General features: G+C 41.1%; 1 pseudogene; it reads left to right on the forward strand.

The window, feature by feature from the left end:
- Positions 1-42,455: 42,455 nt before the first annotated feature.
- LOC103298790 (mitotic spindle assembly checkpoint protein MAD2A-like) lies at positions 42,456-46,969 on the forward strand (annotated as a pseudogene).
- Positions 46,970-72,089: the final 25,120 nt, after the last annotated feature.

The following is a 72,089-nucleotide window of genomic DNA, read 5'->3' on the forward strand; positions in this document are numbered from 1 at the left end:
GCTATTTATGTCAGCTAAGTGACATAGCTGAACCTAATTGTCCATTAATTGTCTTCTCACAGAGATGAATAAAGAAGAGAAAGGGACTGTTTGGAACAGTTGAGAAATGTAAATAAGAATCTTTGTTATAAGACATGAATGCAGAAAAATGACTCTATGAGTTCAAGATGGTGCTCTGGGAATCCTGAGGGACCAATCAATAGTGAGGAAGGTGCCAACGACATGACCATATGCTGTCCTCACCAGTGGGATTGTATCTAACATATTAAAGAATAAGCAGCAAGCATTTTATCAGGATGAAAAAGAGCCTGTGATTTGAGCAAACACTAATGTTCTTGTTTCTAGGAAAAACACTCTCCTAGAACAAACAGCAGGCTTTTCAGATTCAGGGGTTACATTAATGCAATTTTGGTTTAATGAAGACTTTATGCTGTGACTACAGAATGTGATTAGAAATCATTACAATAATATTAATAAATATGAAATGATAAAATGTCTGAGGCACTGATAGTCTAATAAATGTCATTACTAAGAGTAGAGAAAGTGGGGACATCACTACCTAGATGAGCAACAAAAGCTTAGGTGAATGAGGACCTGGGTTTTGTGGGGAAGGGGGAAAGGGTTGGCTGGAATACCAGAAGGTTAAGAAAAGAGGCAAGAACACAATGGACACATGTGAAAGAACATCTTGGGTGGTACTCTATGTGTTATTCTGACTCTATGAATGCTAGTAGGTGTACCTGGTAGTCTTGTATTTCTGTGTTGGACGTTGCCAACATCAATCTTCAGACTTTTTTTCTAGGACCTTCTGAGAGGGTCAGAGAATCTTTCAGAAATAGATGACTAGAATTGGTAATTTAAAACAAACCCCAAAAAATCAATGGAATATTAATTGGGATTGAGATGTGTACAAGCTGTTTGTCACAATTGAATTTATTGAGTATCTAACCTATACCAGGTACTGTACTGTGCATTTAACACATGGAATCTCATTTAATTTGCATAATAAGTGAGGCGAGTATTTTCTCAGGTTTACAAAAGAAGGAAATAGAAGTTAATTAGATGCATTCCAAAGACTAGTATCTGTAACATAAACGGGAAGTTCCAAGCAGGCATGTTTCAACAGGAAAAGCTTAGTCAACTCTGAGCCCAGGGATGATGAAATGGTGTTATCTACTTTGCACTTTATGGCAGAGATTAAGATTGGGGCCAAGCTTAGGATAGTAGTGGAGACGTAATTATCAAAGTCTTGTTCTCACTTTGTTACCTTTGCAAGCACTCATTACTTGCTGATGTTACTATGCTAAGCAAAGTAGTAGAATCTTAAATCTCAGGGAGCTTACATTCTAGTGAAGGACACATCATGAACCAGTAGACAAATATTAAAGTTATTTTGGATAGTGATATTGTTATGAAGAAAATTTGATAGTGAAATGAGGGAAATTAACTTTAATTAAGGTGGTCAGGGAAGGTTTCCCTAAGGAGGCAAAGTTTAATCTTGTTCTTTTTTTTGTTTTTTTAACTTGGTCTTAAATAATGTGAAGAAATCAGTCATCTGAAGATCTGGCAGAAAAACATTTCAGATAAACAAGGTAAATATTTGGGAAATGATCTGATAGTTAAATATGGATATGCTAGACTAAGTTTGGCAATATTTTGGTGAATGAAAAGAGCTTCAGTTTGTCTTGGTGAAGCATTTTCCCTAACTCTTTTAGTATTTTAAGTACTCAGTGGTCCAGACTGCTTCTAAGATCCCACCATAAATGTACCTGGAGCCTCTCCTGTGTGGCCTCTTGTGGCCTTCTCAGCTTCTTTCAAAGATCCTAAAGGAAAAGGCATTTTCCTAACTGTGGTAATTGCTCATGAAGACATCTGCAATGATTCTTCTCATCTATGTGCTAGTATTTCTTTGCAACTGTGACTTTGTTACTTCTCTCATTAAGAGGTCAAATTCTTTCTCTCAACCCTTGAATCTGGGCTGGCCCTGTGACTTGCTTTACCAATAAAATGCAGCAGAAGTAACATTGTGTGGACTCTAAGAGACTTTTGAAGCTTTTGCTCTTTTCCTCTTGGAACACTGCCATCACCATGTGGAAAAGCCCCAGCAATCTCCTTGAGTTTGAGAGACCAAGTGGAGACAGAGGTCCAGCCAAAGCCATGACCAACTGCCAGACTTGAGTAAGGCCAGCTTGGACCATGCATCCCTAATGGTCTCCAGTTGATAGTGTCTACAAAGAGTGACAATCAGCAGAATGAGTGAGGTCATCAGAAAAGTCACCCTTTGAAACGAGCTCAAATTTCTGACCCGCAGAACTATCAGCAAATAAAATGGTTATCACTTTAAGCCACTAAGTTTGTTATGCAGCAAATAGATCATGAAGAAACTAGCTAGACTCCAAAGATCTTTCTTTTGGGCTTTATGTCATCTTGCTTTGACCTTGAAGGTGCTGACTGAATACTTTTTCAAGAGGTCTCTTGAATGGTGCCAAAATGCATTATACTAAGCTTTCATCCATTTTCAAATTACTTAATTTTAAGTATATGTTTATCAGCAGAATTGCAAAATTATTTCTACTTTCTAATGGAAAGTAGAGAAAGGATTCTATCAGGCAGATGACACCACTAAACTTGAACAGATGGATTCAGAGTCCTTTCTCGCTGTTCCAAACTTCTGTTTTAGCACATGCTCTAAATTCCCAGCTTAGGAACCTTTATATATCACCAATTATGAGTACAGAGTGCCCTGAGCCCTAGAATCTTGACTACTATTTGTTTGTTGATTCCTGTATTTCAAGTACATACCATTAATAATTAAAAGGACGATTTCGATTTGATATGTTATCCTATATAATAAAAGCCTAATATGCTAAGTGTCCAGTCATCCAGTCATCCGTTCAACCAATCCAAGTGTAATATGCTAATGATATGCTAAGGCCGTTCAACTGCTCACTATGACGTGCACTGACCACCAGGGGACAGATGCTCTGACTGGTAGGTTAGCTTGCTGCTGGGGTCTGGCTGATTGGAACTGAGCAAGACAGGCCGGACACACCCTGGAGCCCTCCCACGGGCCCTCTCCAGCTGGCCAACCTCCTGCATCCCTCCCCAGTCCTGATTGGGCACCAGTGGGGTCCCTCGGCCTGGCCTGTGTCCTCTGGTAATTCAGACTGAGGGACCCCCCAGTGCATGAATTTCATACACTAGGCCTCTAGTAAAGATATAATTAAGAAAAATGAAGCCCACATTAATAGGTTAATGTGCCATGTAGCTCTGGCTTTAACAACTGCTTTCTCTCTACTGAGATTTGGAAGGCTATGATGACATTGATTACCATGTCTTTTTGGTTTTTCTATTGTACTGGCTATGTTTATTCCTTTCTGATACTGAACAGATCCAGGCTGAATAATTCTTCCATTGTAGAAGGATGCCTGCTAAAACTCCTTTTCGGCATCTTCTTTTTTGCTACTTTGGTAGTTTTATAAGGACCAATGGAGTTTGATGAGTAGTCAGTTTCTGACATGAGTGTTTACTGAAAACTCTTTCTCTGTTACTCATAATCCTACCATTCTGTGGTTATTTTGTGTATTGTTTAATCAATATCCCTTTTTTACTTTCCCATCAGCATCAGCTGTGGTAAAAGCTGTCCATTTGCTGACTCACTGGGGTTTGTGTGGTTTACCCCAGCAATGGCACTGCATGTGGATTATACTGGTCTTTCTAATGATTTTCTCTATTGTCCATACAATACCTTGGCCAGTTTCATTTTTAACTCCAGCTTTTCTGCTTGGTATCATATCCCTCTTAGACTTCACTCTTTCTGTTTCTAAGCTTATGTCCTTTAATCCTCAACTTCAATTTCCTGCTTCCTGTGGAGAACAGTTCTCAGTTTAGACTTGAAGTAAGTGGTATTTCCTGAGCTCCATTAATTGTTGAGACCATGCTTCTGTCAGTCCCTGGATTACATATCCAGCTCCGCACACTTCCCTGTATTCTTTTTGGTGATTAACACTCACATATTTTTAAGAGATAATGTTTCTAAATGTCCTTTAGTTAAAGTTTTATTGTGCATGAGACTTCAAACATTTTAAAATGAGAGAGATAAATCCCATTAATGTTCTTTGTTGAGGGATAGCAGATTTATAAATGGCAGGTCTTTGTAGATTTATAAATCTATAAAATTACATTTCAGGAATCTTTGTCTATACTTCTATGTTATCAGTCTCTAAATGTGAAAGAACAAGAGCAGAATGAGCTGGAACTATAGGACTCTGAATCTAAATTTTGAGAGATTTATAAGAGTATGAAGACACTGGTAAACATTTACAAGGTCTATCCTTAGTAAAACAAAACATAAAACCCTAAAACAGTATTCTAAATTCACAGGTCTGATTTAGCCAGGCTAACATATATATTTTTTAATTCTCACCTAAGGATATCTGGTTGTTGTTTACTTATTAATTTTAGAGAGAGAGGCAGGGAGAGAGAGAGAAAAACATCAATGTGAAAGAGAAACATCAATTAATTTCCTCTGGTAGTGGGGATCAAATCTGTAACGTAGGTAAATGCCCTGACCAGGAATTGAACCTGAAACCATTTGGTGTATGGAACAACGCTACAACCAAACAAGCCACCAGCCATGGCAAGGCTAATAATTTTTAATTATATTTTTTGAATGATACAAGTCCAACATGAATATGCTGTGATTATGAAAAATTAATACTATACAGAAGCATGCAGAGTAAAAGCTTAAGTATCTCTTATCTTAGTTGGGATTCCCTCATAAGCAGATTCTGAGAAAGAGACTTGAATATAGCTATGTATAATGAGAGAAACTCCTTGTTTTTCTTCTCTACTCACCACTCACTAAATGTTCTGTACACCAGTGTGTGTAGTATTTTCCCATACTAAGCAATTCTCCAGAGTTCTGCAGATAGCAGCTGGGTGTCCAACAATTCAGTGAAATTCTGACGCTATCTACATGGAGATAGCATCAGATCCCACAAGTTAAGACTGCTGCCCCACTTCAGGTGCCAATTGCAAATCCAGATTGTCTCCCAGCTTCTGACTGACTGGCTATAAATGGGAGGTTCCCACACCCCGCTCCTGAGATTTGATAATTTGCTAGAATGACTCACAGAACTAGGGAAAACTTATTAGATTACCAAGTTTACTTATTAGATTACCAATTTATTACAAAGGCTACACCTCAGGAACAGCCAGATGGAAGAGATGCATAGGGCAAGGTATGAGGGAAGGAGCACCAAGCTTCCATGCCTTTCCAGGCTCACAGCCCTCTAACCACCTCCATGTGTGTACCAACCCAGAAGCTCTTCGAACACGTCCTTTGGGGTTTTCTCGAAGGCTTCACTAGGTATGCATGATTGATTAAATCACTGGTCATTGGTGATTACTTCAAATTTCAGCCCCTCTCCCCTCTTCAGAGGTTGAGGCTAAAAATTCTAACCCTCTTAATCACTTGTTGGTTCCCCTGACAACCAGCCCTTAACCTGTGGTTATCTTGGAGCTTTCCAAAAATCTCATTAACATAAGCTCAAATGTAATTGAAAAGAGCTTGTTATGAGTAACAAACACACCTTTATCTCTCTTCTCACTTGGGTAATTCCAAGGATTTGGGACTTTGTTCCAGGAACAAGGATGAAGACCAAATATATAGATATTTCTTATAATAAATCACTATCACAATAGGTATTTTAATTGGGAGGTAAAGGAGATGTGAAGAAAGTGAGTGAAGAAAGTGAGATGGAAAGGGGAAGAAAGCCAATAAGGAGTGTGTTAGTAAATGGGTTACTACTGTAGACAATTGAAGCTTAATTATTTTGTTGGAGAACCTCTGGGGAATCCTGTAGAACTGTAGACATTTGCTTCAGAATTGTCCCCTAAACACTATACTTTTCCTTTATTTATTTAGTCCTAGGCTAATCAATATTCCATTGTTTTATTCTAGTGATGTAGTATGTTTTGATTTCTAGTAGGGTAAATTCCCTTCCCTATTGTCATTCATTTTTTCAAAGAGTAGTTTATTGATTTTTAGAGAGAGAGGGAGGGGGAGGAAAAGAGAGGAACACTGATGTGAGAGTGTAACATCAATTGATCGGCTGCCTCTTGCATCCCCCATAACTGGGATCAAGCCCGAAACCCAGGCATTTGCCCTGCCCAGGAATAGAAACTGCAACCTTCCGGTGCATGGATGACGCCCAACCAACTGAACTACATCGGCCAGCCATTCTTTATGAAACCATGTAATTTTTAAAATAAGCTAATTAAGATTCATAATTTTTAAATCCTGAGGGGTGTGGGTTCACACTTCCCACCTCTTGCTATTATTTTTGCTTATATTTACTGAGTGCTTACTACTCTCAACACCTTACATATATTACGTTATTTAATTCTCACAATAGGCCCGTGACATAGATAGTTTGATTCAAAGAGGTTAAGTAATTTACTCAAGGCCATGTGGGTAGTAAAGTGACAGAGCTCAGATTTATATCCAGAGCATTCAGATTCAAGGCCAGGAGCTCTTACCTACTAACACGGACACTTTCGAGCCAGCATTTCTCCTCCGTGAAGCTTTCTCTGAGTCTTGCAGGTGGACTTAGTCTCCTGTCTCACATTGTTGATAAAGCTCTCTGCCATAAAAGCATTTATTATATTTTAAGTGTGTTGGGACTTTGGTAGCTTCACTCCCTAGCATTCTGATTTCTTTCATGTATTCATTTCCTATGTTTAGTATAGTGGCTATAACATATATTAGGGACCTGATAAAGATTCACCAATTGAAAATGTTAATAACAAAATAGATGGAAAAAGAAAGCATTCTATTTTCCCAACCACCTTACAAGGTATGTAGGTGGTGTGTGTGTGTGTGTGTGTATGTGTGTGTGTGTGTTTATCTAGCCCCAGTTTATGGGTAAAAACCAAAGAACTTATATGCATTTATGCATAACCCATGGACACAGACAATAATGCAGTGAAGGCCTGGGAAGGGGACAGGAGCGGGGAGGAAGGGGTCAATGGGGGAAAAAAGGAGGAACCTGTAATACTTTCAACAACAAAGATAATAAAGAGAAAACACCAAAAACAAACAGAAAAACATTTATCTAATTATTTGTAAGTGTGTGTTTTAAGGTGGGGAATATAAAGGTGGGGTTGACAACTCAGAATTTGGCTTGATTAGAATCAGGTTATGCCATGTTTGACCTTAGGCAAAGCACTCAGCTTTCTAAGACTTAATTTCTTCATTCACAAAATGTGAGCTAATACTAGTACCAAGCCTGTACACATGGTTGTTACATTAAATGAGAATATATAAATTAGTCTTGGCAAATGCCAGGTAAATTTTCCATTTTGCAATCATATACATGATATGCGGTAGAAACTGTGCTACTAGTAAAGCTTGGGGAAACAGAGGTTAATAAACATAACTCCTGTTCTCTAGAAATCTACAGATTACTATGGGTTATAGCTGCCATGTGGGTCAAGTATAATACTGAATTATGTACATGCTATTCTGAGCACACAGTGAAGGGAGGGCCTATTTCTGCCTTTAAGGATCAAGGGGTAGAGGAGAGATGGAGTATATGGGAACTCTCTGTTCCTTCTGTTCATTTTCTCTGTAAACCTAAAACTGCTCTGAGAAATAAAATCTATTAATTTAAACAAACAAACACATAAGATCAGGGGAGACTTCTCAGAGGGGTGTTTGGTCACAGCTGAGTCCTGAAAGATGTTGCAGGAGAGGACATCTGAGGAAATGACAGAAATGAAGTCTGGAAAGGTAGGTTGGGTCCAGATGCATGTTTGGTGTTCTCCCATATGTCATTTCTCCACTGTAGTGTCATTTTCTAATCCTTGTGGAAATATTACTAATTAAAATAATTTATCTTTTATTTTATGTTCTCTAACATGTTTACATTTAAAAACTAAGTTGTGCCCTGGCCAGTGTGGCTCAGTTGGTTTAGCGTTGTCCTATGCACCAAAAGGTCACTGGTTCTATTCCCTGTCAGAGCATATGCCCAGGTTGCGGCCTCGATCTTGACTGGGGGGCGTGTAAGAGGCAGCCAATGGATGTTTCTCTCCAACAATGTTTCTCTCTCTCTCTCTTTTCCTCTCTCAATCAAATCAATAAATACATATAAAAATAAAAACTACGTTGTGCTATAATTTGTTAAGAATTAAAAATAATTTGTAAAATATTTTTGTTGCATGTGACAAAGGGTTCATATTAACTTTCAAAGACCTAACAGATCAATAATAAAAAGATGGGAACTCCATGGGTAAAATACTTGAGCAGGCAATTCACAAAAGAAATAAACATGGCTGACCAATACATGGACTATTCAACATAACTAGAGAGCAATGAAATTCAACTTAAAGGAGGTACCATTTTCACTTACCAAACTGGCACATTTGTTTATCGGTTGTTTATTCCAGTTATTATTGGTCGGAGTTTGGAGAAATGGGCATGATCACAAAGACAATTTTCTATCTGGTATCAAAAGCCTTAAAAACAAACAAACACCTTAAAAGTGTGTTCATTGAGTTGACCCAGCAATTCCACTTCATGAATTTATTTCAGGTAAATGATTATATATGTGCACATGGATATGTAGCACAAGTTCATTGTAGTGATAATAAGAAAGAAAAAATGGAAAAAAATCAGCATCTAACAATAAAATATTGATTAAATAAATAATGCAATGCATCCATATAATGGGATACAATGCATCCTTGAAAATGATTCTAATATGATGAGGAGACATTGATAACATACTGTAATTTAAAAATCAAATTTATAAAATGGTATACAGAGGTAATCCTATTTTAGTTATGTATAAATGTATAAAAAATGGACTGAACAGATATAAGCTTATAAAGAATATTAAACTAATTTAATATTGACCTATAGAGGGTAGAATTTCTGATGATTTTTGGGTAAAAACTAGACAAAAATGTAAAGTGACAATATTTTTCTTTGGTGTTCCTGACCTCTCCTTTTACTCCACTTTCCTGTCATCTTGGGTACACAGGGTACTCAAAAGCATTTTCCTTTCTCCTTCCGAGAAGAGTCTGTTAAATTAACTCTAATTTACAAATGTATTACCTCCTTCAAGGGCATTTTCTTGTCAACAAGGGACATAGAACAAAGTCAGAGGAATATATCAATAATCATTTTAGAAATGTATGAATCTGTAAGCAGTATGAAGAAGGTATTTAATAAGCACATGGCTCTCCACCTAAAGACAATTTGATATGGTATAATGAGCACTGAATAAGTGTAGTGAACATAGGAGGTTTCTTCATTCATTCTCCTTTTTTGAGACATAGTATAATAGTATTGCAATTTCCTTTTGTGGAATTTCCTCTCCCCAATTAAATGAAAAGTTGATGAGACTATAAACCAAGGTACCTGCTGAGGAATGGGCAGATGACCCAAGGGTTAATCTGACTCTTCCTGGTTCTCTGTCTCTTTAGTATGAATGAAGGGATAAGGGAAAACATCAGCTGGCTCTCCTTGTTTTATGAAGCCTCTCTGTCAAAACAGTTGAATAGCCTGGCTGGTGTGGTTCATTGGTTGAGCATGGACCCATGAACCAAGAGGTCGCAGGTTCTATTCCTGGTCAGGGCACATGCCCAGGTTGTGAGTTTGATCCCTTGTACGGGGCGTGCAGAAGGCAGCCAATCGATGTTTCTCATTGATGTTTCTATCTTTCTATTGCTTTCCCTTCCTCTCTCTCTAAAAAAAATAAAAATATACCAAAAAACAAATAAACAACAACAACAAAATAGTTGAACAGTTCCTATTCTGAGACTACTGACACTGCCTGGGTTTTGTCCTTTCTGATCTTGGCACTTTGCTTTATTTCTGTGTGCACTGCATTTTCTTCCAGCACATTCCTTCTTGCTTGCAGGAGGCTTCTGTTGCTTGCCGCTGAAGATCTATGTCTCCAGGTATCAGGACACATGATGACTCTCTGTGAAACACTTACTAGTAGCATCTCTGCACTTATTTTTTATGTGTGAAAACGAAGTGATTGGACTACGTGGTTTCTAATTTCTCCTCTAACTCTAAAAAGGAATGAATATATAAGGCTAACTTTCCTTAGAAGTCTTCAATAATTCTGAACATATGTCTGTTTCTAGATGCAGAGGTTGGGAGCTAATGCACTTTCCCATTAACTGTGACTTCTAATTTGGTCTCTTAGGGTGCCTTCAGCTTTTAAGCCCTGGAGTCCATTTAGGGTCGTTTAAGCAGAGGCCACATCTGTGATATCTGAATTGTCCGGCTAAGCATCCTGAACTCATTGGATATTTGCCAACCATATGCTAGATCAGGGCCTGTCAGGATGGCCTCATTTTGAAAGACTATTTAGATGACAAGAGAAATTACATCTGAAAGAAAGGAAAACATGGATAAAGAACCCAAGGAATTGGCACAGCTGGGTGTCATTAGCAATGATCAAATCTTTTCCAGTATAAAAAGCAACAGGAAGTGAGATGGGGGGTGGCGTGGGGGAGAGTATGTGTATATATGTGCATGCCTGTATATGTATGCATTTCTGTGTATGTTTGTATATATTTCTGTGTCTATGTCAGAAAGTAAATGTGTAAACATTTAAAACAAAATCTTGTTTCCTCTGCCTGCTTCCCGCGCCCCCCCCCGCGCCCCCCCCTCCTCCAGCTCACACCTAACTTGAATCTTTCTACTGTGTTCCAATGGGAGTGTTTGATGTGTTAAAATCATCTTAGAATTTCAGTCTTGGAGGAAGCAGCTTTGATGCTACAGACTCAGAAGAGGGGTAGATAATTACATTATTAAGGGGGGCGCGGGGTGGGGGGGAGGAGGGGGGAGAAGGGGGGAGTGCAAATACTAAACAGCTGCTGGAGGACCTAAAAACTTTTGAAATACAAGTCCATGAAAGATCCAGATCATTTTTTCTACAGCTATTACATATTTTATAATGATTAATTTTCTGAATGTAAAATAATACCTTTATTTTAGAAAACAGTAACTTGGGAAATAAATGAAGTATATATAAAGTAGCAAATAAATAGTACCTATATTCTTACCACCCAGAGATGGCCACTATAACTATTTTGGTGTATTTCCTTTCATTTGTAGAAGATGTTTTTAATGGAATAATCCAAATTTGGGGTTTACTGAGCCTAGTCTGAGAATTCTTTTCATTCTGAACATGCATTTGGTCGCCAGTTTGCTAAATAAAAACAAGACAAGAGTTCCTTTAGCAGCTGTTAATTTAGCTTTACAAATAGACCTTTAAAATAATATTCTGTCTGCAGATTTTCTTTTAGAAGCTTAAATACGTTGCTTTACATTTGCCACCCTCCTCTAACCTCACTCCCTTTTAACTCAAGCATGTCAAAGTCAAAGGCTAACACGGGCCAAATAAACGAGGCATGCGGCCCATGGGCCTCGAGTTTGACATGCTTGCTTTAACTTACTTTACTGTACCAATCTCTGCTCACCTTGAAGTGTATGCCAAAAGCCCCATGTCCACACAAATTCATAGCACATGTCAAAATAGGAACTAATAGTTGAACACATGTGGCAAGTACCACACCAAAGGCTTTTTATGTGTCATCTCATTTACTCCTCACAAAACCTTATAATAAAGATACTATTAATATGCTGATTTTACTGATGAGGAAACAAAAATCTTAGAGAAACTAAGTGACTTGTTTAAGATGGCCATAAAGTAGTTACTGGCAAAGCTGACATTTCAGCTCAGGTCTACCTGATCCCAAAGCCACTATGCTACTGTACCACATAAGGGCAGAGAAAATGCATGCCTAGACAAAATTGTAAAGACAAAAGCCGGTGTTTAATGCTCTCAATCCCCAGACAGTGGGAGCCCTTTGCAAACGGAGTTTTTGATGAGAAGAAGAGTATCCATTAAGAGCAGAGATGGGGAAGATTTTTTCTGCCAAGGGCCATTTGGATATTTATAACATCATTTATGGGCCATACAAAATTTTTGACTTTAAAATTAGCCTGCTATATTTGGTCAAACATTTAATGAACACACCCCTAGTGCATTGGGAGGGCCAGATCAAATGATTTTTGAGGGCCTTACATGGCCCCCGGGGCCAGACATTCCTCACCCCTGATTAAGAGCTTTCTGTGTTAAGATGGGTGACATAGTTTGAACATTATGACATTCTGAGGGAACATTGACCTGTGGAACATTAGAGCTAGGCCTCTACAGCTATACTAAGTAAAGTATGATCTAAGTTAAGTCCTTCAATTTACAGATGAAAAAAAACTGAGGCCTGGAGAAGTGAAGTTTTAATTTCTTAGCAGTAATAGAGTGTGGCTTAGAATCTGAATCTCTTGATTCTCTCAGTCTAGAGCTTTCTGATCACACTGAGGCCTCTTTGTTTCATGATGTATATCAATCTGGTGAAACAAAATAATTTTGAATGGACTTTGAGGGTATTGCTTTTCCACCTGCGAGGTCATTTTTCTCTAGGCTCATTTTTTTTTAGGCCAAAGCCACATGGTGACTAATGTTTATTCTCAGGGCTTTGTATCTTTCTGGCATTTTATTAACAGGATTACATGAGGGTCAACTATTTCATATTCCTAAGTTTAAAAATCCGCATGTGAAACTTTTCTGTGTCATTTGTCCTATGTATTGTTTTAATTTATATGGAACCACTTAAGGCAGATGTTATGCCCGAAATAGTTCCATGTTGCAAGTACAAAGAATAACCAAATAAACAACAGTATAAAACACAGTCTTTTCATGTGGTTTCAATGGAACAAGTAGTGTAGAAAATAAAAGGGTAAATTGATGCATATAGATTTATATCAGTTTGAATTCCTATGACCTGCTCTCAAATATGCTAACTTAGAAGGGTTCATCTGAATTTTTCCATCATGAATTGAGTGCTTCTATTCAATCTAGAACTCAAGGCCATTATTTAGGCCACTTTACCTTAGTTTTGAAGGTACTGTCTTCCCCATTGGTTTTGACTTTAAGATTGACCTGAGCCTCAGAGTTTGATTACTTAAAATAAATAGGTTGCAGAAATAACAAGGACATTTCTCATTAGGATAGAAGGGATGAGAACAGAATGTCTATTTAGTTTTATTCTGAAAAAGTGAGCTGGAATTCCCAGAAGACTAGGAATAGATAGTGAGGGCAGATGTTATCAGATTTATAGACTTATGAAGTAATACTGTGTATGTCATTGGACTAAGTATATGTTTTGCAAAACTAAGCTCTGCCAGCACCACACCCAACACATTTACTATAGCATGCATTTCAAACAGGTACATATGGATTTTCTACATTGATGTGTTTTCTTAGAGGTTGCTAAAGGTTTGGGCTGTGTTAAAAGAAATGCAGAGAAGAATATCTAAATGCTGAGTGACAAAGAGGGTGATGTACTCCTATAAATTATATATCTAGGAATCTAATCTGTCATTACTTTGGGAAGAAAAGAGTACTATATGATTAAGCAATGCCTATCTTTATAAATCTCTTGCATTAAAGAATGTTCATAAGCTAAACTACTTCATTTACATTTAGGTATGTAATACAAAGTGGATATTTGTACATTTAAAAAATTGAAATATATTTGACATGTAACATATAAATTTAAGGTCTTCAACTTGTTAATTTGATACATTAATATATTGTAATATGTTATTCATTGTAGCAATAATTAGCACCCAAATATGGGGGGGGGTTGGGGATGGATAAAAAAGATAAAGAAGTTAAGAAGTACAAATTGACAGTTACAAAATAGTAACAGGAATATAAAGTACAGTTTAAGGAATATAGTCGATAATATTGTAATAACTATAGATGGTCAGTTGGGTGCAACATTTATCAGAGGGATCACTACATAATTTATATAAATGTCCAACCAAACCACTATGCTTTACACCTGAAACTAATATAAAATAATAGTGATGTCAACTGTGATTGAAAAAGAAAAATAAGATATGTGCATGCTCATGTTTATTGCAGCATTATTTACAATAGCCAAGGTGAGAATGATTCTTTCACTGCTTTTCAAATTTCTACTAGTCTTTCATTTGGGGCTGAGAGGGATTCCAGATTGAGTTATAGTTTTATTTAATAGCACTCTGCGTCTTCCTTTTTAAAATGAGTTATATGTAAGAGGCTATAAAATAGGTGACCATCAAAATTCTAGAAAACTGGCCAGATCTTCTTGGGTTGTACTTGGAAAAAAGCAAATAAATAAAGTAGGAAGGGAACATATAAAGTGAAAGACAAGAAGTAGCCAGAGGAGATGGATTTTGAGTAATGTGAGAAAGTCTTTCAGTTAGAGGTTAGCCTGAAAGATATTTTCTCCACGCTTCCTCCAGCTAGTGAGAGGTTTAGAGTTACCCCAAATACAATTGCAGAAGGCACTCAGATATTTTCCAGAAAAAGTGTTCCAAAAATAATGGGCACATTCCCAACATTTCCTTAATTCTATGGATTTGTGTAAAATGAAATAGCAGAAAACCTAGAGCATTAGAAAATACATTTGACAAAAACCTATGTATCTGGGTTTAAAAGTTATTGTATTTTTAATGACTATTAAATAAAGCAGGCAGAGAGAATAAAAACTCTTGATCAATTAGAATATTCATCTTGACCTATGGACTGGTTAGGACTGTCAAACAAACTCAGAAAGAATTGGGAGACTTTGACTAACACTGATAAAGATTTACTCAAGGGTTTTAGTATTTGTAAATAGGAAACACAACTAGGCAAATACTCATAAGTGTCCTAAAGAAGAAAAAAAGTTAAAAGTTCCTATAATAAAGAATACCTTTTTGAGAATTATTAGTCCTGCATTCTTAGGCCTAGGATTGGTCCAGGATGGTTATCAGTCTGATGCCAGCCAGCTTGGATGATGGATGTCAGGGAGTCCAGAAGATGGGTGCCAGGAGTCTGGTCATATCTGGTGGTGATGTTTTGTGGTTTGTATATGAAGCCCTTCAGGAGGCAATTAGAGGGTTATCTGGAGGTTTAGATGTATATTCAGGCATTCACACAGGACTGGAAAGTTCAAAATACAGTTTAAGTTCCCAGGCTAGTTAGAACAAGAATGGAGTCTTTCCTCATGCCTCAACCTTCATCATGTGAATAATCTTAGCAGCTTGGTTAAATTTTTATATATTCCCATTCTACAACTAGAGGAGTAAAGAAGAAAGTATATAGAGACTAGTAGGAGGGGCGGAGGTGCGGAACAGACTGACTAGACATTATGTGTGGCATGTTTTTAATCAGGAGGAATATCTCTGGGGCACAGGCCTCCTGTGAAGAGCAAGAGGTTCCAGCTCCTCACCAAACCCCCAGCCAGGGTCCCAGAGCTAGAAGAGAAGTCCCCATAACTTCAGGCTGTAAAAAACTAGCAGGATTGTGACTGAATGATGTGGAGGCTGCTGGAGACTCAGGCAGTCCCTCTTAAAGGGCCAGTGCACAAACTTACACAGTCCCGCTCCCTCTGAACTCCAGTGCTGGGTGGTGGCATTGGGGGAACCAGGAACATACAGAGAGAAACTGGATTGTTTGGCATCAGGTCAGGAACTCGGGTGTGGCTTACTCCCAGATGGAGGTGCTCACAGGGGTCATTGTTCCTGTGCTGTGGCCTCTCTCTTCCCAGGGCTGACTGGCAGCCATATCTGAGTTTCCATCAGCAGGGCTCACACTGTTCACTTCACCCTGGTAATTCCCTTAGACCCTATCCCATCCAACTTGCAGCCCCACCCAAGCAGTTTGCAGTGGTTTTTCCATATGAATGACTGTTCTGGCTCAGGCTTCAGACTTTCCTAAAATCTCTTAAACAAGCAGCATGGCCCATACCTATCAATATGAGACCCAAGACCCAGAACTAGCACCAGCCTGCCTTGCTTTACAGCTTGGCCTCACCTGGGCACTTATAAGCCCAATACAAAAAGCAGCCATCTGCAGATGGTTCAGTAGCTCTTGCTGGATGGCCCCAGGTAGTGCTGACTTTGCATTTCCCGGGAGGCCCCAGAGCCAGTGCACCCATAGGACAGCTTCAGACCATACCAGATTACAACTCTACACACCCACAAAGTACACACTCAAGGGGGCAGACTCAGTGAGCACCAAAGCCCCACTGAAGCAAGTCCTGCTCCATTGGGGTATCTTCTGCACAGGAGCTCTCCACTGTAGTCACAGCTTGTCCTCACAGACAATTGGCTTAAAGGTCAACTACTCCCAGTGATGCCAACAGCAATCAAGGCTCAACTACAACAAGACAATGCACACAGCCCACACAGGGGTGCACATAGAGTACCCAGGTAAGTGATTGGGGAGGCTGACCACTATACAAGGCAACTTCAGAAATTAAGCATACACTAACCGAAATAAGGAATAATTTTCTGCAATTCAATAGTAGAATAGAGGATTCCGAGAATCAAATTAATGATTTGGAATATGAGGAAGCGAAAAACACCCAATCTGAAGAGAGAGAAAAAAATGAAGATAGTGTAAGGAGTAACTTCAAGCATATTATGGGGGTGCCAGAAGGAGAAGAGAGAGAGCAAGATATTGAAAATCTATTTGAAGAAATAATGACAGAAAACTTCCCCTACCTGGTGAAAGAAATAGTCTTACAAATCCAGGAAGCGCAGAGTCCCAAACAAGAGGAACCCAGAGAGGCTCACACCAAGACACATCATAATTAAAATGCCAAGGGTTAAAGACAAAGAGAGAATCTTAAAAGCAGCAAGAGAAAAGCAGTTAGTTATCTACATGGGAGCACCCATATAACTGTCAGCTGATTTCTCAATAGAAACTTTGCAGGCCAGAATGGAGTGACAAGAAATATTCAAAGTAATGAATAGCAAGGACCTACAACCAGGATTACTCTACTCAGCAAAGCTATCATTTAGAATTGAAGGTCAGATAAAGAGCTTCACAGATAAGAAAAAACTAAAGGAGTTCATCACCACCAAACCAGTATTACATGAAATGTTCAAGGGCATTCTTTATGAAGAGGAAGGAGGATGAAGAGAAGAAAAGAAGAAGAAGAAGAAGAAGAAGAAGAAGAAGAAGAAGAAGAAGAAGGAAGGAGGAGGAGGAGGAGGAGGAGGAGGAGGAGGAGGAGGAGGAGGAGGAGGAGGAAGATGAACAATAAAATGGCAGTAAATACATATCTATCAATAATTGAATCTAAAATCAAAATAAATGAACAAGGAAGCTAATGAACAAAATAAACTGATGAATAAAATAGAACCACAGGCATGGAAACATGTAACAGACTGAGGAATTTCAGAGGGAAGGGGGGAATATGGTACAGGGAGAGATTAACCTAAGATCTTATATGCATATATGCATTACCTATGGACACAGATAATAAGGTAGTGAAGGCCTGAGGTGGGGTAGGAACTGGGTGGAGGGAGGCAATGGGGGAGATAAAGGGAGACATCTATAATACTCTCAACAATGAAGATTAAAAAATAATTCATATATTGCCTATCTTCACTCTTTCCTCAGGACCCACCTAGATTATGATCTTGTAGAGAGGCTAAATAATGAAAAAACATGTCAGAAATATTACCCAAAACTTTGAAATAAGGCGCGCGCGCGCACACACACACACACACACACACACACACACACACACACACACACACAGGCAGTATGTCTTCCAATATAAAACAGGGGTAAAGGCCACTCAAGAATTGTATAGGGGCACAGCAAAAGAAACCATCAACAAAATGAAAAGGCAACCTATTTATGGGAAAACATTCACCAATGATACATCTGATAAGGGTTCAATTTCCAAAATATACAAAGAACTCACAAAACTGACAAAATAGGTCCAGAGGCATGGGTGCATGGGACAGAATAACAGATCTCAGTGGGAGTGGTTAGGAGGGAACAGGAAGAGATTAATCAAAGAACATATATGCATATATGCATAACCCATGGACACAGACAATCATGTGGGGAAGGCCTCAGGTGGGGCTGGGTTGGGTGGAGGGGGGTGAAACTGGAGAAAATTACATCTGTAATACTGTCAACGACAACAACAACAAAATTGTGTAGGGAATGAACTTAGTTCCTAGTAATGCTTACTATTGATTAAAGGCCCAAACTTAGGTAATTCAAAGACTTTGTGAGGTCGAAATGGTGCTGGAGCCTGATAATTCTAGATTTATGGCCTATCAGTCATTACCAGTTTATATCTAATTCATTAATCTTATCTTAACATCTCTCTGTTAAATTTCCTATAAATACCCCAGCTTCCTAAATGCTTTTTGACTTTGCCATAACATCTTACTGGTTCTCTTATTAGTTAATGAGTTAAATAAAAATCTTTTACATGTGTTAAATTTATATTTTCTTGAGAGTCATAGTTTTATTTTTTTGAAAATTGTACTTTACCACGGAGGATAAAGAATCTATCCTCATTATTCAATTTTATTGATACCCAGTGAAGTGGGATTGTTATTTGTAATTTGCTGTGAATATTTATTCTTATTACTTGATGTATTTTTATGCCTGTTAGTCAAACCTCCACATAGGTTTTATTTTTTTAAATAGTGCTTTTGCAAACAAATCCTCAAAAAAATTTTAAATATATATTTTATTGATTTCTGAGAGGAAAGGAGAGGGAAAGATAGAAACATCAATGATGAGAGAGAATCACTGATTGGCTGCCTCCTGCCCGCCCCCAACTGGGGATCGAGCACGCAACCTGAATATGTGCCCTGACCATGAATCAAACCCACGACCCTTTGGTGTATGGGACGATGCTCCAATCAACTGAGCTATACCAGCCCGGGCAGGCAGGTTCTTTAACAGTAAAAATGTTAAAGACAGTTCAAAGTGATAAACCAAAATGGTTGTATTCTAAGATTACATATCTAAATAATAAAATGGGACTTCTGACTTAATTAAATCAGACCAAACAAGATTTTTCTTCAATAGCACATCATCCCTCAAGCTTAAAAATATTTTGAAGGCGATTAAAGCAATATTCTGAGCTAATTTTTACAGAGAAATTTGCTTAGGAGAACTAAACAGGTGCATTACATCCTGACATTAGGACTAGTAAAGCTGGTAAACTGTCTTCCAAAAAACTAGAGAAAGTGATCTCCCTTGAGACATAAATATTAATCAACCTGGTGAGGCAATTAATGAATCAGCTTTAAAAAACTAAAGTAAATCAGAACCTCCTTATGATATCACATACCTTGCCACCATGTACTCGCTTACCTGTCAACTTTCTTTGGCTGTTATAAAGGCCAAATAAAAGCAAGAAGTGAAAAACTCAGAGAATTACTTTAGGACTGTAAAATATGTTTGAGCTGTGCAATTGCACAGGGTCCTGGCTCAGAAGAGCTTTGCACACTTGCTTTAATGTTTCGCTGTCACGGTCATGAAATTCTTAATTTTCAAATGAGGGCCCTGAAATTATGCAGCCAATTCTGTTGCTGAGTTTTTATGTGGGAAGAGGTTTGGTGGCATGGGTAGATTCTCTCACAAGGAGATGCTGGCAGATAGAGAATATTTACTGAGTTAGGGTCTTGATTTTCAAAACTAGGCTTCTCCCCTTCTTTTGTATTCACATTTCTGCCTAGTTCATCTAATCAGAAAATATAGACTCCTAATTGGTTAAGTTCTGTACCAAACACTTGGTGAACAAGACAGAATTAGTTCGTTCTGTCATGAAACTTAGTGTCAAGTGAAGTTTACCTGAGTTCTAGAATTACTGCCTTATTTTCCTACCAAAGACTACAAAGATTAATTTTTGTTAGACCTCACCTGAGGATATTTAATAACTTTTTTTGGTAAATTATTCTGGATTTTCTATATAAACAATCATGAACGTCAGGGAAAAAGGTTTTCATTTCCAGCCTGTATGGTGTTTTTTTTTCTTCTTGCTCTATTTTGCCTTGTTATACAGAATACAGGTGATGAGAATAAACATCTCTGCTTTTTCTCAATTACAGGGGGAAAGTGTGTAGTCTTTCACTATGAAGTATGATGCTAGCTTTAGGTTTTCCGTAGATTATCATGACAGCGCTGGAATTTTGTCAAATGCTTATTCAGCACCTAGTGTGATGATCATACACTTTTTCTACTTTAATTTGGTGAATTACATTCATTGACTTTTGAATATTAAGTTAACCTTTCACTCCTAGAACAAGCACTGGGATGTACTGAGGTTTTTATACATTACTAGATGAAATCTCATAATATTTTGTTTCAAACGTTTACTCCTTTCTTCTTGTAATGCCTATGTGATTTCGGTATCAGGATAATGTGGCCTCATAAGAAGAGTTGTGTTTACGTTTCTGTGTTCTGTAGGATTTCCACTTTTTCTCCCGGAAATGCAGGTAGAATCCACCAGCGAAGCTTCTCCCCTTCTGATCTCACCTTTTGTCCTTTATCACAACGCAACTGTTTTAACCAGCTCTGACTTGAGTTCTTTTGCATAGTAGCTGCTTAACCAAACAGTGTTTGCTGATAAATAGATAAGTTTAAAATGAGTTATAACTTGAGGAGAAAAATTAGAATTTAGCTCATTTATATTATTCCTATCTTTCTGTCCTCCATGTTTGATATTTATATTATTTTTAGTTATTCTACTGTACATTTTTATAACTCTAATGCATATGTACAACCCACTATTTCTTGTTCCATCAATTCTCAATAATATCTTGTAACTCTCCCCCCTTTTTAAGATGATGGTATGAATGCAGCGATTTTTTTTTCACTTTTCATCCTGTTTCCATATCCTACCTCTTGTCAACTAAACTTTAAGTTTTCGCAAAGATGTTGAATTTTGCACTTTTGTCTTACAAACACAACATTACTCCAACCTCTGTCTCTGTTGTCACATCTTCTCTCACTTTGACCCTCCTGTCTCCTTCTTCTAAGGACCCTGGATAATCCAAGATAATCTCATTTGAAGACCCTTACTTTAATCACACTTGCAAAGTCCCCATCACCATTTAAGGTAACTTATTCACAGGTTCTGGGGACTAAGATGGGGACATCTTTGGGGAGCCATAGTCATCTACACAATATTTTCCAACTTCTCAATCATATATTTACTGCATCAAAAAAAAAAAAATTAGCCAAAACCGGTTTGGCTCAGTGGATAGAGTGTCAGTCTGCGGACTGAAAGGTCTCAGGTTCGATTCCGGTCAAGGGCATCTTGGTTGCGGGCACATCCCCAGTGGGGGGTGTGCAGGAGGCAGCTTGATGTTTCTCTCTCATCGATGTTTCAATCCCTCTCCCTTCCTCTCTGTAAAAAATCAGTAAAATATTTTTAAAAAAAATTAGATGTTTGGGAAGGTCCTGGGAAATCAGATTTCCTCCAAAATTGTGACCAAGTTGTTTTTCCTTCACGCTTTTCCTGGCACTAGCCCTAGTGTAGAAGAGAGAATTTATATTTTCCAATCCTATACATCTCCAGATAACTAGACTGTCATTCATATTGGATATTAGGAAGAAAAAGCCTTTTGAGCAAAAGTGTGTGTGCTTCTCTCCATTTCTAGTTCAGTTAGAAATGTCACCTTCTTGGAGGAACCTCCTTGAGGCTCCAAGTCGAGTCAACACATTCTGACATCCAGATTTGTCCTTCTAAGTGTCTGAATGTGCAGTCTTATTAAGTGTACTATCTGAATTCCAAGAGTCAACAGACAATTAACTAGCTGTGTGCTGGCACATAACAAGGACTAGCATTTAACTTTCTAGTTTCATGAAAAAGCCATTCAGTGTGTATCATACCTTGGTCATTGCAGTAATTCCCTGATGAATATAGTGTTGTGTTTAATGGTTCCATGATGATTTAATAAAACTCAATCCTGGAGTTTTATAGGGACAGTTGAAAAATAGAATTGCTTTTTCCTTTAGGGTTGTTGTGCTGGTAGAGATGTCAGTTTGGAGCTGCTGGTGGCCACCTGGGCATCATAAAGGGAAAGTCTGCCTGCGAGCAAAACCAGCCAAGAGGAAAAGCAGAGCCATCAGTGGGAAAGACAGACAGATTGAGTCCCAATGACAGTTTTTAAGCCCCTTGATCTGGCAATGGCTAAAAACTGTACATCTCAATTATGTGAGACCTTTTTGCTAGTTCATATTAATTTTCTTCACCAGCTAAGTATAACTATTAAAGTAAGAAGTTTGTGGGGACAAAAATATGGATCCATAGTTTACTCATTTAAAAAACTTCCCTGAGATAACTTGGAGCTCTCATCTAAATCTCTTATATTTGTAGTCTCTATCCTCTTTTCTGAAAAGGAACAGTAGCTAACATAGTAAGTTGCTCCCTAAAGGTAATTTGTTATATGTTTATTTACACACGTCTCAGAATGAAAGTTTGCTGTGGGAACTGAGTGACTATGACTTTTTAATGGAGGACAATAAAGACACATAAACATTTTAAAATTCCCACTCGCTTCACAGTACATTAGTTTAAAACACACATACACACACACACACACACACACACACACACACACACACACACAATAGAAGGAAGCTAAAATATTCCACAGATAGTTTTAATAGTAGTAAGAGCAAATCCATGTTCTTTTAGTGGTCAATCCTCTTTATGTACATAATTACTTCTAAGGACAAAACACACACACACACACACACACACACACACACACACAAAGCCTCATTTCCAACATCTGTGTATTTACCATATAATCCTTCTGCTAGATTTACTTTGGATTTAGTTCTCAAAGATAGACTCTAAAGCAGGGGTCCTCAAACTTTTTAAACAGGGGGCCAGTTCACTGTCCCTCAGACTGTTGGAGGGCCGGACTATAGTTTTAAAAAAAACTATGAACAAATTCCTATGCACACTACACATATCTTATTTTGAAGTAAAAAAACAAAACGGCAAAAACACCCGCCTGTGGCCCGCGGGCTGTAGTTTGAGGACGCCTGCAAGTCTTTAAAGCTTTTAAAAAAACCACAACAACAAGGAATAGATTTTAGACAATAGGCTTTATTCTGAATTCTAAGGAGATGCCTCCTCCATGTGCTTTAAATTCTTTTAAATATATTATTTATTTTTAATTTTTTAAAAAATACATTTTTTTATTTATTTCAGACAAAAAAGGGAGAGGGAGAGAGACAATAGAAACATCAATGATGAGCGATAATCATCAACCAGCTGCCTCCTGCATGCCCCGCTACTGGGGATCGAGCCTGCATACCCAGGCATGTGCCCTGACAGGGAATTGAACTGTGACCTTTTGGTTCATAGTTCAATGCTCAACCACTGAGCCACACCGGCCAGGCTCTATGCTTTAAATTTTAATAGGAGCCATCTCATCTCAATTCCAATATCTACTTTAAAAATATTTTCCTTATTCTTCCTGATTGTTACCTGTTTTTAAAATATTAGAGGTTTTTCTAAAATGGCTGTAGAGTGAATGGATGCTCCCGGGACCAAACTGGAATTTCAACTAAATGCTCCCGGGACCAAACTGGAATTTCAACTAAACTACAGAAAAATTATCCTGAATAGTCTATTGAAGACTAGCTGGAGAGAACCCTGATAACTGAGGACTGACAGTGGAGACTGCACAGAGACTGAATATTAAGTTTTCCTAAAACCTAACTTTTTTAGCAATAAAATAAAAATTGTGAATAGGAAGAAAAAAATATTGGAAAGGTTTGTCTAATGTTATTTGCAAAGGAATGACTTCTTGGGGTTGTCAGTAACTATACTGTGTCTCTTTCCCCCAAATTCCAGGATCATCTCCTCAAAAGTTCTGAATGGTTATGACAGTCAGAGTGTTCTCAGGCACCTGAGACACAGAAAGTATTTTTCCAATATTGTGAGTTATCTGTAATATTTTTACTGCTGTGTCCTCTAAGTTCATCAGGAAGAAAAAGGCAACATGGCTTGTTCTTGGGTGCTTTTTGTTTTGTTCTTGGATCTGAAAGCTGGATAATGCTACACTCACACTTTTCAATTTGAGAGATACCAAGGGGTTTGGTGAAATTAAACATACATAACTTAGCTGGTCTTTGGCACTCTCACAGAAACATGTACCCATTTCCCAATACTTGGGGCTCCCACACCTAGTCAGGGTAGTCAGCACACTAGGTTTGATAGAATTGGCTTTCGGCTGAGTTTGGTCTTGAATTTGCTTTGTAACTCTGCCGACTCTCGGGTCCCTGGAATGACCCGATTACCAGGAAAGGGGTGCTGTTAGCGCTGAGCCCATGGAGCAGGAGCAGCTCTGCAGAGCCCGTATGGAGCTGCCCTCCGCAGGCAGACCCATGTAGCCATCCCCAATCCTTCACAATTTAGTGAGGAACTGCTTTATTCCAGAGCTAACACCTCAGGGCTCAGCACTACAGAAATAAGATTTTGACGTGGGGGAGGTAGGAAGGATCCTTTTGAAACTCTGGGCATTGCCCAGCTCTCTGTGGGACACTATGAAGGACAGTGCTGCCTGCCATGGGAGTCTGGATTACAAAGTAAGAGGGAAAAGAAGAGGGGCCCAGAAAAGAGGGAGAAGGGCACTGAATTCAGATCTGCTTGTCTCTCTCATAGTTTTGCCAAACAGTGGCTCTGTTTCAGGGCTAACCCCGTTAGTAAAGAGTTAGGGAAAGACACTCTGAGTGTCTTCCCACGTTGGTGCCTGTTTTGAAAGCAGATCAGTGCATTAGAAATAAACCAAGTTGTTTGCCTTTTAGGTCAAGACATTTATAATCTCTGGTGAAGAAACTCTGTAATTTTCTCATTGTTTAAATGGAACATTTGTCTAAAGGCATTCCAAAGGACAGTCTTCCTTGGAGCCACAGATAAGGATTCCTGTGACTGCTAGCTCTATGAGACCTCTATTAGAGAGCACAAAGTAATTATGGTTGGCTGATGGGCTGGTGTTATTTGGAAAAAGTAATTGTCAAAAAACCCCCCAGAATATGCAGAGAGACTGAATTGATAATTTATATATCAATCTTTCCCTTTCGGTGGTTGTTATTAACATATAAATTAATCTATGAAGCATATTTTAAACAGTGCATGAACTCTGGAACAATTAGCTAAAATAAAACTAGGTTTAAAAAAACCTCTCTCCACATACTAAAATTTTCCATAATTCAAAATGAAGAAAGAACTCAAGATTCTGAAAGCATATAAGACTGCCTCACTGTGCCATAGAATTTTGAATCATTTCCAATGAAAGGCTCTCTTTAATATTTGGGCATAGATTGCTTGCCAAACAGCTCGACAAAAGACAAAAAATGCAAGCTTTGGAAGTTCTTCCTCCATACTCAGGTGTGCCAAGTCCTGCTAGGCTATTTAATACTCATAATCCACGTGTAGCTTCAAAGGCCAGGGTGTAAATTCTGCAGAAAGCCCACTTGAGAATATACTTTTAAGATACACTAGAATAAAGGCCAGAAACCATTGCAGCAGTTTATGTCATCTTATCTCTAATGCTTTTAAAAAAATGTATATTTTTATTGGTTTCAGAGAGAGAGGGAAAGAGAGAAGAGAAACATCAATGATGAGAATCATTGATTGGCTGCCTCCTGCACACCTGCCACTGGGGATTGAGCCCACAACCTGGGCATGTGCCCAGACTGGGAAACAAACCGTGACCTCCTGGTTCATATGTTGATGCTCAACCACTGAGCCTTGCCAGCCAGGCTCCAGTGCTTAGGAATCCCAGGAAGCGAATCATGCTAGAAGGTCCAGGATAAGAGTATTTAAGGATATTGTTTTATTTCTAAAAATATTTATAAATGGCCATGAGAACTAGAATGTAATTGACTCAGTAATCAATGAAGAATCTTTCTTAATATTTTTTCCTAAGATCCTTTTACAAATTAATGAGATCCTCTATATTTATTTATATTGGGCAGAGGGAGTCCAGAATATAGAAAACATAATAAACATCTATGATAAATATGTACCACCACCAAAATGAACAAATTGTAACTCTTATTCCCTTCAGTTTTTGTTTTTAAGAAAAGCATTAAAATCTACATTTTTTTTTCACCAGACCCATTTCTTCTCTTTCCAAAGGTCAGCATCATCTGGTGTATGTATCCCAATTATATTTTTGTTCTTGTAGTATATTTATTTTATATTCTTTAACTAGGTTTTGTAATATTCTCCATAAATGTGTTGGCCAATTAAAAATTTTGTTACTATATTTTCTAACTGTGTTGCTAGTGTTTAAGTATGGTATTGTTTCTTGTCTGTCAATCTTATATTGGATAATATTCTGGATTCTTTAATTTTATAATTTATATGAAGGTTCTTTTGAATTTTTCTAGGAAGGTAATTATATAGTCTACAAATAAAAATTTTGCCTTTTTCTTTCCAATCCTTGTACATTTTTTTCTTATGTTATTCCTTTGGGTAAGAAGTTCAGTTTAATGTTAAATAGTAGAATTACTGCAGACATTCTTGTCATATTTCTTATTTTACTGAAAATGCTTCTAAAGTTTCACCATTTAGATTAATGTTTATTGTTAGTTTTTAATTTAATCAGGCAGGGGAAGTTGCCTTCTATGCACATGTTTTGAGTATTTTTTCCCTACTTTATTGAGAAATACATATGGCATTCTCTGTCAATCTCTTAATGCAGTAAATGTAGTGATTTAATTTTATAGGTTTGGTGATGGTGGTGTGTGTGTGTGGTTTTTTTTTTTTTTTTTTTTTTGTCTTTCTGTGAATGGTTTATTTCATTTAGCATAGTGTCCTTCAGGTCCATCCATGTTTTTTGCAAATTACAGGATTTCCTTCTTTTGCAAAGGCTGAGTAACATTTCATTGTATGTATAAACCACATTTTATTTATCCATTCACCCATCAATGGACATTCAGGTTGTTCCATATTGATAGGTTTTTCTCGTGTGAAATCATTATTGCCTTTCTAGTATTAATGTATTTGTTCATTACACACACACACACACACACACACACACAATGGCAATTTTGGGAGTTTTATTTTATTTTTTTAAAATATATTTTTTTATTGATTTTTTACAGAGATGAAGGGACAGGGAGAGAGAGAGTTAGAAACATCGATGAGAGAGAAACATCAATCAGCTGCCTCCTGCACACCCCCTACTGGGGATGTGCCCACATCCAAGGTACATGCCCTTGACCGGAATCTAACCTGGGACCCTTGAGTCTGCAGGCCAACGCTCTATCCACTGAGCCAAACCAGTTAGGGCAATTTTGGGAGTTTTAAATTAATTATTATCACTCACTTAACAAATATTCACTGAGTATTTCCTGTGTGCCAGACATTTAGGCAAGAGAAGTATAACCGTGAGCAAAATAAATTTAAAAAAAAATTTGCCCTCAGATTATATTTAAGGAAGCTGTCAACAGGCAGGATTAAAAAGTAAAATGTATAGTATGTTAGGTAGCGATTACTATTAAAGAGCAAAGAGAGAAAAGGGATGTGAAATCTATGAGAAGAATCGGACTTTAAAATAAGTGTCCAGGGAAGTTTTCATAAAAGTGCACATGAGGAAAGGCCTGTAGAAAGTGAGAGTACCCAGCTATGCAGCTAACTGGGTGAAGACTGTTCCAAGCAGAGGAGGCAGAAGTTGAACAATCAGAACGCAAGAACATTTCTGATATGTTTGAAGAATAATTTGGTATTTTTTCTCTTGAAAATTGCTTATTCTTTTGAAATTTTCAAATTTATTGGCATAAAATTACTTATAATACTTAATTATTTTTAAAATGATTGCCTGTGTAATCTCTGGTATTGCTTTCTTGTCACTTTTTATTTTGAGCAGTCTACCTGGAAGTTTGTCTATTTTGTTATTGTACTCAATATTATTATTACCAAATATTCTCTGCATATTGGAGTTGACAATGTATACACTACATCTCAGATGTGCAAAAAAACCCCCCAAAAACTCACATCATATTTCTTTACCCCAAGGGGCATCCTTCCTCTTATCCTCATCAGGAACTAGTAACTTCTGGGTCTCTTGCACGTCAAACAGGAGCTGATGGAAATGTGGGAGCGCTAGCCCAGGCTTTCTCCTTGGCTGAGCACACCACATTGCCATTTGACTCTACTGTAACTGTGTGCTGTCGGCATGAAGGCATTCTGCAAGCTTGCCTCCTCAGCAATTCCGCAAGGGCACAAGCTGCCCTCCTTTTGCCATTGCTGTCAATGATGGTAAATGAGCCACACCATAGAAGTTATTACTGTAATATCTGGCACTTATTGAGCACTCAGTAAATGTCAATTATGATTATAATGAGAATGATTATCAGCATGTCATTGTGCAGGTACTGGGCTAAGTCATCCCTGTTTCCTCTACCTGCCCAGCACCCTGTTGATAGTATTGTGACCTGGGAATGATGGAGCTGTGCTTGTGTCCTTCTGAATAAATCCCATCCTCTTAATCACCGTCCTACTGTGACTGGAGGGTTAAGCAAGGATGAGTCAAAGAAACAGTTCAGGAATTCTGGCATCATTCTACTACATCAGGTATCCAAGAGTGAAGAACGAGAATTTTCTGATGTTACCAATGTAACTGGGATTTGGACCACTTAATCCAAGTTGCAGTCTACAAGTAAACTTCCTTGAAAACACTTCAAGAATGTTATTCTTTTGCCCTGGCTGGTTTGGCTCAGTGGATAGAGCATTGGCCTGTGGACTGAAGGGTCTCGGGTTCGATTCCAGTCAAGGGCTCATGCCTGGGTTGTGGGCTCAATCCCCAGTTGGGGGCGTGCAGGAGGCAGCCGATCAATGATTCTCTCTCATCATTGATGTTTCTATCTCTCTTTCCTTCTCCCTTCCTCTCTGAAATCAATAAAAAAATATATTTTTAAAAAGTTATTCTTTTAACAAGTACAAATTGGTAGTTACAGAATAGTAACAGAGATATAAATATACACCATAGGGAATATAGTAAATACTATCTTACCATGAATGGGGCCAGGTGGATACTTGAAACATTGTGGTTGGGGACATCACTCTGTAAAGTACACGATTGTCTAACCGCTGTGCTGTACACCTGAAACTAATACAGAATAATACTGAATGTAAAAAAAAAACACCTATAAATCTGATTCAAAAAAATAATGTAATGCTTTTTTTTCTTTTCCATAAAAAGACAAACATTGCTGAAACCTTTCTCTCTTTTTTTGGAAAAAAGATGTTTCTTGGTATTGAACTACATAGCATGAGGATATTTTTCTGGACCATCAAACAGACATTGATAGCTGACGACGTTGGTTTTGCTTAAATGACTGCCAGCATGATATCTAGCCAAGAACCATGAGACTCAGTAAGTTATGGGGACATCGGTATCAAACAGAAATACTTTTCCTGCTAATACTTAACCTAAACATTAATCTCTTTTGAGAAAAAAAGAGGCACGTTTGAGGGGCAGTGAGAAAGAGAGGTGAAAAAAGGGAAATTCTGGTTATTTGGTATTTAAAGAACATGCACCAGTGAAACAAACTACTTCAAGAGCCTTCATTTCATGAATAGGAAGTTAGAAGCCACAGTGGCCAGAGGCAAAAAATAGTATTGATAAAGACTTTAATTAAAGTTTGCACTCCAAGCAGTTGCATTAACTTAAGTGGTAGTGTGTGAGTACCACTCCGGTAGGGAGCGGGAAGCTCTGAAGGGGGTCACCAAGCAAAGGAAGAATAAGGCAGATAGAGAAGAGGGTCTAGGCAGGAGAGGGCAGGGACTCTCCTTTGGTCCTGCCAGCTCATCTGTCCCTTAACAATAAAGGGTTAGAGCAAATTCCAGAAGCATTCCAAATATTATGTGTAGTCTGTTGCTTTATCAATGGTTGCTTAGATGAATAGTGGAGTAACAATATGCAACAGAGCATTTACCCTTTTTTTGTCAATGTAAAGCCCTGAGTAAAGTCTTCCTTCAGGCACTGTTAATGGAACTGGGGAAAATTCAGCTGATAATTGTAGTGCAGCCTTGTTACCCTTGTAACGAGAGAGAGAGAGAGAGAGAGAGAGAGAGAGAGAGAGAGAGAGAGAGAGAGAGAGAGAGACCCCATGCCCTAAGACCGTGGTCGGCAAACTGCGGCTCACGAGCCACATGTGGCTCTTTGGCCCCTTGAGTGTGGCTCTTCCACAAAATACCACGGCCTGGGCGAGTCTATTTTGAAGAAGTGGCGTTAGAAGAAGTTTAAGTTTAAAAAATTTGGCTCTCCAAAGAAATTTCAATCGTTGTACTGTTGATATTTGGCTCTGTTGACTAATGAGTTTGCCGACCACTGGTCTAAGACATCCATTGAATGTAATTAATTAACTTCCCTCCTTTGCATCTAGAATGTAACTGTTATGTACCATTACCCTTAAAGAAGTGAGAATATAATATTCAAGTCATTTTTGGGTAGAGTTTAATTTGCTTATGGAACCTGCATTGAGAAGGGCTGCTAGAAAATTTCTTCAGTTTCTTGTCCTTTCTGGATGTGTAGGTTTCGATGATAGATTGAGATGTGTAAAGCTATTCCTTGATACTGGCACTTCATCCAGTGGCATCAGAATAGCTTCTAAATTACTGACTTTGAAGCCAAACAGTCATGGGTTCGGGTTCTCATTCTGCTGCCTCCAGGTTGTCTGATTTAGGGGAAGTTATTTATCAACACCTGTCATCTGTGTAATATATATGATGTAATAATAGTGCCTCCCTTGTAGGTTGCTGTGATGATTTCATGAGATAATGCATGCAAAGCAGACCTCAGCACACTGTGAGCACTCAACACATTCTCATTAACCACTGGAAGTGACAATCCCGAGTACCTCCGCTGCCTAGCTCTCCTCTTGGGGAGATGGAGACTAACACAGAACCATTAGACCGTCTCCTACTGAGTCATCTGGCATTGATTTTTCAGCTGCACATTCTGGGGACAAGCTGCATATCACTAAGGCCATAAAATAAAGGAAGCAATAATTCCCCTCTGACCGCTCAACTGCTAAAATGCAGGACCTAGAATTTTACAGCCTCCAGGATAACACAGAGAAAGCCTTGTAATAGGTTACCCTGTTGCTGGTTTGCAGACCGTTAGCTAAGGGGGAAGCGGTAGTCTCTATGCTAGAGGCTTTACATGATCCATTAGCACCGTGTTCTCTGAGTTCTTGTCATAACCTGCACTGGTATTTTATGAAAGAATTAACCCCAAGTAGCTTTTGCAGCAATAAAATAACATGCTGTGGAAGGCTTGCTCATTTTCTGCATGTATTTTACCTCTATAAGTCATGGGGAGTGAGAAAATGGTAGAGAGGAAAAACATGTGGAGAGGCAGAGATACAAAGAGGGAGAAGTATACGTTGATTCTATTCTTTCTTCTTTACCTCAACCAGCTATGTATTATTTTAAATCTTATTTTTTCAGACTACAAAAAAAAAAAAAAAATAGCAGGGCTAGTATTTTTACTATTTAAAAGACAATGTGCTGTTTTTCTTTCCAGTTATAAAGTAATACATATTTATTATAAAAACATGAAAAGCATATGGAAAATATTTTTTAAATTCCACATAATGTTATTAACCAGATGTAAATGTGTAACATTTTGGTGCATTTTCTTCTAATGTGTCTTCTATGTATATTTGTAGGGGTCATATTAAACATACATTTTTGTATCATTCTTTTGAGTTGTTATTACCATTATTATTACCAATTCATCATACCACACACAAGAATAAACTCTAAATAAATCAGATAGCTAAATGTTTAAAAAGTGATCTACACAATATTAGGAGAAAATATGATTGTCTCTATAGCCTAGGTAGGGAGGCAGAGGAGAGCTATCTAAATATGACTTAGAATTCAAATGCAAATAAAATTTTTATTTTTAAAAATAGTTTTTGTTGTTTTGCAATTAAAATTTGTTGATAAATTTGACTACACAGAAATTAAAAACTTTTTCATGGCCAAAAAAAAAACACCAAAAAAAACCCCAAACACCACAACAACACTATAAGCAAAGTCAAAGTCAAAAGACAACAAATTCAGAATAAATATTTGCAATATATATCACAGATAAAGTACTAATTTCCCTAATATAAAAAAAAAACTGATCAAGGTGGAGGAAACCAAGATGGCGGCATAGGTTAAACACCTAACCTGCAGCCGGGCACAACAATTTCAAAAATACAACTAGAGGTCAGAACGGACATCGTCCAGAACCACAGGAGAGCTGGCGGACTGAAATGCCCACAGCTGGGGGGAAGGAGAAGGCCACGGGGACAGTTGGGGAAGCCGTAAAAGCCTGAGGTATGGAGAAACGGGCGGAGACACGAGCACACGCGCCTGCGGGGAGGATGGAACCGGAGAGGAGGGGGCGGCTGATGACCTGGCCGGAGTTCACTGGCAGGAAGGAGATAAAGGCTCCGGAGTGCGCTGAGCACCGGCTCCGATTGCACTGAACCCCATTCCGGGCGAAACCCTGGGAAACTCACTCACTTTCGCAACTCCGCCGCCCCCGCAGGCTGCCCGGCCCGGGACGCTGGGGACGCCGCCGCAGCGGCGGCGCCCGGAGCCCGGCGGCCTCCCAGCACCCGTCCCTGCCGCGCAGCCCCCGCGCGCCTGGTGCCGCGGGCCGCGCGCCCCGCACACCGGACGGAGGCCCGGGCGCCCTCTCCGTGCACCTCCCGGCGGCGCTAGACTTCAGTAGAGTTGACTGAATTCAAGGGATTAAGAAGTATAAATTGGGGGGACGCCGCGGCGGCGACGTCCGGAACACGGCGATGGCGGTGCCTGGAGCTCGGCGGCCGCCCAGCGCCCGTCCCAGCCGCGCGGCCCTCGCGCGCCTGGTTCCGCGGGACGCGCGCACCGCGCACCGGACGGAGGCCCGGGCGCCCTTTCCGTGCACCTCCCGGCGGCGCTAGACTTCAGTAGAGTTGACTGAAATGAAGGGATTAAGAAGTACAAATTGAGAAGTTTGAAAAAGATGGCGGCGGAGGTTAAAGGCTGTTCTGTTGCCTCGCACCCAGCGAAATCGGAGGGGATGAGGTGTGGAGGCGCGTGGGTCTGGCTGGTGGCGGGGGAAAGGGGCTTTTGTTCCAAACCTAAGGGAGATTAGCTCTCCATCACCCTGAAACCCATCTTCTGGCGAACCCCGGGAGACCCAGATGCCTGCGGGGAGAGGCGGGACTCTTGCAGAGGTGCGCCCAGCAATCAGTGTTTGCTGCGCTGGAGTGCGGAACGAGGGGACTTAGATACATGGAAGGCAGAAGGACCAGACTCACAGCCATCGAGGCTCGCCGCACCATGGCCTGTTGGCGCCCTGAGACCCCGCCCCGCCCTGGGACCCGCCCCGCACGTTTTGAAGACCTGCCCCGCAAGTCTTGCAGGCACACCTGCGCCCCAAGCAACGGCTTATGCATGTGGGTGGCCTGCCCTCTGGCAGCGGACCAGATGATCTGCTGTTCTAGTCGGACTGCTCCAGGGCCACTCAGACAGGAGGAAGAAACTACAGTTTTTGCTGTAATCCTTGCTGAGTGCCTAAGGCAGTAGCTGATCTACACCCCATTGGAGACCCAGAAACGAGGGCATCTAGTGGTCTGTGGGAGATGACACCAGATTTCAACCACGTGCATAAGGGACACATTCAACGGGAATATTCAGTGAGCGCCAAAGCTTTGCTGCACCAAGACCCGGCCCATAAACGTGTCTCCTGCACAGCAACTCTTCCTTTATAGACAAAGAGAGCCCCCCCCAGTGACACCAACAACAATCAAGACTTAACTATACAAAGGAGGACCAAGATGGAGGCATAGGGCGGAAGCCTGATTGTTGCCTACCACAACAACTTTGAGACTACGACAAGAGAGCAGAGCAGACACCATCCAAGACCACCATAGGGCTGGCTGAGTAGATGCTCTACAACTAGAATAAAAGAGGGGTATGTGGGATGATGCTGATGCCGGTGACCCAAAGACCACACTTTAAGAACTACAGCTCAGGCGACACAAAAGAACTATGGCTCAGGCGATACAACAGCGGCCTGGAACGTACTCGGCGCAGTTCCCCCGACGGTCTCCGGCTGAGGGGACGGCTCCACTGGCAGCCAAGCACGGACAGACGAGCCCCTATGAGACATGGGGTGGGAGACTCCGCGCTTGCTGACCTCTGAGTCCGTCAAGAATCTCAACGCCCCGGAAGCGGCCAGGTGCGCATCCTCGGCGACCGGCCACCGATGCAGACCCAAGGGCCGACGCAGCGACGCCAGACTGGCCCACCGCCATGCACCGGGTGCACCGGAGCTTCGCCGAGCCGCCGCCCGACGAGTTCTGCAGCAGCCATACTGGAGCTCCGGAAGGATGGCCAGGGGAATTGCTGAGGGGGGATTGACCGGCAGGAATTGGGATCGGGAAGACGGGGCCCCGCTGAGACCCGGGTGCGGGCGGGGTTGCGCGCCTCTGGGCTCGGGTGTGTCACACGCCTCTGGGTATAAGTGAGGCCTCACGTCCCTGGGTCTAGCTGAGGCCACATGCCCCTGGGTCCAGGTGAGGCCGGACTCCGGGTCCGGGTGAGGCCAAGTGCCCCTGGACCCGGATGACGCTGGATCCCGTGCCCGGGCGAGGCCAAGCGCCCCTGGGTCTGGGAGAGCCCACACACCCCTGGGTCCAGGCGAGACCATGTGTCCCTGGATCCGGGTGAGGCCGCGTGCACCTAGGCCCGGGTGAGCCCAAGTGGCCCTGGGTCTGGGAGAGGCCAAGCGTCCCTGGGTCCGGGTGAGACCATGTGTCCCTGGATCCGGGTGAGGCCTCGGGCACCTAGGCCCGGGTGAGGCCACGTGCCCCTGGGTCTGGGAGAGGCCAAGTGTCCCTGGGTCCGGGCAAGACCATGCGTCCCTGGATCCGGATGAGGCCTCGTGCACCTAGGCCCGGGTGAGCCCAAGTGGCCCTGGGTCTGGGAGAGGCCAAGCGTCCCTGGGTCCGGGTGAGACCATGTGTCCCTGGATCCGGGAGAGGCCTTCTGCACCTAGGCCCGGGTGAGCCCAAGTGGCCCTGGGTCTGGGAGAGGCCAAGCGTCCCTGGGTCCGGGTGAGACCATGTGTCCCTGGATCCGGATGAGGCCTCGTGCACCTAGGTCCGGGTGAGCCCAAGTGGCCCTGGGTCTGGGAGAGGCCAAGCGTCCCTGGGTCCGGGTGAGACCATGCGTCCCTGGATCCGGATGAGGCCTCGTGCACCTAGGCCTGGGTGAGCCCAAGTGGCCCTGGGTCTGGGAGAGGCCAAGCGTCCCTGGGTCCGGGTGAGACCATGTGTCCCTGGATCCGGGTGAGGCCTCGTGCACCTAGGCCCGGGTGAGCCCAAGTGGCCCTGGGTCTGGGAGAGGCCAAGCATCCCTGGGTCCGGGTGAGACCATGTGTCCCAGGATCCGGGTGAGGCCTCGTGCACCTAGGCCCGGGTGAGCCCAAGTGGCCCTGGGTCTGGGAGAGGCCAAGCGTCCCTGGGTCCGGGTGAGACCATGCGTCCCTGGATCTGGGTGAGGCCTCGTGCACCTAGGCCCGGGTGAGCCCAAGTGGCCCTGGGTCTGGGAGTGGCCAAACGTTCCTGGGTCCGGGTGAGACCATGTGTCCCTGGATCCGGGTGAGGCCTCGTGCACCTAGGCCCGGGTGAGCCCAAGTGGCCCTGGGTCTGGGAGAGGCCAAGCGTCCCTGGGTCCGGGTGAGACCATGTGTCCCTGGATCCGGGTGAGGCCTCGTGCACCTAGGCCCGGGTGAGCCCAAGTGGCCCTGGGTCTGGGAGAGGCCAAGCGTCCCTGGGTCCGGGTGAGACCATGTGTCCCTGGATCCGGGTGAGGCCTCGTGCACCTAGGCCCGGGTGAGCCCAAGTGGCCCTGGGTCTGGGAGAGGCCAAGCATCCCTGGGTCCGGGTGAGACCATGTGTCCCAGGATCCGGGTGAGGCCTCGTGCACCTAGGCCCGGGTGAGCCCAAGAGGCCCTGGGTCTGGGAGAGGCCAAGCGTCCCTGGGTCCGGGTGAGACCATGCGTCCCTGGATCCGGATGAGGCCTCGTGCACCTAGGCCCGGGTGAGCCCAAGTGGCCCTGGGTCTGGGAGAGGCCAAGCGTCCCTGGGTCCGGGTGAGACCATGTGTCCCTGGATCCGGATGAGGCCTCGTGCACCTAGGCCCGGGTGAGCCCAAGTGGCCCTGGGTCTGGGAGTGGCCAAACGTTCCTGGGTCTGGGTGAGACCATGTGTCCCTGGATCCGGGTGAGGCCTCGTGAACCTAGGCCCGGGTGAGGCCACGTGCCCCTGGGTCTGGGAGAGGCCAAGCGTCCCTGGGTCCGGGTGAGACCATGCGTCCCTGGATCCGGATGAGGCCTCGTGCACCTAGGCCCGGGTGAGCCCAAGTGGCCCTGGGTCTGGGAGAGGCCAAGCGTCCCTGGGTCCGGGAGAGACCATGTGTCCCTGGATCCAGGTGAGGCCTTGTGCAACTACGCCCGGGTGAGGCCACGTGCCCCTGGGTCTGGGAGAGGCCAAGCGTCCCTGGGTACGGGTGAAGCCAGATCCTGGGTCCGGGTGAGGCCGTGCGCCCCTGGATCCATCCGGGTGAGGCTGGGTCCCAGGCCCGGGTGAGACCACGCGCCCCTTGGGTATGGGTGAGGCCACGTGCCCCTTAGTCCAGGTGACGCCGTGCCCCTGGGTTCGGCCGAGACCAAACCAGAGGGAGTCGGACCTCCATTACCACCATTTGTCCACCATCCAGAGCTGAGGGGTCAGTGCTGACATGTACACATAAGGAACTACTGGACATCGAAATTGGGTCTCAAAAGAACTGTTGGTCCAGGGGGAAGCTCGCTACAGATTGATTCATTTGCCTGTCAGCATAAATATTATTGCTCGTCTCACATTCAGTTCTTATTAGTATATATCTAGTGACATTTGATCTCGTTCATCTAGAGGAAATGATGAACAACATAGACTGAGGAACAAGAACAGAACCAGAAGCAAGGAGGCATCGATCGGACTATCGGGCCTCAGAGGGAGAATAGGGGAGGGTAGGGGGAGGGTGGGGGGAGGGGGAGAGTTCAACCAAAGGACCTGTATGCATGCATATAAGCCTATCCAACGGTTAAGTTCAACAGGGGATTGGGGCATGCGTGGGGAGAGGGGTGGGATGGGAATGGGGGGATGAGGACAAATATGTGACACCTTAATCAATAAAGAAATTTTAAAAAAAAAAAAAAAAAAAAAAAAAAACTTATAACGATTGAAGGAAAATGAGACCAAAAATCCTACAGAAAAAAGTAGACAGAAATATATACAGTTTATATGTTAGCCCTTAAATATATAAAGATATGTACCATCTATATAATAAAGAAGGAATATGCAAATTGACTGTCACACCGCCACAAGATGGCGATGCCCAGTCCCCTCAGCCCCGCCGGAGTCCCCCAGTCCTTTCAGCCCCATGGCGGGGGGATGGCAGGTGCGCGGTGCGGCCGGACCCATCCTCAGCTCCCCAGCCGCCAAGGCCGGCCTGAGGTGCAGGCAAGCCTCGGATGTTGGCTGCCCAACCACCCAGGGCTGCCCGAGGCTCAGGTAACCAGGGCCAGCCGAGGCTTGCACTGCCCGCAGTGGCAGCAGCAGAGGTGTGATGAGGGCATCACCTTTCCCTGATCACCAGGTTACCTCCTGCCCCTGAGGGCTCCTGGACTATGAGAGGCAGCAGGCCGGGCTGAGGGACTCCCCTCCAATGCATGAATTTTCACGTACCAGGCCTCTAGTTTTATTTATAATAACAGAAATGCAAATTGAAAGGAAACAGTTACTATACCCAATCATCAGATTGGCAAAAATTTAAGAACTTAACAAGGCTGAGAAGAAACTGGGCACTCTCATAGTGTTGGTGGGAATGCAAAACAGTACAATCCTTATGGGAGGGTGAGGTATAATAAGAAATATATTTGGTTTTTGTGCGAGGTTTCTGGGCACAATGCTCCTAAAATCCACGAAATTTCCCAAGTGACTGGAGTGTACTTAGTTATTTATAACAAGCCCCTTTACATCACAACTGAGTTTATGCTAATGAGTGATTTAGGTTGGGACCCCTAAATGGTTACAGAATAGGGCTGGTCACCAAGTGATTAGAAGGTTGGAACTTTCAGCCCCACTCCTGACTTCTGGGGAGGGGAAGAAAGTGGGGCTGGAGATTGAGGGTTATTAAAACTCTTGAATAAGGAGATTTCATGAGCTTCTGCTGGAAGGGTGATGCCCTGGAAGGGCATGGAAACTCCATGCCCCTCTCCCTGTACCTTGCCCTCTGCATCTCTTCCTTTTAGTTGATCCTGAGTTGTATCCTTTATGATAAACTGGTAAATGTAAATGAAGTGCTTCCCTAAGCTTGGGAGACATTATAGTAAATTATCAAACCTGAGGAGGGGGTTGTGGGACACCCCCAATAGCCACTAGGTCAGAAGGTGGCCCTGGACTTCCTACTAGCTTCTGAAATGAGAGCAATATTATAGACTAAGTCCTTAACCTGTGGGGTCTATGCGGAGCGTAGTTAGTGTCAGAACTGAAATAAATTGTTGGACACTCAGTTGGTGTCTAGAGAATCAGAGAATTGGTTGTTGGTGCCAGAAAACACCCCAAGGAGGATATGACAATATCTAATAATACTACATATGCCTTTATCCTTTTACTCAGTAACCTCACTTCTAGGAATTGTCCCTAAAGGTGCACCTCCAAGAATATGAAAATACATATGCAACAGGTTATTCTTGGCAACATTATTTGTAGTTGCAAAATATTGCAACCACCTAAATGCTAAAACATAGGAAATTGGTTGAATAAACTATGGTAAAAATATACAATGTGGTATTATACAGCTATGTGTTTTTTAAAAGAGGTGTATCTCTATGAACTGATATGATTTCTAGGATATGTTACGTACAAAAGAATATCTATAGTATTCTACCTTTACTATAAGAAATGAGGAGCCCTAGTTGGTTTGGCTCAGTGATAGAGCATCAGCCTGTGGACTGAAGGGTCCTGGGTTTGATTCGAGTCAAGGGCATGTACCTCGGTTGCAGGCTTGATCCCTGGCCCTTGTCAGGGCCCTTGCAGGAGGCAACCAATCCATGTGTCTCTCTCACATGGATGTTTCTCTCTCTGTCTCTCTCCCTTCCTTCCACTCTCTCTAAAAATCAATGGAGAAATATCTTCAGGTGAGGATTAACAAAACAAACAAACAAAATAAATGAGGAAATAAGAAAACATCTTGAATTTATAGTGTTTAAAATTATTTTGCAAAAATAACAGGAAGGATAAGCCAGGCACTAAATAAAACTGGTTGCCAATTAAGGGTGGGGAGAATGGGGTGGGATAGAGGAGTGAAGAATACTTCTTTGAGTACAGTTTTGTATACTTTGACTTTTGGAAGCATGCTAATGTTATACATACAGGGTGGGGCAAAAGTAGGTTTACAGTTATAAGTACATGAAACATAGTTTATTCTTGTATTTATTTATTTATTATTATATTATATTATTTTCCATGTGAACAACTGTAAACCTACTTTGCCCCATCCTATATTAAAAAAAAAAATCAACAAAGGTAGGGGGAATGCCTTAAAATTGAATGCAAACAAAAACAAATGAACCCACTGAACAGCATATGAACAGCGTAACCGAACTGAAATAGGTACTGGTGAAAAGAAAACTTATTCAAGTTACTTTTGACCGAGGTACTTTTAGTGATAGGCAGAACTCTAAGAGGCAGGATAGAAAGAAGTTAGGGAAGGCTCTTGACAAGTGGAATGAGGAAGTAGGAATGGACATCACAGGCAGATAAGCTGCTAGGTCCTCGCACTAGAGCCCCCACCCCCACACATGATCAAAGGGAAACAGTTTATGGCAGGAAATTCCTGTAGTTGTCACAGAAACCAACAACAAGAACTAGCAAAAACCAGATCAATCCAAGATGGAGGAAAAGTTGACTGGAAAACGACCCTAAAGCTCATTGTAAATTGATACCACAAGTAGAACAGGGGGGCTGAGGAGGACAAACGCCGTGAAACTCAGAACGAACATATGAGGAACAAGACTCTCTCCTAACCAGAAGGCAGAGACAGAATTTAGCACCACAAAGTTCAGGAACAACCCATCCTTGGAAGCACATAAAATCCCAGGAATTGACTGACTGCAGTGTGCAACTCACTCACGAGTTTGCCAACGTGCACTCAGACATGTACTTTGACTTCTGTCACAGCAGTGCCCTATGAGACTTGCAACCGGGGGAGCAGCAGGCAGCAGCAGCACATCCACTACTGTGAAAACCTACACCCAGCAAAGAGATGGTTGTAGTTGATCTAGTTCCCTACAAATAATAAAAGCACCAAAACCTTTGGCAGCCAGAGACGAAAGAAAAATAAATCCACATCAACAAGTAAAAGCCCAAAATGACACAATTGAGACACTGAGACCAAAGGTGGGCCAGGTGGGTGTGGCTCAGTGGCTGAACTTCGACCTATGCACCAAACAGGGGTCCTCAAACTTTTTAAACAGGGGGCCAGTTCACTGTCCCTCAGACCGCTGGAGGGCCGGACTATAGTTTTAAAAAAAAACTATGAACAAATTCCTATGCACACTGCCCATATCTTATTTTGAAGTAAAAAAATAAAACGGCAAAAACACCCGCATGTGGCCATAGTTTGAGGATGCCTGCACCAAGAGGTTTGATTCCTGTTCAGGGCACATGCCTACCTGGGTTTTGGGCTCGATCCCCAGTAGGGGGTGTGCAAGAGGCAGCCAAGATCAATGTTGATATTTCTCTCTCATCGATGTTTCTATCTCTCTCTCTAATGTCAATGAAAACAAGACTGAGGAATTTCAGAGCAAGGGCAGGGGTAGGGGGAGATTAACCAGGAAAGTTATATGAATATAGTGTGGTGAAGACCTGGGAAGGGTGGGTGCGAGGTAGAGGGCGGTCAATGGGGGGAAAAAACAAAGAGGCCTCCTGCAATACTATCAACAACAAAGATAAATTAAAAAAATAATACATAAAATCAATGAAAACATACTTTAAAAAGAAGTATTTTTTAAAAAAGATGGCAAGATGTGAGAGGCAGGCCATCTACTGTCGGGAACCCCAGGCACAACTGAGAGTCAATGGACAGAGCTTCAGAAGAGAGAAGCCTGGCCATCCCTGCGCTGTGCTAGCCCCTTAAGCTACAGATGAAAACATCCAACAAAGCCTAGGACCACTGGGATCCTAATCAGTTTAAACATACCAAGTGTACTCCTTTCAGAGTTAGATTTTGTGTCCATGGTGAAAATCATGTATTGTGTAGCATGATCACATGTGTTCATAGGTATGTGAACATACTTCCCAATGTATTTGTAGGTGAACTCCCTTTCCTTTTTCCATCTCCCCTAGAGCTCCACCATGTTGCAAATGAGACTGATTTTTATTATAATAATAACAAAAACTGACATTTTTGAGCATTCACTACATGCCTAGAACTATACTAAGTGATTTTAAATCATTATTTACTTTTAATTCCCCCAACTCTTCATGAGATAGGCATTATTATTATCTCCATGATACCTTGAAGAATATGAGGTTCAGAGATTAAGCAATTTTCCCAAAGTCACACATTGAGAATAGAACTGAGTGAGAAACCAGAAAGGATTCCCAAGTGAGGAAAAGCTACCAATTGTGCCGCATCCAGCACGGCAGGTTTGGTGAGCCTGAGGAGGGGCGGTGAAGGATTAAAGAATACAGCTGGGGCTCAGTGGGACGCTGCTTCTCTGGATGGAGAGACAGCGTCTCGGCCTGCAAGTGAGTCTTTATTTTATAGTCAGAGCACACAAAGCAAAACAAGGGTAGTGGTCAACATGCTTACAATGTTCTTGTGAGTTTCACCTTGTTTTGGCAGCACTTGCTGCACCTCCCACAGCCCATTAGCTACCTAGGAAGGAGCAGGGGAGGTCTGTAAGGTCAGGCTTAATTGTGCTAGGAGGGCTCTGCCCTCCAAGCCGGGACTTGTTTGTGGCCCTGCCACAGGTCAGTCGGAGGCTTGGCCCTAGAGCCGCTCCCTACAACCAATCATGGTGAAACTGACATAATTTTGACTATGAATTTTGTGGTATTGTCTTAGCTTGGGCTACCCAATAAGCAGAGCCTGAGGCAAAGAGCTTATGGTACTTCTCCTGGATTAGGGAGTTCATTTCCAGTCGCGAGGGATAAGGAGACTGTAGCAGAAAAGGGGGAGCCAGTGTGAGACTACGTTATCAAGTTGGCAGCTGCAAAGTGAGACTGAGTGTTCATGTCCACAGGATCATCCTCCAGGAAGTCACGTAAATTGCATCTCAAAATAGTCCCGATAGAGAAAGGGGGAAGAATTTATCGGCCTGCTGTCAACTCATGTGGTATTAACTCCTGGTACTTCTGGGTTTCACAGATGTAGGTCACAAGCAGGACCTGGTGACATTCTGTACCTTGGCATTAATACCTCCCGGGATGGGAGGCGAGAGGCACACGGTGCAGCTTGAGGTGGAGCACTGTTGACAGAAGCCCATAAAGAGCTGCTGGTCTGGAAACAAGAGATGGGGAGGCTGAGAGGATCCAGTGTTGCCTCATAGCTGTCTGGGACATATCTGTGCTCCTTTTCAGCTCAGTTCTAGAAGTTATAAGTGGCTGGGGTATCTATTAATGACTAAGATGAGGAAGCCTAGCTTGGAGTTCTATTGTAGATACTGAAGTGAATTCTCATGCTCTAGTCCAGAAAGCAGAGTCTTCAGGCACCTTGGACCAGCAACAGTTATAAAGCACAAAAAGAGCTCAAAGTGCCAGGGATGAATATAAAATAGCCACTTCGTTATTAATTCCTCCAAGAATGTTAACCCGGGGGTCCTAGAGGTTCCTGAGAAGTGGATTCTCTTTCCTGGAGCAGGAAGTGCAGTGATGGTGTGGTTTCATCTAGGTCGGAGCACCTGGATTAAGACCATCGAACTGGATAGAATGCCATTGCACAGCAACCTGCCTAGAGTCTGATAGAATGTCTTGCTCCTGTGCAATGGCTTCAGAAAGCAAGATCCCCTTTGTTTTGGATACTATCAGCAAGATACTATCAGCCCCAAGCCCACCCGGAGTCTGTGACAGTTAAAATTAGTTTCAGTTAAAATAAAAATTCAAGGATTCAGTGAAAAGTTAGTGATGAGAGCCCTTGATGGGTAACTATCCATAGGCCTGGAAGCAATCCCTCTATTTGTAAGGAAAGTGGGTCCTGATAAGGAAGCCTAAGTCATCTGACTGCCACTTTGCTGCAAGGGCAACTGGGAAAGTATCTGTCATTTTCAACAGTGGGCGGCAATCTCTGCCTCAGTGATTGGAGGAAGTACCCAAACATAGGAAGAGGGTTCAGATTCTAGGTGGCCACTTTGTATTTGGTTTTTCTAATTAAAAAAAAAATTGTTTTAGCTGGGAAAAAAGAACCATTGGAATCAGACTGGGGGAAAGAAACAACTAACACATGGGAGTGCTGATCGTGTACAGGGAGTTTTACTTTTAGTCTTTACAACGACACAAGACAGGCAGTGGGATCTTTTTTATTTAAATATATTTTATTGGCCGAGGCCGGTTTGGCTCAGTGGATAGAGCGTCGGCCTGCGGACTGGAAGGTCCCAGGTTCGATTCCGGTCGAGGGCATGTACCTTGGTTGCGGGCACATCCCCAGTGGGGGGTGTGCAGGAGGCAGCTGGTCGATGTTTCTCTCTCATCGACGTTTCTAGCTCTCTATCCCTCTCCCTTCCTCCCTGTAAAAATCAATAAAAAATATATTAAAAAAAAAAAAATAAATAAATAAATATATTTTATTGATTTTTTACAGAGAGGAAGGGAGAGAGATGGAGAGTTAGAAACATCAATGAGAGAGAAACATGGATCAGCTGCCACCTGCACACCCCCTACTGGGGATGTGCCCGCAACCAAGGTACATGCCCTTGACCGGAATCGAACCTGGGACCTTTCAGTCCGCAGGCTGACGCTCTATCCACTGAGCCAAACCGGTTTCGGCGGCAGTGGTATCTTGATTTTGCTGATGAAGAAACTGAGACAGAGGGGCCAGGTCTTCCCAAAAGTCGTACAGTTAACAAGCTGCTGAGTCAGGATTTGAGCCAGTTTCATCCAACCTCTACGTCTTTGTTCTCTCTTTGTTTATTTTTTGAAAACAAATTTTGGATTACACAAACAATGAGAGTATTACTTGTAAAAAATTGAAGTGTTTCTGAAAAGACTAATGTCTCCTTGGACAACTGTCCTTCCTCACCCCTCCCCATCCCGACAAACCTTCTCTTGTCACCATACATAGCCCCTCATCATTTTAGTGTGTATCCCTCCAGAGTTTTTCCTATGCATTTATACACTACACACATAACCTTAGCATATAATTTTGGTTAATTATGTATGTGTATATTTTTCTATAAACAATGATGGTGTCATTCTGCAAACATCTTCATGTAGCTTGCTTTTCCATTTAACTATAGGTCTTGGAGACCTAGTTATGTTAGTGCATAGAGAGCTATCTCTTTTAGCTGCTGCATAGTATTTCACAGCATAAAGATACAAATTTATTTAGCCAGTTCCAGACGGAGGGGTATTCAAATTGTTTGTTGTTAAGCCATGTTCTATTTTAACATAGGTGTCTGTTCCCAGCTTCCAGAGATGAGTTCTAGAGCCTCCTTTAACTCAAAAAAAATTCTGTGACATAAAGGAAATGAGAATGAGTCTGAGGATATAATAATTCACTTCCAAAGAACTCATTTATTAGGCAGTAAAATAGCACCAAATTGTGAAATATATATGTTACCATTAAAAGCACAGAGACAGCCTGGCTGGCATGGCTTAGTGGTTGAGCATCGACCTATGAACCAGGAGGTTGCGTTTTAATCCCCGGTCAGGGCACATGCCTGAGATATGGGTTTGTTCCCCAGTTTGGGATGTATCTCTCTCATCATTGATGTCTCTCTCTCTCTCTCTCTCTCTCTCTCTCTCTCTCTCTCTCTCTTCCTCTCTGAAATCACTAAAAATATATCTTTTTAAGAAGCACAGCCCTAGCTGGTTTGGCTCAGTGGATAGAGCATTGGCCTGCGGACTGAAGGGTCCCTGGTTCGATTCCGGTCAAGGGCATATACCCGAGTTGTGGGATTGATCCCCAGTAGGGGGCATGCAGGAGGCAGCCAATCAATGATTCTTATCTGTGATGTTTCTATCTCTCCCTCTCCCTTCCTCTCTGAAATCAATAAAAAATATATATTTAAAAACAGCACAGAAACCAAGAGCCCAAACAAAAAAGGATACAAATAGTCCAAGCAGGATAAATGTCTCTTTGGTTGCTGGAGACAAACCAGAACTAGTTTGTGTTCACTTAACTAGATGACTCAAAGCTTTCCATGGATATTGTGTTATTGTTGTGTTTTAAGATTTTTAAATCTATTTTTAGAGAGACAGGAAGGGAGAGGGTGAGGTAGAGAGAGAAAGAGAGAGAGAGAGAGAGAGAGAGAGAGAGAGAGAGAGAGAGACCAGGAATTGAACTAGCAACCTTTCGGTGCATGGGGTGATGCTCAACCAACTTAGCCATTCTGGCAGGGGCTGCATATTCTTGATTATAGAGGTTTATTCTATAATAGTTGAGATTTAACTTTATATCATGTAATGCACTGGATACTATATGTATTATATTATTTAATCCTAATTATAATCCTTTAGAGCAGATATGATGTCCATTTATTGATGAAGCAACTGAGGCTTAGAGAGGCTAAGTAATTTTGCCAAGGTCAAAAACTAATGGCCCAACCAAGTTTCAAACTCAAGTTGCCTGATTCCAAAAGTCTATCTTCTTTCCATGGAGAGCATCAATTCCTTTTAACTTGAGTTAGTTCAGAAGGACCTGATCATAGAAAATCGATTCTTACCTGATATAAAACCTGTCAACACCCTGTTCTGTGCTTACCTCTTTAGTTCATCTCACACTCCCTTCCCTGTCCTGGCCCTCGCCCTAAATTACTAATAATTCCTTCATAACACATTGCTATGAACTTCTGCATATACTATTCCTTTTTTTCTGGAACATTCTTCTACTCTTTGTCCAGGAAAATCTTACTCATCTTTCAGCTCAAGCACCACCTCTTCCAGGAAACTTTTGCTGTGGCATCCCTACTCTCACCTCTCCCCGACCCCAAAGACTGAGTTAGTGACCTCTTCCCATAGTGCTTTGTGTTTACTTTTCTTAGAAAATTTGACATAATGAATTGTAAATATTTGTTATTTGGTGACTTTTGAAGTGAGGTGGGGGGTAGCTGCTGCGAGCCTGCGGTCGTGGTGTGTGGTGGACGTGCACTGTGGCTGTTGGCCTGGCCATCCTGGGGCAGCTCTCCGGGGATCAGGGCATCACCCTGCGCTGGAGCACCAACATCGTGCCCGAGTTCTTCTCACTTGGCATCCACAGCATTTTACATCAGGGTGGCATTTATCCATCTGAAACCTTTACTTGAGTGCAGCAGTGTGGACTCACCTTGCTTGTAACCACTGATCCTGAGCTCGTGAAATACCTAAGCAATGTGGTGGAACAACTAAGAGATTGGTTATACAAGTGTTCAGTGCGGAAACTGGTAGTAGTCATCTCGAATATTGAAAGTGGTGAGGTCCTTGAAAGATGGCAGTTTGATACTAATTGTGACAAGACTGCCAAAGATGACAGTACACCCTGAGAACAGTCTCAGAAAGCTATCCAAGATGAAATCTGCTGGGTGATCAGACAGATCACAGCTACAGTGACATTCCTGCCACTGTTGGAAGTTTCTGGTTCATTTGATCTGTTGCTCTATACAGACAAAGTTTTGGTTGTATCTGAAACATGGGAAGAGTTGGGACCACAGTTCATTATCAATTCCGAGCAAGTTCATCTGAGTTCCTTCACTGCTACCATCCACAAGGTAAATGTCACGGTGGCCGACAAAATCCCTGTCCGTGGCTGAAGATGAGCAGAGAACAATAATGGAATTCTCAAATGTGTTTCCTGAAACCAAGTCAACTATAGTTCATGCTTTACTTCACTGATTGATTTTAGATTGGGAAACCCTAATGTTATGCTTTATTGAACTGTACATTTTTGTTCCATTTTTTGGTACCTGTTTGACTTTCCATAGGGTGGACATTTTTTGCACACTGTTCAGAGAGAACCAGCAGATTATATCAGCACTGTAATGTCAATTCCTTTGAAGGTAGTAACTGGAGATGGGGAACTTTTGCCATAAAGCTAAATGCTTTCCTAAATCAGACCTTTTGGTCAAGTAGCTTGACTCAGAAAATAGGTAAATATGAAACAGCAAAAGAAGTCTGAATATTCAGATTCTTTGTTTAGGTCCTAAAGTTTCTAATAATCTACAATAACAAAATATTCCTAGAAGGTCTTTTTGCCATTTGTTTCATTTGTATAGCTCCCATATTGAAAAACTCTCTAATTATTTTATTTTAATGTATATAATTTACACTTACAAAGTTGTCATTATTTCTCCTGTTTAAATTCCAGTAATACAGAACTCTTAGTACCTTTTTGTTTTATAAAATCAAACTTTAAATGACATTGATAAATAAAGGTAAATGTGTATGTTGAAATACATATATACATACATACATACATATTTGTTACTTGCCTGACTCGCTGTACTACACAGTATGCTCCTTGAAAGCAAGAACCACACCTTATTCTAATTGAGTCTCTAGCCCTAGCATGGTTTCCAACGCATAATAGGCATTTGATAAATACTCGATGAGTAGATCTTAGAGTGATGGTAAAAATGAACCTGAAAGTGGGCTTTTAGCTCCATACGCGCGCATACACACACACACACAAATGATAACATGGGAGATAGTGGCAGATGGGATTGAGAAGCCTGGGGTTAAGAAAGCCTGGGAATCTTAGAGACAAAGTCTCTACCTAGATGTGAAGGTGGAGGGACAAGGAAAAATAAACCAAAAAATTTATATACTTATATACATAGCCCATGACATGGACAATAGAGTAGTAAAATCCTGGGAGCGTGGGTAGGGGCTGGGTGGACGGGGGGGAAATGGAAGACATCTGTAATACTGTCAACAATTTTTTTAAAAGTCTCTAAAGACAAAACAGCCCCTCCTTATGTAGACTCCAGATTTATTTTATCTACAAATGGTAGGGCATTCCTCCACTCCACATGTAGCAACTAGAACAAAATGCTAAGAAAAAAAGGGAGCTGAATTTTATTGAGGAACAAAATGATTGTAGAAGAAAAATAATGAAGATCTTCTGGGAAGTGCCCAAAAAATGTATCATTCAATAGTTTTAAAGAACAAAAATCAAAAGATCCCAACCAGAATGTGTGAAGCATAAACAGATTGTGCAGATGATAAATGACTCTTCTGCACAGATTCTTCTCATTTCAGTTACAGATAATTTGATGAAAAGAATTTATATATTCCAAGTTTGCCAACATAGTTTTTGTTTTGACAGTTCAAGGAATGTAGCAACTTCCTCTATTGAACTTTGAAGCCTTAAGAAGTAGAAATTTGATATTCTAGACAATGCTTAAAAAGTATTTATAGAACTGGAACTTACAACTTGTGTTAACTAAATATTAGGAAGAAAAAAATAGAGAGAAGCATCAGAAAGAAATTAATATATACTCTAAAGGGCTGATATCTCCTTTTGATTATTCAATTATTGCTAAAAATAATAGACAGTAATAATTATGGCTACCAATTTTACTGAGTACTGATGACTACATGCGAGGCACTGTCCAGATTCTGGCAATATAGTAGGAAGCAAAACAGATAGGTCTTGCCCCTAGATAAATAGACATTATACAGATAATCACACAGATATCTACACAATTATAAGGTTTGTGGGCACATAAGGTTTTTTTTTTTTTTAAAGAAGACTAATAGGGAAGATAATCAGGGAAGACTTCTTTGAGGAAGTGATATTTAAATTTAGGCCTGAAGAATGAGAAAGAAGCAGCTAGGTGAATAGTGGTAGGAAAAGAATTATAGGCAGAGGGTACAGAATATGTAAATATCTTGACATTGGAAAGAGCTTGGCCTTTTCAAGAAACTGAAAGAAGATTTCAGTTGTTTTCCCATTGGTCCTTAGATTACTTCCTGCCCCTGCCCCTGGTCCCGGTATGCCAGTATTACCCCTGTAGCTTATGTCAAGCTATCTTGTCAGGTGGTTCTCGATGTTTGGCCAACAGAAGAGACTGGTAAGAGATTAGAAGGTGAGCAAAAGGAAGAAGCTAAGATATCTCCCCCTTTTTTTCTGACTCAGGAGAGCCTCTATCACAGTGGTGATGTTTACTCTGTGGCTTTTAGGTTTTTGGCTTTGGGGCAAACATGAGGACAACCCCTCCTTTATTTTGGAACTAGGATAGTTGGCTGGGGACATTCTTCACAGTTTAATGGCACCTTCCTGTACACAGGAATGTGGTCATTATTACAATCAACCTAGTTCCTTCTTTCTAGAAGGTCACAAGTTGATAAGAAGAAGGGAGGTTAACAAATTCACACATAAAAGCTTCATCTTTCTATATTCCCACTAAAAGAGAAAAATAATACTGTGACCCATTTCTGGAACAGCTTGCAAAGCTATCAAATTTTTGGTCATGGGAGCCAAGATTTTTAACACTGACTCACATGATCAGAAATCCACATGGAAGCAGCTGCCTGTATTTTTTTTATTTTTATTTTTTTTGCTAACGATAGTGAGTGGAAAAGTCTACCCTTAGTATAGGAAAATTGCATGAGATCTATAGCAAGTAAGTTATACATTTATAGTAATAGTTATTAATTGGGCACTAATTCTGTTCTAGTTTTGTACTAGATACTTTATATATATTACACTTTCATGATAAATCAAAATTACCCTCTTACAACTGCATAAAAAATACCTAGAAATAAATTTAACTAAGGATGTAAAAGACCTGTACTTGGAAAATTATAAGACATTGAAGAAGATACAAATAAGTGGATGTATATATTATGTTCATGGATGGGAAGAATTAATATAATTAAAATGTTCATACTACCCAGATTAACCTATAGTTCAACACAATTCCTATCAAGAAACCAATGGCATATTTCACAGAACTAGAACAAATATTTCAAAACAATTTTATGGAGTCACAAAAGTCTCCAAATAGCCATAGCAATCTTGAGAAAGAAGAACAAAGTTGGAGGAATCACATTACCTGATATCAAACTATACTACAAGGCCATAGTAATCAAAACAGCATGGTACTAGCATAAAAATAGACATATAGATCAATGGAACAGAATAGAGAACCCAGAAATAAACCCATGTCCATATGGTCAATTAATATTTGACAAAGAAGCAAGAACATACAATGGGATAAAGACAGTCTATTCAATAAATGGTGTTGGGAAAATTGGACAGATACATGCAAAAAAAAATGAAACCAGACCACCTTTTCACACACATAAGAATAAACTCAAAATTGATTAAAGATTTAAATGTTAGACTCAAAACCATAAAAATCCTACCAGTAAGTAGGCAGTAAAATATCAGACATTTCTCGTAGCAATATTTTTTTCTGATATATCTCCTTGGGCAAGGGTAACAACAACAAAAGTAAACAAATGGGACTACATAAAACTAAAAAGTTTTTGCACAGCAAAGGAAACAATCAACAAAATCAAGACAACCCACCGAATGAGAGAACATATTCGACATTGATACATCTGAGAAGGGGTTAATGTCGAAATTTATAGAGAACTTATACAAGTGATCACCAAAAATACAAACAATCTAGTTAAAAAATGGGCAACGGACCTGAATAGACATGTCTCCAAAGAGAGCATACAGATGCCAATAGATATGGAAAGATGCTCAGCATCTCTAATCATCAGAGAAATGCAAATTAAAACCACAATGAGATATCACCTCACACCTGTTAGAATGGCATTCATCAATAAATCAAGAAACAGTAAGTGTTGGCAAGGATGTGGAGAAAAGGGAATCTTCTCATGCACTGTTGGTAGGAATGCAGACTGGTGCAACCACTGTGGAAAACAGTATGGAGTTTCCTCAAAAAATTCAAAATGAGCCATGGCCAGGTGGCTCAGTTGGTTGGAGCATTGTTCCATACACAGAAAGGTTGTGGGTTCGAGTCCCAGTTAGAGCACATACCTAGGTTGCAGGTTCAGTCCCTGGTCAGGGCAGGTATGGGAGGCTACCTAATGATGTTTCTCTTTCACATGTATATTTCTCTCTCTCTTTTCCTTTCTCTCTGAATGAAATCAATAAAAAACAAAACAATAACAAAAGAAAAAAAGCAATGACTAACATATCCTTGGGTGAGTATTAAAAAAGTTTAAAGAAATTTAAAAAATTAAAAATGGAACTGTCTTATGACCCAGCAATTCCACTTCTGGGAATATACCTGAAGAAACTTGCAACACCAATCAGAAAGAATGTATGCATCCCTATGTTCACTGAAGCATTATTTACAATAGTCAAGATATGGAAGCAGCCCAAGTGTCCATCAGTAGATGAATGGATAAAAAAGCTGTGGTACAATAGAATACTACTTGGCCATAAAAAATAGGGAATCTTATCCTCTGTTACACCATGGATGGACCTATAGGGTATTATGCTAAGTGAAATAAGCCAGTCAGAAAAAAAAAAAAGAGAAACAGACTCATAGAGAACAGACTGACAGCTGTCAGAGAAGAGGGAGGTTGCAGGACAAATAACATATGATAAGTTATATGTGGAATCTAATGAACAAAATATGAGCCTCCTCGCCCCCCCTTCCAAAAAAAAAAGAATAGAAACAGACTCATAGAGAACAGACTGATAGCTGTCAGAGAAGAGGGAGGTTTCAGGGCTGGGTGAAAAAGATGAAGGGATTAAGCAAAAAAAACAAATAATTCATAGACACAGACAACAGTATGGTGATTACCAGAGGGAAAAGGGGTGGGGAGAGGTAGAAAAGGGTATAGCGGGGATAAGTGGTGATGGAAGGAGACTTTACTTGGAGTGGTGAATGCACAATACAATATACAGATGATGTATTATAGCATTGTATACTGGAAACCTATATAATTTTATTAACCAACTAGAGGCCTGGTGCATGAAATTCGTGCATGGAGGGAGTGGGGTTTCCCTCAGCCCAGCCTGCACCTTCTCCAATCTGGGACATCCCTCTCACAATCCAGGACTGCTGGCTCCCAACTGCTCGCCTGCCTGCCTTCCTGATTGCCCCTAACCGCTTCTGCCTGCCAGCCTGATCACCCCCTAACCACTCCCCTGCCAGCCTGATTGATGCCTAACTGCTCCCCTGCCAGCCTGTTTGCCCCTAACTGCCATCCGCTGCAGGCCTGGTCCCCCGCAACTGCTCTCTACTGCAGGCCTGGGTCCCCCAACTGCCCTTCCCTGCAGGCCCGGTCACCCAAAACTTCCCTCCTCTGCCAGCCTGGTCACCCCTAACTGCCCTCCCCTGCAGGCTTGATTGCCCCCAACTGCCCTCCCTTGCAGGCCTGGTCCCCCCCAATTGCACTCCCCTGCTGGCCATCTTGTGGTGGCCATCTTGTGTCCACATGGGGGCAGGATCTTTGACCACATGGGGGCAGCTATCTTGTGTGTTAGAGTGATGGTCAATCTGCATATTACTCTTTTATTAGATAGGATAGAGGCCTGGTGCATGGGTGGGGGCCAGCTGGTTTGCCCTGAAGGGTGTCCCAGATCAGGGTAGGGGTTCCCTTGGGGCGTGGGTCGGCCTGGGCAAGGGGCCTGTGGTGGTTTGCAGGCTGGCCATGTCCCCTGGCAATCCAAGCAGAGGCCCTGGTATCTGGGATTTATTCATCTTCTATAATTGAAACTTTGTAGCCTGGAGTGGAGCCAAGCCTCCTGCTTGCTCCATGGCGGCAGCCATTTCTGTTGGGATTTATGTATCTTCTATAATTGAAACTTTGTAGCCTGGAGCGGAGGCCAAGGCAGGCCAGAGCTTCAGAAGCTTTGCTTCCTCCATCACCAGGGGCAACCCTAGCCTCCTGCTCTTTCCAGCTCCATGGCTGCTGCCATTTGTGTTTGGATTTATTTATCGTCTATCATTGAAACTTTGTAGCATTGAGTGGAGGCCTAGGCCGGCAAGGGCAGGCGGAAAGCTTGGCTTCCTCTATTGCCAGGGAAACCCAAGCCTCCCTCCTGTTCTCTGTGGCCGCAGCCATCTTGATTTGGTTTATTTGCATATTCACTCCTGATTGGCTGGTGGGCGTGGCTGGTGGGTGTAGCAGAGGTGTGGTCAATTTGCATATTACTCTTTTATTAGATAGGATGTCATTCCAATAAATTAAATAAAAAAGTATAAAAAAATTTCCCTCAAGGTTGTTAGTATTATCACCTCCACTCTGTAGAAGAGAAACTGAGGTTTGAGAATATTATGAAACTGAAGGTAAAAATGATGGTAATTTGATACAAATTCACATCTGTTTGACTTTAAGATTCACAATATTGTCCTATGCTATAGTATCTCTCTCCTTTTTTTTTTTTTTTTTGTCAGTAATCTCATAATAGCTCAGTTTCATGGTAGATTACAAATCTATGGTTTGGATCATATTGAGCTTTAAATATAAATCAGTAGTTGAGCCAAGACTGCTGATATGTGATGAGTAGCAATGAGGTAGAATCAAGAGGCTATTAGATCCTATTGATTAATGCATTTATTGGGGAAGTGAATAGAATTTCAAGAATTTGTTGTTGTTTTTAAATAAAAATTCTGATGAGTTGCAATAATCTCTAGCTGGTGTTGGATGCCCAGAATCCATTCTCTTTGAGTACAGACTGGGACAAAGTAGATTTATAGTTGTTCATATTGAAAATAATATAATAATTAATAAATAATAATACAAGAATAAATTCTGTTTTTCATTCTCACAACTGTAAACCTACTTTTCCCCCACCCTGTGTTATGATCAATTCATTCTTCATCACAAAAGGTACATATGAGGGTTTTCAGTGCTAACTCCAACTAACTGCTGTGGTTCTCTGAAGTATTGTGCAAAATTCTTTTGGGAGTGAATCAGAAAAGAGAACCTTGACATCTGCTATGCCTTTGAAGTATGATGAATGCATAGGGAAATTTATACTCGCCATCCCTGCCTTAGTAACCCATTGCTGGTACTGAAAAATGCCTTAACGCTTTGAGTTTCCTTCTTCTACTGGACTTTCCAGGCCAGTTCCTCAAACCCTTACAGAACAGGTCATTGTAATACAGGATACTGGCTGTGTGATTAGGACAAAAGCATTACATTTTTCTTTCTTTCTTTATTTTTTTTCTTAAAATATACAGCTATGAAGAAGAAGAGGGGAGTTTAATCATGTTTGCTGATGAAGCACACAGAGGATGAATGACCTGATACCACACACACTAGACCTGGAGCAGCATGAATTCAGGGGAACTCACAGAGGCAGGAAGAGAAGCAGGTGTGCACTTCCTCCTTTGCCTGTTGCTCTCTGGGACAGTGCAATATGACCCAGCAGGATGTAGGCCAAACTCTGTGCACTAATATGCTGCAGGCTTCGGGAAGCGCCAGCATCAACTCGGGTGTAACAAGTGCCTTGTTCTGAACCTTGATGGACTTCCCTTTTCTGCCATCTCAGTGTTCATGGTTGGGACAGTACCAGATCATTCCTGATTTGAACAGGAGCTCAGGTCCAAGTCTTCCAGTTTCAGGTCCAAGTCCTCCAGGAACAGGCCCCTAGCCCTGTTCCTCCACCTGAGTATTCTCTTGGGATGTTTACCAAATGGTCCTGCCCTGCAGGAAGCCAGCTCTCACTCTAGGAAGCCTGCCAGGGGGTAGTGTCAGATAAATTAACCTTTACCTCTCACTGCTGCAAAAAACCTGAAGCCCCTGAGAACCAGCTAGAATTGAGAACATCTTGTCAGAATATGTTTGGCTGTGTCTTTGCCAACACATCAGGTGGCTTGGCCTCTAGTACTTACTAGAGTGTTGTCATCCTATCTATCAAAATAAATTGGTCAAGTTAAAAAAGCTCTCATTTCATGGCTCAGAGTAATTTTTCCACTTCTCCCGTCTTAATTCTTGGTAGTTCCATAATAAGCATGTGTGATTTTTTCCAATGGCCTTTTAAAGTTCACCTTTAACAATCCTTTGACCCCATCAGGACTTCCAGTCCTTTGTTCCTGGTACCTTTTCCCTGTCCGTCATCCCCTTTCACTTCTCTCGCTTGCCATCTTAAAAACGGTCTCAACCACCCTCAATTCCTCTGCCTCTCTCTTGTATCAATTTAGAAAAACATAACCCTGATTAATCTAGCTCTCCACCTAGCCAGCACGGCATGTGGCTGAAGGAAAGCACACTACCCTATGATTAGCCCCATTTAAAATTTATAATTACAAACATCAAACGGGCCTAATGCTGCTGCCTGGCAATCTCACAATATTTCTTTGGTCTATTCACCATTCAGCTTTCCTACACTATTTTCTGCCATCTCCTATCTCTTCAAATCCTTGACATACTTGCTCCTTCCTCCATCCTTGCCCCCAGACAATGACCTTTCTTCCTCCTTCCCTAAGAAAGTAGAAGCACTCAGAAAAATACTTCTTCAGGCCCTTGCTACACATTTACCCTTTAGCAGCATCTGCACCCACATACACTGTCCTTCGGCCTCTTACTTGAGATGAGCTATCCACATACCTATCTAAGGCCAGCACCTCTAGTCCCTGTCACATATATGCAAAGACATCACCGCAGTACATTTCTTCCAATACATTTCTTCTCTTCTTCCTGCAATATTATATTTTCCTTCCTCACTGAATTATTCCCATAAACTGCTAAACATTATATTGCTTCTTCCATTATAAACAAACTCTCTCTTGGTCTCAGTCCCTCCTACAGCTACTGCCCCATTTCTGTTACTTTTAGCAGCAAAATTCCTCAAAATAGTTGTCTGTACTTGTCCACTGCTGTCTTAGATAATTCACTGCAGTCCAGCTCTTGACCCCACGACTCCATTGGAAAGCCTCTCATCAACTTCACTTGATCAGTGACTTTTACATCGTTAAATTCAGTGGCTCATTCTCAGGAGCATTTGACAGTTATCCTCATTCGTCTCTCTCATTTACCTTCTTCACTTAACTTCCAGGACACCACATACTCTTGGTTTTCTTCACATGTCACTAGTCACTTCTTATTATCCTCCACTGATTCCATCTTTTTTCTCAGACATCTTACCATTGAGGCTCCAGGGTGCGGTCTTTGGACCTCCTCACTTTCCTACGTACACTCATTGCCTTCAGGGTCTCATCTGGTCTCTGTAAGCTTCATCAGGGCGGTCCGGATGGACCTACACTCTACAACCAGTTCAGTTTTTAGGAAGCGGATATTCTGGAGTCTTGACTGACTCTCTGGGTATCCACTGTGCCTCTCCACTCAGATTCATTGGAACTGAAACATCTGTCTCCCAGCCAAATGCAAGCTCTGGTAATTGTTGGGTTGATTCTCCAGTCATTAGGCTTGCCAGATAAAATACAGTTGGGACACAGTGATGTTTGTCTGCAATTCTAATTTAACTAGGTTTTTATTTGATAAATCTGGCAGCCCGACCAGTATCCGATTTTATTGCCCATCCTTGTGGAATCTCACCCTTCGTATGCATGGGAGATGTTCAAGTTCCAGTTTCTCCAAATCCCAACCCTTGGTCTGATAAAAAGACTGCCCCTAAAATTTTTGAATTTATTTATATGTAAAGTCCCATAAAAGCACAAAAATTAAATAATGTTATGTCACTGTTAACAAACCACCTTTGCTTAAAAAAAAAAAAAGAGTAAATTACATACATGAAACTGCGAGTATCTCAAAAAATTTCCAATCCTCTACCTTAAGTTTTAAATAGGCTTTCAATTCATTTCTGGCTTAACCTCCATATACACATTGGCCTTTTATACTTTTAACTGCATTAAACACTTTTATTTATACCATGAATATAAATATTTCCCACTGTCCTTGGAGTTAGGATTCCAAAGATCATTTTTTTTTTGCCCAGAGCTTCCCTTATATTTATGAGTTTTTTCACCCGGATGCAGCGGATGCTTGGTGTTTGGGTGTGTATTCTTTCCCCGTTTTTAAAATGTGCATTCCAGGGCCCGAGGCTTTTGCTCCCCTATGTTTCTAAAGCCAGAGTCCCAAACCTCCTGGGAGGTGATAACCTCGAGGGCTGGCATATTATTTCACCAGAGCCCCATGTCCTGCGACTGTTCCTGCCCGATGTCAGGGGTGTTGTCCGCAGACTGTTTTCTCCTCACTGGTTCCCAGCCAATCTACAGCTACGCCCAGCAGCAGCAGTCCACGCTGGGTGGTGTATTGGCTTGTATGTTTGCTTTGGAAGTGTTCTCCAGTGCCACATTTATGGGCCAATACTTTTCAAACATTTATTTGTTAGGGTAGTATAGGACTCTTCACATATGTTATCACATGGTAGCCCCAAAGGTAAACTAGATAAAAGGATAGTTGCTCTGGTTGATGCGGGGAGAGAGCCTGGAGCCCTGCAGCTCTGTGCTCCTCATCCCCTGCCCCCTCGTCAGGGACGCACCTGAAGGTCTTGGTGGAAGCCCTAGTGTGCCCGTTTCAAGAGGGTAGAGTCACAACGGTAGACCACAGGTTAAACGGGCTGTTCGTGTATTTTGTTTGGCCTGAACAGTGTTGCCCTTCATTGTATTTTTTCCAACTGCTGTATTTTCAAAATAATCACAATGACGTCTCCCAGCTGGTGAACTTGATTTCCCTCCATACATCTAAATATTATGTGCTTGTTGCTGTTTTGGATTTGCTGGAGTTAGACGTCATCTACTAACGGCTTACCATGGAAGATGAAGATTAAACGTTCTTCCCTTTCCTCTTCCTCTTATCTTCACAGAATAATTGTAATTTTAGTTTACTCAACATTTAGTGTTTCTCTTATTACGACAATATAAATGTCAATTGCTTCTGAGTCAAGTAGTATACAGTTTTGTACAACTTTTAATTTTTCAGATAGTTAATATATGATGTACAAATTCATTTGCTTAGTTTTTATGGGCCTTAATTTTTTCCACACATTCAAACGTCTGTCACATATTTGAATATATAATTTTTCAAATGCTTGTATGTGCAAGAAAATATCTGTGCCATTCCCCTCACACCCAGCTTCTCCCTCCTTCTGCTCCAGTCTGGACTTCCAGGTCTGCTGCAGAGCTAATGCCATGGGCTTTATACACTTCCATTTGGGGTTCCCGTGTCCTGGAGACCATGTTTTTGTGTGTGTGTGTGTGTGTGTGTGTGTGTGTGTGTGTGTGTGTTTTAATGTATTTCCTCTTTTTGTTGGAGCTCATGCTCTGATCAGCCTCTGGAAAAATGATGCATGGAAGATAAGTACTGAATTTTTGCTGTCTGAAAATACCATTATAAGTATAGAATTCCAGCTTAGAAATCATTTTCAATCAGAAATGTTAAGACCTTTGTCTTCAAGCTGTATCTCTTCATAAGGATGCATGTTGCTGTGTGTCTTCTTTCAGTCTTTGCACTGGGCATTCAGTTGGCTCTTTCAATCAGGAAACTCGAGCTCCTTCAGTCCTGAAAAATGGTTTTGTAATTTATGTTTGAGTAAGACATTTTTAAAGTATTAATTGAATACCAAAGAGGAACATAAGGACAAGTTAGAGGACTGATCAGTTGTCTACAGATGATAACAATAATGACTGTAAATGGGTAGAATCAGCAAGTTAAAACATTAAGCAATTTCCTGAAGTGGTGCAAACATCAAATGCTTTAACTATTTAATTTTTAAAAATCCACCTGGGAAATTATTATATATTGTACCATTAAGGCTAACCAACTCTCTCCTGGCCTAATTTTCCCATGTACAGAATGTTGGCTAGAGTAATACTTCTGGCCTCTCTTCTCACTGCTTACTTATTCTTCCCTTAGGAGGAAGATAGATTATGTGATTGGGAGATTTTATTTGTAGGAACTGGGCGTGCTCTGTACATTCTGGCATCTCTCTTTATTTGTATCCAGCTTGACTACAAGAGGGATGCATTAATTCATTAATTATCTCCACCTTGTATTTGGGGGCTTATCCCAGTAGGGAGGCCTACAGTTGTTCATCCTGCCTGTGACTAGGTGTGTGCATTGTCTAATTAAGGGGAATGTACTAGGAAGTTCATTGAAATCACACACTCTGTTTTCAAATATCTATTTAATAGTAAGGTAATGATTGATATCCATCTAAGGGACTTTGTATCTCTCTCTCAATTGGCTCTGAAGTCAGGAGAAGAAATGTTATTGTTGCATAAAATTACACCATAAAATATATATATGGAGAGAGAGGGAGGGAGGGAGGGAGGGAGAGGAAGAGAGAGAGAAAGAGAGAGTTATTTATCCTAAATCATGGGTGACTTAAGGGATTCAAGAACAGTTTTGATATTGGTTGGTTTTCTCACTGACCTGAAATTCAACACTCATGTCGTTTGTAAAACTACCATATATTGTTCCCAACAACTGAGAATAGAGAACCTCACATTTGCCAGAATGTTCTCATAGCCTTGTTGAGTGGGTCCTGTCAAAACTAACATTAATCTTTCTCATTAATAACATAGGGAACATCTGAAGTTGTTCCCACTATGAGGAATTCCCACAGGATTCAGGTCAATGAAGACATTTGCCTCAATGCACTTGTGTGGCAATAACATATCTGGAAATAATAGCTGAGAAGCTACTATTAATCCAAACAGACTCAGTTTTATCAGCCTTTTAAAATCTCATGTTTGTTGAAAGGATTTATGACCCCATTAACTTTTCAGTTTGACAAACTTTCCCCATAACAAATATATAGATAATCACAGCCCTTGCAAATATGCTACATAACCAGATCATAAAATGGAAAAAAACCACAATGTCACATATTTCTTATACTTAAAAGATTCTTTTTATTTTATTCATCCATTTTATGAATTCATTTATTAATTGAACAGATATTGTGTGTGTATTAGATGTCAAGCACTATGCTAGATAGTAGGAGATTTTAAAAAAAGGTCATTAAAGGGAAGACTGACATTGACATCTGAAAATTTTTTTCTTGGATCTGAAACAATTGTCAATTTTCCCTGATGTTATTCGTATAGATTCCATCTCTTTTCAATAGAAAAATGTTGGTAACTTGTATTTTCATAGAAACTAACTCATTTTATTTAGGTTTCATACTAGCCAAAGCTAGTACAATTCCCTTGTAATTCTTTGAATTGCCTTGGTACATCCTTACTTCCCCATTATGTCTTAGTATTTTGTGTATTCATGAATTCATGTCCTCAGGAAAGAAAATAGGCTTGCTATACTGGTTTATTTACACACACACACACACACACACACACACACACACACGCACACACTAGTTATGGTGGTTTTTAGTTCTAAAGTTTTCATTTTAGTTTCCCTTATATGTTCTATTTCATTCTAAGATTCTCTATTTTTAAAAATTTCTTTCAGGTATGTTAACAATTGCTTGTTAAAGTATTTTTCTGATAGCTGCTTTAAAATCCTGTCAAATAACTCCAGAGTCTGTGTCATCTCCTTGTTGGTGTTTGTTTGCTGTCTTTTCTAATTCAAGTTGAGGCTTCCTGGTTCGTTGAATGATGAGTGATTTCAATTATATTCTGGACATTGTGGGTTTTGCATTGTGAGACTCTGTTTCCTCTTTAATCTTCTTTTGTGCAGCCATCCTGTTTAGGTTAGCATTTTAAAATGTAAACAATACAATACACTATACTTCTTGAAATTCTGTTTTGGCATTAATTCACTTTTTTTATACAAAAAAAAAAAAAAACCTCTCTGGGAAGCGCCATGCACTTTGGCTAACATCACTGTCCACTTTGTAATTAGGAAAGGAAGAACTGCCATTTGTTTGTTTACTGCTCTTATTTAACGTTTAACAACTCTTCTTCTTTCAAGATCTGCAAGCATTTTTTTATTTATCTCCTCCCACCGAGGGCTGCCCAGGCCACTTTTCTCTATCCCACCTACTCCAGCTATGTCCTGGGCAAGCTAATTAGGATGTAGGCATTTAATTTTTAATGCTCCAGCAAACCTTTCTGAGATATGAAATCTTGCAGGGCCTTAAGGCTGTCTCACCCTAAGCCCTCACTCCATAGACAGCTGGATTCTGACTCCCTCTCCCAGTCACTCCTTCCCCACAGCCCCACTGACCTTTCTCCTGGAGAGCTCCTGGATTGCTTTCCAGAGAGATGTTTGTACTCACACTCAGTTTAGCAGCAGCTGCTGCTCATTAACTGATTGCTCCTCCTAGAAGAGTGATGCAATGGCTTCTAAATATTGGACAGAGCTGCTTTTGAGCATCGTGGGATTATTCAACAGGCAAAACAAGTAGTAAAATCAAAGTTAAATAACTTTCTCCCCTGCACTTAGGCTTTAGACTCCAGAGGAGGAAGGCCAGTGGGATTGTGGGAAAAGAGGGAGGGGGAGAGAGAATTAGGACTCCTGGCTGTATATGGAGTGAGAGCCCAAAGACCCCCGAGAAACTCCACACCTCAGAAAGATTTGGGGGAGTATTAAAAAGTTAGTTAAATACATATATTCTAGTTAATAACTGAGAACACACCTGAACTAGGTGGGATGTGAAAAATGGCCTGGGATAGCTTTAGGTGGGAAAAGAAAAATAATAGGAGATGAGGAGGGTGGTGTAGGTAAACCCAGTACTCACCTCCTCCCACAATCACATCAAAATTGCAACTAAACTACAGAACCATCATTCAGAACCACTTGAATTCTAGCTGAACAGGAGTCCTACAACTAAGGGTATAAAGAAGCTACATCAAGACTGGTAGGAGGGGTGGAGATGGGACAAGGGTTGGTCCCACACCCTCATTTGGCAAATAAAAATTAGGAGGGATATCTGGACTGTGAGGTCCACCCTAAAAAGCGAGAGATTCCAGCCCCACACCAGGCCCCTAAGCCCAGGGTTCCAGTGCTGAGAAGAGAAGTCCCCATAACTTCTGGATGTGAAAACCAGCAGGGATTGTGGTTGAGTGAGATGGAGGGCTGCTGGAGTTCCAGGCAGTTTTCCTGAAGGGCTCGAGCACAGACTCACTGGACTCACTTGCTCTAAGCTCGAACTCAGGGACAGCAGCTTGAAAGGCACCAGGAACTTATGAGGAGGAACTGAATTGTCTGGCATCAGGGCCAGAGCTGGGGGAGAGAGGGAGGGAGAGCAGCTTTCTTCCAGACAGCTGGCAGAGGCCATTTTTCCTTTTCTGAGACACCCATCCCCAGAGTCTATAGGACAGCACCATATTGGAATCTCCATCAACCTGGCTCACTCCTTTTGCCCTGCCCTTGTGATTCCCTGAGACCCCACACCACCCAACTTTCAAGCCCACCCAAGCTGTTTCCAGTGGCTTTTGCATACAAATGGCCTGTCTTGACTTATGCTTCAGACTTCCTAAAATCTCTCAAACAAACAGGATCTGGCCTCGGTGTGCACTGTGGCTCTCACTAAATGGCCCCAGGCCTGACACCAGCAGCTGCTGGCCTGGGTTCCTAGCTTGGCCCCCACTAGGAGCCTCCAAGCCCAGCACAAGTAGCAGCCATGAGTAGATCACTTTGTAGCTCATGCAGGCTGGCCCCAAGCAGAACACAGGCAGTGGCTAACCTTGGCTTGGCTTGCACCTCCTGGAGGCCCCAAAGCCAACACATGTGGTAGAAGCACCACCCAACCACATCTACAAGTGACACACTTAGGGGAAGACTCAGTGGACACCAGAGTCCTGCTTAAGTTAGTCCTGCCCTTTGGGGTGGTTCCCTGCACAGCTGATCCTCCATGGAGATCAAAACCAGTCTTTGCAGCCTATCAGCCTAGGGGTAAATCCTGCTCAGTGATGTTCCAACAACAATCAAGGCTCAACTACAATAAGAGAGTGTACATGCTTGGTGTACACCAGTGATGGCGAACCTATGACACGCGTGTCAGCACTGACACGCGTAGCCATTTCTGATGACACGCAGCCGCTGAGGCGGCCGCATGCCAAGGGTGAAACATTTGCTGCTCCTGAGGATGAAACATTTGCGACTAGAGTCTCAAGACTATAGTCGCAAATGTTTCATCCTCCCCTATTAGACACTCTGTGCTGGAGGAAAAACTTATAAGTATTTTCCTTTATAAACAACAGAAGTCCGGCACAGAGCGTCTAGTTCTGGGACTTCCCATTAAGCCGGGATCTTTGCCCTCAATTCCGCCAACAGAGCAGGGAGGAGCGGAACACAGCGGGGGACGCATCTCTGGGGGCCCTGCCATTACCAGTAACCAAATAACAGTTAACCGCAGCAACCATTATCTACTGTTCTGGGGTGTCATGGATTTCTAATCCATCATTACTGAGATAAGTGAGGGGGAGGCTGGGAGAGGCGAGGGTTTTTGGCGTGCTATGGGTGCCGTTTCCCGCCATTAGAAATAGCGGCAGCCATTTTAATTCACATAAGGAACACCATCTTGCTCCATAGTGCAGACTCCATTTCACCACTATTACTGTTGTGCATCCTTATTAACCCCTATTTCTGCTTATTAACCCTGCCCTTTCCTAAAAGACAGTTATATGCACCATTTTGTGGTTAGTTAGGCTAGTTAACCCCCAATTGCCTGCAGGCCTAACAAGATATCTATAATTCTATCTTCTGTCACTGCCCCCCTGATGGAGAACCCAAAAAATAAAAAAACTAAGGTTAAGTAAAGGAAGTGGTAGTAGCAGTGGCCGATCCTTTCAAGAGACATGGACCGAGATGTATGGCTTTATAGAAAAAAAATGGCAGATCATTTTGCGTTCTATGTACTGAAATGGTAGTAAGCAGAACATGGAATATAAACAGACATTTTGAAACTAATCATTCCCAGCTCTTGGAAAAAAGTGAGGATGAAAGGAAGGAATACATTTCCAGGCAGCTACACCTTTATAAGAGCCAATCTAATTCCATCCTTAAATTTACGAAAGGCTCTACAAATTTAACATCTGCAAGTTTGAGCATTGCTCACTCTATAGCTCAGCATGGAAAAGCGCTCAGTGAGGGAGAATTTATTAAAGAAACTCTCCTAAGATGTGCACCAGTTCTATTTCACGATATGCAGAATAAAGATGCAATTATTAAGAGAATATCTGAGTTACCACTCAGTAGAAATATCATAAAAGACCGAATAATGAGGCTGAACACAAACGTACAACATCAATTAAAGAGAGACATAAGGAAGTGTAAATATTTTTCGATCTCTCTTGATGAAACTACTGATGTCACATCACATGCTCAGTTGGCCATTATTGGTCGATATTCTGATGGTCTCACAATGAGAGAAGAGTTAATAAAGTTAGTATCCGTGTCAACAAGTAAATCAGGAAGTGAAATATATAAGGTTGTTATACAAACATTTCGTGACCTAAGCATTGATATCTCTAAAGTTGTGTCAGTGACGACAGATGGGGCACCAAATATGGTGGGGAAAAAAGTTAGATTTGTCAAATTGTTTACAGAAGCTATTGGACATCCGATTGTGCCTTTTCATTGTATTATCCATCAGGAGGCTTTATGTGCCAAGGCAGGATTCACCGACTTAAATGACTTAATGTCAGTTGTTACAAAAATAGTTAATTTAATAGCTGCTCGCCCCCTTCACAAGCAAGAATTTTTGGCACTTTTACTGGAGGTTGATTCCACCTACAGTGGACTGCGGATGTACAATAATGTAAGATGGCTGAGCCGAGGCAAAGTTCTTGAGCGCTTTGAAGAAATTAAGGTATTTCTTGACGATAAGGATCTGGGAAACTTTCCTCAGCTTAATGATGATAAGTGGGTCAACACCCTGATGTTTTTTACAGATGTCTCTGTTCATATTAATGAACTGAACTTAAAGTTACAAGGTTTTGGCAAAAATATTGACGTTATGTTTGGATACATAAAAGCTTTTGAAAGTAAAGTTAAAATTTTCAAGCGAGATGTAGAAACTAAAACTTATAAGTATTTTCCTCAAGTAACAAAGTATTTTGAGAAGGCCAGTGCAGCTGTACAAAATGAAATGGAACTCTTGCATATGAAGTACCAGCATGTTTTAGACTCGTTACTTGACCAGTTTAGTGATAGATTTAGTCAATTTAGAAGTCTAGAACAGACCATGATAATAATTAAGTATCCTGATGTAGTAGTCTACAGTAGTTTGGAATTAAATGGTTTCCAATGGATGCAAATTGATGATTTGGAGATGCAACTTGCAGAATTTCAAGACAGTATCTGGGCTCAGGTGTTTGTCGACTTGAGGTCAAAGCTTGAGAATCTGGAAAGGTGCCGCTTGGAGAATCAAGAGGAGTGCCACTACGAACAGGAAATTTGGAGTGCCTGGAACCGACTACCAGACACTTTTAGCACCCTGAAAAATAGAGCAATGGCTTTACTCACAATTTTTCCCTCTACATACTTTTGTGAGGCCTTATTCTCAGTGTTAAATAATATCAAAACCAACAAAAGAAACAGATTGACAGATGAAGTTAGTAGCACTTGCTTGGGCCTAAAGTGTACAAAATACCAACCTTCAATTGAAGATTTAGCCAATGAAATTCAGCAACAAAAAAGTCACTAATCGGCAGGTTAGTTAAAGAATTCCCTGTCCCCCTCACTTATCTTAGTTCACAGCACCCCACACAAGCTAAATAATATCAAGACCAACAAAAGAAACTGACTGACGGATGAACAAAAAAGTCACTAAGCAGGTAAGTTAAATATTTAGTTTTTGGTTTATTAAATACAATTATATATAACAATTATACATTTATGTTATTTAAACTATAAATATTGCGAAATAATGTTTTTTCCTCAAAGTGACACACTATCCGAGTTATGCTCAGTTTTTTGGCAAAGTTTGACATACCAAGCTCAAAAGGTTGCCCATCACTGGTGTACACAATTCACATGGGGGGCAATGCACCTGGAGAGCAGTTTGGATGATTGGGGAGGTTCTTCCACTGGACCCTACAGAACACCTACTACATTAGTCCACTCTACCAACCCTGGAAGACATAGCAGCTCTATCTAATACATAGAAACAAGCACAGGGAGGCTTCCAACATGAGGAGACAAAGAAACATGTCTCAAATGAAAGAATATAACAAAACTCCAGAAAAAGAACTAAACAAAATTGAGACAAGCAATCTACTAGATACAGAGTTCAAAACACTGGTTGTAAGGATGTTCAATGAACTTAGGGAAAGAACAGATAAACTCAGTGAGAACTTCAACAAAGAGATAGAAAACATAAAAATGAAACTAAAAAACATAAAAAAGAGCCAGTCATAAATAAAGAATACATGAACTGAAATGAAGAATACATTACAGGGAATCAACAGTGGAGTAGATGAAGCAGAGGATCAAATCAGGGATTTAGAAGATAAGGAAGCAGAAATACTCAATCAGAACAGCAAAAAGAAAAAAGAATTTTTTAAAAATGAGGATAGTATAAAGAGCCTCTGGGATAACTTCAAGTGTACCAACATTCACATCACAGGGGCTCTGGAGAAGAGAGAAAGGAAATAAAAACCTATGTGAAAAAATAATGACAGAAAATTTCCCTAACCTAGTGAAGACAATACATATACAAGTCCAGGAAGCACAGAAAGTCCCAAACAAGATGAACCCAAAGAAGCGCACACTAAAACACATCATAATTAAAATGCCAAAGGTTAAAGACAAGCAGAGAATCTTAAAAGCAGCAAGACAAAAGCAGTTCGTCATCTACAAGGGAGCTCCCATAAGACTGTCAGCTGATTTCTCAACAGAAACTTTTCAGGCCAGAAGGGATTGGCATGAAATATTCAAAGAGATGAAAAGCAAGTACCTACTACCAATTGCTCTACCCAGCAAAGCCATCATTTAGAATTGAAGGACAGATAAAGAGCTTCTCAGACAAGAAAAAGCTAAAGAAGTTCATCACCACCAAACCAGTATTACATGAAATGTTAAAAGGTCTTCTAGAAGAAGAAGAAGAAGAAGAAGAAGAAGAAGAAGAAGAAGAAGAAGAAGAAAAAGAAATAAAAAATATGAGTAATAAAATGGCAAAAAATACATATCTATCAACAATTGAATCTAAAAAACAAAAAACAAAACACACACACACACACACACACACACACACACAGAATAAACAAACAAGCAGACCAGAAACAAACTCACAGATACAGAGAATATTTTGATGGTTGCCATATTGGGGGTGGGGAGTGAAGGGATAGGTAAAAAGGGTGAAGGGAATAAGAAGTACAAATTGGTAGTTACAGAATAGCCATGGGATGTAAAGTACAGCATAGGGAATATAGTTAATAATTTCTAATAACCATCTATGGTGTCAGATAGGTACTAGATTAATCAAGATGATCACTTACTAAGTTATATAATGTCTAATCACTGGGTTGTACACCTGAAACTAACCTAATATTGTATGTCAACTGTAATTGAAAAATAAAAAATTATTCAAAGTAAAAATGTTAATAAAATAATTATAGCCTTTGAAAATAGAAGGGATGTTAAAAATTAAGAGTAGTGAAGGAACAAATGAACAATCTCCTTGCTTTCCTAATTTTAAAGTGAACAGTGATGCTAGCCAAAGTATGTGCTGAGTGTCTCAGAGAGGATTTTGTATAAAAAAATGAAATAATGCTAAAAACAAGATTTTTAGTAGTATAGCATATTGTAATTGTTTACATTTAACAATTTAATGCTTTAACATCAAAAAAGGAACCATATGATTGCTCTTTATGAGAAAATTCTAGATTTAAATTTTTTTAATTGTTAACTTTTTTAAAGTTTTTATTTTTATTGTTGGAAGTATTACAGATGTTTCCCTTTTTCCCATTTACCCCCTCTACACCACACCCACCCCTGACCCCTGGCCTTCATCACACTATTGTCTGTGTCCATGGGTTATGCATATATGCATATAAGTTCTTTGGTTAATCTCTTCCCACCCACCTGCCTTCACTCTGAGATTTGTCCGTCTGTTTCATGCTTCTATGTCTCTGAATACATTTTGTTCATCAGTTTAGTTTGTTCATTAGATTTCACATATAAGTGAGATCATGTTATACTTGTCTTTCACTGACTGGCTTATTTCACTTAGCATAATGTTCTCCAGATCCCTCCATGCTGTCTCAAAGGGTAAGAGATCCTTCTTTTTTTTTACAGTGCCTGGAACCGACTACCAGACACTTTTAGCACCCTGAAAAATATAGCAATGGCTTTACTCACAATTTTTCCCTCTACATACTTTTGTGAGGCCTTATTCTCAGTGTTAAATAATATCAAAACCAACAAAAGAAACAGATTGACAGATGAAGTTAGTAGCACTTGCTTGGGCCTAAAGTGTACAAAATACCAACCTTCAATTGAAGATTTAGCCAATGAAATTCAGCAACAAAAAAGTCACTAATCGGCAGGTTAGTTAAAGAATTCCCTGTCCCCCTCACTTATCTTAGTTCACAGCACCCCACACAAGCTAAATAATATCAAGACCATAGTATTCCATTGTATTCCATTGTATAAATGTACCACATCTTTTTTATTCACTCATCTACTGATAGGAACTTGGGCTGTTTCCAGATCTTAGCTACGGTAAGTAGTGCTTCTATGAACATAGGGGTGCATATGTCCTTTCTGATTGGTGTTTCTGGGTTCTTACCATAAAAAGCTTCTGCACAGCAAAAGAAATCATCAACAAAATGAAAATGGAACCACTGTATGGGAGGACCTATTTGCCAATGATACATCTGATGAGGGGTTAATTTCCAAAATATATAAAGAACTCATACAACTTAACAAAAGGAAGATAAATAATCCAATTAAAACATGGATAAAGGACTGAATAGACACTTCTCCAAAGCAAACGTACAGATGGCCAAGAGACATGAAAAAATGCTCAAAGTCACTGATCATTAGAGAGATGCAAATTAAAACAGCAATGAGGCCCTGACTGGTTTGGCTCAATGGATAGAGTGTCGGCCTGCGAACTGAGAGGTCCCAGGTTCGATTCCAGTCAAGGGCATGTAACTTGGTTGCGGGCACATCCCCAGTGGGGGGTGTGCAGGAGGAAGGTAGTCGATGTTTCTCTCTCATTGATGTTTCTAGCTCTCTATCCCTCTCCCTTCCTCTCTGAAAAAAATCAATAAAATATATTTTTAAAAAAAACAAAAACAAAAAACAGCAATGAGGTATCTCCTCACTCCTGTCATAATGGTTACCATCAGCAAATCAACAAATGGCAAGTGCTGGTGAGGATGTGGAAAAAGGGAACCCTACTATACTGCTAGTGGAAAATGCAGACTGGTGCATCCACTATGGAAAACAGTATGGATTTTCCTGAAAAAATTAAAAATAGAACTGCCATTTGACCCAGTGATTCCACTTATAGGAATAGATTTAATTTAAAAAAAATTCATACCCATGATGTCATCTTCTCAATCCAAAGTGTATGATGAGCATTCCCTTCTTTTATACCTGCAGTGGAGCCTTTGGATTGAATGTGGAACCTTAATAAGAAAGTTACATGGGAATCTTGGGCCAGAGAGGAACCCCTTCCAACTAATTGGCCTGGTAAGTAATGTGTTGAGCAAGGTGAGCCTGCTCCTCTCTGTTGTTCATGCAGGAACTTGTTTTAGCTGTGCTTCCCTCATTAGGCAGATCAGTGGCCTGTGGGCAGCCTATGCAGGAGCAAATAACACTCCTATGTGGGACCTGACCCACCACCTCAAACCTGTTTTCAGGCTGGCTGTGTGACAGGTGATGGGAAGGTAGTAGGAATGGGAGGAGAGAAAAATACTTTTCAACAAGGTCCCTAATGAGTTGAGGGAATGAGGCCTCTGAACTCTAGACGGATGGGTTGCTCTGCTGGGCCCGAGCCTCTGAGATGGCTGTGCAGTTGTGCATGCAGGGTGTTTACTGGCTAGCACTGCACCAGTCTGTGTGCTCTGTCCTTCAGCTTCTTGTCTCTGTTCCACAGGGCATCCAATATCTGGCCTCTGCCCAGCACAGCCTGCTTGATGGGGGTGGGGCCGGCCGGGTCTGGGTCTCCTGCGTTTTCGAAGTGCATGCGGGTGGTAGGCAGGGGACTTGACTCTAGGTCCCCCGGCATGCCCCAGACTCTGACAGGAGGGAGATTTTCATATACATTTCACTAATTTTCTTTCATCTCTGACACTTCTATTATAGAGAAAGGGCAAATAGCAATATTAAAATATTTCCTCTAATTAGTTCCCGTTTAATGTGCACAAATTTCATGCACCGGCCTCTAGTATGATAATAAGAAGTCAGCAAAAATGCTTCTTACAACTGAAGTTTTATTCATGTTGTCATATTGGAAGAGTCATATGCCAGTCTCTCTCTCTCTCTCTTCTCTCTCTCTCTCTCTCTCTCTCTCTCTCTCTCTCTCAATTTCTCTGTGTTTAAGTGAGGTGGAGGACAGTAAAGCAATACCCAGCATGAGCAGTTAGACAGTAAAATAAATTCTATGTTGTAATGTATTTATGATAAAAGTAAGAACTTAATTAATTCAAGAGCATATCTGTCATTTTATTTTATTTTATTTTTTTTAAATATTTTTTATTGAGGTATTATATGTGTACATATCTTACCATTACCCCCCCCCACCCCACACCCACACATGCCCTCCCCCCCCAGAGTTTTGCGTCCATTGTTTATGCTTATATGCATGCATACAAGTCCTTCGTTTGATTTCATAACTCCCCCACCTGTCCCTAACTTTCCCCCTGTAATTTGAAAGTCTGTTTGATGCTTTACTGTCTCTGTATCTATCTTTTTGTTCATCACTTTATACTGATCTTTACTATCCCTAAATGAGTGGGATCATGTGGTATTTTTCTTTCATTGACTGGCTTATTTCACTTAGCATAATGTTCTCCAATTCCATCCAGGTTGCTGCAAATGATGAGAATTCCTTCTTTTTTATGGCAGCATAGTATTCCATTGTGTAGATGTACCACAGTTTTCTGATCCAGTCATCTGCTGACGGGCACCTAGGCTGTTTCCAAATCTTAGCTATGGTGAATTGTGCTGCTATGAACATAGGGGTGCATATATCCTTTCTGATTGGTGTTTCTAGTTTCTTCGGATATATTCCCAGGAGTGGGATTACTGGGTCAAATGGGAGTTCCATTTTCAGTTTTTTGAGGAAGCTCCATACTGTTCTCCACAGTGGCTGCACCAGTCTGCATTCCCACCAGCAGTGCACGAGGGTTCCTTTTTCTCCGCATCCTCGCCAACACTTGTCGTTTGTTGATTTGTTGATGATAGCCATTCTGACAGGTGTGAGATGGTACCGCATTGTTGTTTTGATTTGCATCTCTCGGATAATTAGTGACGTTGAGCATGTTTTCATGTGTCTCTTGGCCTTCCTTCTGTCTTCTTTTGAAAAGCTTCTATTTAGGTCTGTTGCCCATTTCTTTATTGGATCATTTATCTTCCTTTTATTAAGTTGTATAAGCTGCATGTAGATGTTGGAGATCAAACCTTTATCAGTGATGCCATTTGCAAATATGTTCTCCCATGCAGTAGGCCTTCTTGTTGTTTTGTTAATGGTTTCTTTTGCTGTGAAAAAGCTTTTTATTTTGATGTAGTCCCATTTGTTAATTTTCTCTTTAGCTTCCATTGCCCTAGGGGCAGTGTCAGTGAAGAATTTCTTTTGGCATATGTCTGAGATTTTGCTACCTGTGGATTCCTCTAGTATTTTTATGGTTTCCCGTCTTATGTTTAAGTCCTGTATCCATTTTGAGTTTATTTTTGTGTATGGCGTAAGTTGGTGATCAAGCTTCATTTTTTTGCATGTATCTGTCCAATTTTCCCAACACCATTTATTGAAGAGACTGTCTTGACTCCATTGTATGTTCATGCCTCCTTTGTCAAATATTAATTGAGCATAGTGGTTTGGGTCAATATCTAGATTCTCTATTCTGTTCCACTGATCTATATGTCTGTTCTTGTGCCAGTACCAGGCTGTTT

The sequence above is a fragment of the Eptesicus fuscus genome, chromosome 7 (assembly GCF_027574615.1).
Source record: "Eptesicus fuscus isolate TK198812 chromosome 7, DD_ASM_mEF_20220401, whole genome shotgun sequence".
In the NCBI taxonomy this organism is placed as follows: Eukaryota; Metazoa; Chordata; class Mammalia; order Chiroptera; family Vespertilionidae; genus Eptesicus; species Eptesicus fuscus.